Source organism: Medicago truncatula, chromosome 3 (assembly GCF_003473485.1).
Source record: "Medicago truncatula cultivar Jemalong A17 chromosome 3, MtrunA17r5.0-ANR, whole genome shotgun sequence".
Lineage (NCBI taxonomy): Eukaryota > Viridiplantae > Streptophyta > Magnoliopsida > Fabales > Fabaceae > Medicago > Medicago truncatula.
Window position 1 is genome coordinate 16,204,632 of NC_053044.1, and position 72,089 is coordinate 16,276,720.

The 72,089-nt window shown below is 34.5% G+C and overlaps 3 protein-coding genes and 1 non-coding gene across 8 annotated transcripts in view; 2 read left to right on the forward strand and 2 right to left on the reverse strand.

Annotated features, from left to right (window-relative positions):
* Positions 1-5,640: 5,640 nt before the first annotated feature.
* Positions 5,641-14,127, forward strand: LOC25488900 (protein N-lysine methyltransferase METTL21A). 2 transcript variants are annotated; one of them, XM_039832331.1, is made up of 8 exons: positions 5,641-5,838; positions 5,935-6,002; positions 7,426-7,527; positions 10,987-11,060; positions 11,153-11,213; positions 11,288-11,389; positions 12,144-12,255; positions 13,628-14,127. In XM_039832331.1, the coding sequence occupies exons 1-8, from the start codon at positions 5,729-5,731 to the stop codon at positions 13,746-13,748; spliced, it is 750 nt and encodes a 249-aa protein (XP_039688265.1). In that variant the 5' UTR covers positions 5,641-5,728; the 3' UTR covers positions 13,749-14,127. The 2 variants fall into 2 exon arrangements, with proteins under 2 accessions (XP_039688265.1, XP_024633807.1); XM_024778039.2 differs by having other exon boundaries at positions 5,644-5,838; positions 7,408-7,527.
* An 11,925-nt stretch (positions 14,128-26,052) lies between these two features.
* Positions 26,053-34,003, reverse strand: LOC25488904 (serine carboxypeptidase-like 18). Of its 4 annotated transcripts, none has more exons than XM_039832328.1 (14): positions 33,706-34,001; positions 33,456-33,598; positions 29,628-29,773; positions 28,721-28,917; positions 28,533-28,635; positions 28,385-28,422; positions 28,193-28,294; positions 27,957-28,043; positions 27,733-27,846; positions 27,568-27,639; positions 27,346-27,464; positions 26,982-27,095; positions 26,458-26,515; positions 26,053-26,346 (listed from the first exon to the last, which is right to left on the reverse strand). In XM_039832328.1, the coding sequence occupies exons 1-14, from the start codon at positions 33,712-33,714 to the stop codon at positions 26,263-26,265; spliced, it is 1,386 nt and encodes a 461-aa protein (XP_039688262.1). In that variant the 5' UTR covers positions 33,715-34,001; the 3' UTR covers positions 26,053-26,262. The 4 variants fall into 4 exon arrangements, with proteins under 4 accessions (XP_039688262.1, XP_013459516.1, XP_039688264.1 ...); XM_013604062.3 differs by having other exon boundaries at positions 33,818-34,000; XM_039832330.1 differs by lacking the exon at positions 29,628-29,773 and having other exon boundaries at positions 33,706-34,003.
* Positions 34,004-41,738: 7,735 nt separating this feature from the next.
* LOC112421486 (small nucleolar RNA R71) lies at positions 41,739-41,844 on the reverse strand. The gene has a single exon (XR_003011812.2). It is a non-coding gene; the product is annotated as a small nucleolar RNA R71 (small nucleolar RNA).
* Positions 41,845-70,144: 28,300 nt separating this feature from the next.
* The window catches only part of LOC120579518 (uncharacterized), a 3,312-nt gene continuing 1,367 nt past the window's right edge, over positions 70,145-72,089 (forward strand). The window contains exon 1 of the mRNA XM_039831933.1: positions 70,145-71,729. Coding sequence (XP_039687867.1) covers positions 70,145-71,729 — 1,585 coding nt within the window. The remainder of the gene's footprint in view (positions 71,730-72,089) is intronic.

Sequence of the window (72,089 nt, forward strand, 5' to 3'; positions counted from 1 at the left end):
TAATTAACATCATCATTAAGTCTCAATACTACCCCAAGGTTCAACTCTTAGCAACTTGTGCGACACAAATCGCAAAATCCTAACAAGGCACTCTGTTTCTGGGTCACTTGCGAGGCGAGAGCCTCTGCTCGCCGTGGCGAGTTCAGGTCAGAATTCCAAAAGTTCGTTCTAAAATCTTTCCGGGTCCAATCTCACTCTACATTCTTTCCTAATCATTATTAGACATGTTCAGGCACTCAAAAGCATCTAAGGATCAACTCAAAAGTCAAAATCACGAAATCTTGCAAGCTCTCTGGTCAAGCTCGCTAGGTGAGTTCATCTGCTCGCTATGGCGAGCTGCAGGGTGCAACTCGCGAGGCGGGTAAGGTTTGCTCGCGAGGCGAGCAATGAAGTTCATCCCTCGCCGTGGTGAGGATCATGGCTCGGGAGGCGAGCGATGAATGTCGCTACGGGCAAAAGTGCAGTTTTTCATTGAAATCACTAATTATCATGGTTTTAAGCTTATCATTGATTCCATAATTCATCCAACATCTTATCTAAGGTCTAGGGACATTTTCTACATCAATCTAACAAGTTTCTACATCAATCTAACAAGTTTCCACCGTTTAATCATTAATTCTACAATTTTGACCTAGTTTCCGATTCCTCTAAAACTCATCCTACATCATGTTAAACCTAACCATTCAATCACATACTTAATAGAGTTGCAAAGTTAGTTGCACCCTTACCTTAGAATGTGAAAATCGCAGCTTTCTAGGTCTTTCTCCCTTCTCTTGGCTTTTTCTCCCTTTTCTCCAAAATTGATCATACATACGTTATGTTTTATTCTAAACTAGGTTTCCCTATTTATATCTCCTCCATCTATCTTATCTTATTTCTCTTTCTCCCCCAAAACTCTCTAAAATCTCAAAACCACGCCTAAACTCAATATTTATTTTATTTTCAAATCTTATTTTATTAAACAATAAAATAAGTCACAACTCTTCATAAATCACATAAAAATCATCTCAATCATATAACCTCTTAAATCACACATATATCATATAAATATAATATAAACTCATCTTAATAACTTCTAGACTCAATTAAATAATTAAATAATTAAATAATTCAAATAGGGCGTAACAACTCTCCTCAACTTATAAGATTTTCGTCCTCGAAAATTTACCTCATGCAAACAACTCTGGATAAGATTCCAGCATCTTACTCTCTAGCTCCCACGTGAAGCTTTCACCAGTGGATCCGTACCAAACGACTCTCACAAGAGGTATCTCCTTGCCTCTCTACGTCTTCACTTTTCGATCATCAATTCTTACCGGTAAAGTCTCAACCGTAAGGTTATCTCTAACCTACAAAATAACCTAAAACAACAAAAAACAAACAAAACAAAGCAGTTAAATGTGTGGGTTGCCTCCCACAAAGCGCTCCTTTATAGTCATTAGCTTGACGGTAAGAAAGGTTTCCCTATCTTATACCCAATCTTTCACAAAGGGAAAATGGCATCAAACTGACATTCTCCCCCAAATCACACATGGCTCTTTCTATAATCTCGGATCCTATGACACATGGTATGGAAAAACTCTTTGGATCCTTAAGTTTAGATGGCAAATTGGCTTGAATGATTTCAATAAATGTCCTAACCTGCTCATCTAGCTTGAACTCATCAAACCCTTGTGGGAAAGGAATTTTTGGTTCATATTGTGGTGATATGTTAGGCTTTTCACTCTCTATCACAACTTTCTCACTTTGTGGCTTTTCACTCTCTACCTCAACTTCATTAGTCTTGGTTTCCACAACGGGGTCCTCTAATTGTTTACCATCCCTAAGTGAAACATCATTCGGTTGACCCTTTGGGTTAGCCTTAGGTTGGCTCGGAAAGATTCCGGAGGTTTGGGAGGGAGAGGCTACTTGATGGCCTACTTGAGGGATTTGAATCTCTAGCATTTTGTTGTGAGTAGAAAGAGAATATGCTTTTGAGGAAAGCCTATCGAGAGAGTCCTTCAAAATTCTAGCTTGGATTTCAAATTATTTGTTATGCCTAGTGTTATCTAATACAAGATTTTCTAGCAAAAGTTCCAAGTTGGATCTTTGAGGGACTCCTTGGTTATTTTCAAAATCAGGTGGTGTTGTTTGTTGTCCAAAAAGATTTTGAGGGGTTTGAAAAAAAAATTGATTGTTCCTAAACCCTTGATTATATTGAGCATAGTTTACTTGCTCAGGACTTCTAACAACACTACCTAGTTGACATTCAACACCGGTATGACCAAATATTCCATAACAAGGAGGCAAAACAGGGGAAGGAGTCTAAGGATAGTAGTTTTGAGCCATGCCTGAGATCAGAACGGCTAAAGATAAAAAAATAAAAAATAAAAAAATAAATAGAAATAAAAATAAAAATGGATAAGAAAAAGAAATAAAATATATATATATATATATATATATATTTTAGACTAACCACTATTAAAAGGTTAATCAAATTACCATAACTCCCCAGCAGCGGCTCCAAAAACTTGATGGGATAAAACCGCAAGTGCACGATTTTACCGAAGTAGTAATAAAAGTATCGTTCCGACAGGGATGAATTCAATTATCTTTTAACAATGATTAGAATTAAAGTTTAAAGGATTGAAAGTTGTATTTTTGTATAATTAAAAAAAAATAACAATAATAAAATAAAAGTGGTGCCTTGGGATTATTGGTTCATCTAATTGACAAGTCCTTCACAAACCAAACTATTAAACTTATAACCTTATGTTAGACCTAACTTCTAAAGACAATTTCTCTTTTGTTCCTCTAGCAACCAAGCCTATTTCGCTGACTTGATTACTTTTAGATTTTGGTCCTAAGTTGTAACCAAGCCTATTTCGCTGACTTGATCACAATTTAGAATCCTTGAAGTTCGAAACTATATGTCTCAAAGATTGTAAAGACTATTTCGCTGCCTTTACAATCTTTGTCTAAATTCACTTGTTCGAATATCAAAGCTCCACTTTCGTTTTATGAATTAATATTTGAGATGATGGATTAACAATTATTAAACCCTCCACTTTCGTTTCCATAGTTTGATAATGGTTAATTCATGTTAAAGCGATGAATTTAGATTAGAGATTAGGGTTACATAATATTAAGGTTTAAAGCTTGGTTTGATTAGGATTATGTCATTTAGACTTATCCAACAATCCCAAGACAAGAAGAAGTCTACTCACTAACGTTCATTGTAGACATAGAAGAGAAGAAGAAGAAGAACATAAAATAAAGGTGAACTTTTATTCAAAGAAACAATTGTCACTTATTATTTCAGAGAACAAAAGATGAATATTTGTGATGGCTAGCTACTATATTTATAGTTTACATTCGACTTTAAATCTAAGCAATCACTAGAATGATCCAAAAGTAAACTAAAACAGAGTAGCTTAAAATCTAAGCAAAAGCAACAAAACTAGTTCTGGAGGGTGGCACGGCCGTGCCAAGCCTAGCACCGGCCGTGCCAAGTTTCTGACTTGAGGGAGATATATTTTTGTCTTCGAATCTTCGTATTTTCGTACTGAAAACCTCTTTCTTTTGCTCCAAGACTCAATCCATCAAATATTCGTTCCTGAAATATAACAATATGCAATTCTAGTAAAATAGCTCAAAAAGAAAATAATATTAAAATAAAATAAACTAAAATCTAAATAAAACGAAACTAAATAACATATTAAAATAGATAATAAATGACTCATCAACCACCCGATCCAACGGTTTCTAGCCACTGGGTACCTACGCCTAGGGTCAACAATTATTCTAGTATCTTTGGCGAATTAATAATCACTCACTTCCTAGACAAATAGTTAATAGTAAAGGGATATAAATATTAAGATATAAGCATCCAGTTAGTGATAGTAATATTAGGCCCTATCACGACCTAAGTACCCAATCTAGGGTTGCGCATCTCACATAAATAAACTACTTCCTAATAAAACTTAATAACGAACAAAAGAATAAATAAAATAAAATAAACGACATATTAAATTAAATAAATATCCAACAAAAATATACAGAGGTTCATCTTATAACTCTAAGCTAAAAAGATTTAGTTACACATGGTAACTAAAAATAAATTACTAAAGATGAAAACATACCCTAGAAAATCAAGGAGAAGATAGACACTCTCCCGAAGCTCCAAAGTTGCCTTCCCCTTGAACTGCCACAGTTCTGAATGAGAAATTTTGAATGAGGAAGACTGGTATTTGTAGTGAGAGTTTCTACCTGAATTTTGGCTAAAGGTGCATGCTTTACCCAAAACAAAAGCAGGAAAAGACAGTCGAGCTTTAAGTTTTTGCATGCACGGGGCGCATGACAGATGAGATTGCACCCCATTGCATGCCCTAGGCACATGGGAAATGCCGTAGGCGCATGGTTTGGAAAATCCGTGCCCTAGACATTTTTCCATGCCCTAGGCGCATGGCATCTGTTTCCTGGGCCCAATCTCCGATTTTTCGTTGTTTTTAGGTCTTCGTATTCAAATAACTTGCCTCGGTACTTTGGGAACATAATTCCTCCCAATTGTAAGTCTCCCGAGGACTCTTGAATCTTTAATCTTGTTTCCTGAATCTTCACAATTCTTCAGTTGTTCCTGAATCGTCGTTTCCGATTTGCATGATTTCTTCGTGAATTACTTCAAAACCCCCCTAAAAATGCTATGTTTCGGGAAAACTAGAATTACATACTCAAATATAGAAAACATTACAAAAGTCCCGAAATCATAGGCAATTGTTATAATACTCCTCCTTTTTGCTACTAAATCATACTAAAATAAACTGAAAAATATGCTAAGAATAACGTAAGATGGTCTGTCATTACCGACCTTACTTGAACAGTTGAACCATTATTGAATGAAGACGAGCTGAGTTGGCTTGACTTGAACAGTCAAACCAATGTTGAATGAAGACAGGCTGAGCTAGCCTGACTTAAATTGTCAAACCAGTGTTGAATGAAGACGAGCTGAGTTGGCCTGACTTGAACAGTCAAATTAGTGAAGATGAGATCTTACTAGTTGCCCAGTAAAGTATTACAAGTCACACAAAATGGTCCATCCATGTCAATCCAGTATAAAATGACATTTTAACCCATAAATTTAGTGATTTAGTGAGGTTAATTGTGAAAATTTGGTGGTAATAAAATATTTTTATTATAGTAGTAGATACCTTACATTATTGTGGAACGTTTTGTTATTTTGTTGTTGTTTTTTGTTGGTATTCATAAGACTTTTTGTTTTTTTTACTATGCAAATTTTTTTTTCCATATTATTTTTTTAAGAAGTTAAACTAACCCCTAGTAATTTTCCATATTGTTAAGTGACTATAATCCTTTCAAATCTTTCAATTTTGTAAAGTCCTTTGAAATCGTTAAGAATTTGTGTTATAAATTCATTAAAATCATGTGTTCAAAATCCTGATTGTAAAAAGTTTTTTTAAAATAAAGATTTTTAAAATCCAACAAAGTCAATATAATCTTACAAAGTCTTTTAAAATCTTCAGAATTTGATTTGCTAAAATGTTCTTTTAAAATCTCATTCCAATACACCTTCCATAGTTTTGTCAAATAAAAAAACATTTAATAAAACTAGTTTGGAATGAAACGACGTCGCATGAAGGAAGGTGAATCAAACATAAACACATTTTCCCTCTTTCTTTCATAGCCTCTTCTCTCTTCTGCAAAACCCTGCTTATAGAAGTTAGAAATCAGAATGAACGAAAACGGCGTCGTAGCGCTCAACAAGAAAGAAAGAGAAAAAGAATTGCAAAAGGAAGAAGACGAAATCGTTTGCTTAGATGCATCGTTCTTCATGAATGACGAGTAACTCCTCTCTCTCTCTCTCTATCTCTCTCTCTACCTTTTTCTTTTCACTGTCACTGTTGTAATGATTGATCTTTTCTGGAATTTAATTTGAAGTTACCAGCTTACGGAATTCACATTTGGCTCTCAAAATATTCAGCTCTTCTGTTTGCAATCTGCTTCCAGTAAGTTTTTTACATTTCTTTTGATTTCATTTTTTGTATGTCATGTGCCCAATCTGGAATTTAAACCCTAAACCTATGAAGCACGGATACGGACACGACAAGGACAATGGCACGCCGACACAGCTAATAATTTGAAAAAATCACATAATTCAGTGTAATTGACACCGGGACACGCCTAACCCGAGGAGTGTCCGTGCTTCATAGGTTAAAACCTTAATTAAATACTATCCTAGCTCTTGACCAAAAAAAAAAAATACTATCCTAGCTAAGCAAGTGATTGGACTAGAGGGTTTACTTACCTCGTTTAATTCCTAGGTAAAGAACAATTATTGATCAGACTTTACTTACCTCTCAGCTTAATTCTGGGTTTCTAGGCCCCTCCCATAGGAACTAGAGGGTTAACACCAATTGCGGCCCCTAGGTGCTACCTTAAACACCCCATTGCGTTGCGGTTGAGATAATGTCTGTCATAGTGACACTTTATTACAATGTTGATTTGTGTGAACTTTCATGTTATTTCAATTTTCACCCTAAAATAGTCATTTTTGCCCTCAACTTATTGCTACTGGCTTGGTTTATTTAATTTTGTGAACATTTATCCTAAATTTCGAAATGACAACGAAATATGCCCCTCCTATCTTGTCAATTCTTCTTAATGGCTTTATCTCTCGTCCTCATCTTTGAGGCTTTCAGTCGACCCTCTCTGCATATATCTAGCAGTATTCACCACCTTGGAGGAATCACTTATATTTATTTTAATTTCTTAGATAAGCTATTTTGAAACCTTGGAGTTGGAGGCCAGCATTATTTGCTTTATATTGGGTTTAAATAATGGTAGCAGTGAACTTTGATTATTAGTTATGAATATGTCTTTAATATGATGTATTCTTCTGTGTTTTGGCTTTTTTATGTGTATGGGCATGGTCTAATTTTCGTGTACCGTTTCCCTAAACTTTGACGTGGTGGTCATACTGCACCCGCTATGCCGCAATAGTAATGTCTAAGAAAATGAGGGTATATTCCAAATTAAAACTGTTTCACTATGTTTTACCAAGGAAATAAAATTAACTTGGTTCATCTCTTTGAAAGGTTTTCCTGATATGACGACATAAAAGACAGGGCAGCCAATACCAATTGATTCACAGTTATGAATTTTTACTAGATTAAATTAAATTTTGTAACATTTGAAGATATATCTAGCCAAGTAACCCTTTACACTGTCATTTTTTTTTTGAAATGGGGTAAATTGGAGTAGAACATTAATAGAAATGCACAATTGAGAATCTGGAAGCTTTTATATAAACATGCATACAATTTTCTGTGTTTTTATAAATGGTACCTTGATTTTTTGCTTTCTGTATCTTGTTTTTTATTGGATCATAATACTAATTATCTTTTGAATCAGCTGACTTCGATTTGACAGGGCAGCTGGTATGGCCTGGAGCCATGTTGCTGAATGATTATCTATCAAAACATATTGAGATGTTTCAGGGTTGCACTGCCATTGAATTAGGTTCTGGTGTTGGTATGTATTCACTTTTAAAAATAATTATCATTACTTACGTTTATACTTTTTATATTTGTGGTAGAAACAATTCATCCTTAAAATGCCCCTAGTTTTACAGATAAGAAGGGGGATATTCTACTGCAATCACACATTGCACAATATTACCGTGTTTTAGGAAATGAGTTACTTATCTTTATTGATAGTTTATTGTCTTCCAAAGTATTGCTAGAAACCTATCAATGTAATCATAATCTGTTAGGAACCCAATAATTTAATTCAAAAGAATAAAAGAAATAACACTTTTATTAAGAAAATAAGAAAGAAAAGGGAGAGCAAACTCTCCTCCTAGGGTTCCCCCTTTTTCAATAGAGTCATTACTCTATACACTAAACTTTACAAAACCATCAATGACACTCCTCTATCAATGCACTCCTCTTTATACAAGATACTCTAAATAGCTTCCCCAATTAACTCCTTATCCTATATTGTTACCATCTCTTCTTATCCAATATCCTAACAAACTCCCCTCTTATACCAAATCCTAACAAACTCCTCATTGTGTTAAATCCTAAAAATTCAAATCCTAACAAACTCCTTATTCTATATCCTAACATAATCACACAGAATCGTAGCATCACACAATATTACAGTTTTTACATGCTACTTTGATCCCCATCAGGGGTGTGCAGGACTTGGATGACTGAACCAAAATGAAACAAATCTGTTTATGGTTCAGTTTCTACACAAAAAAAGGAAAGCCAAACCTATTTTTTGCCAAACCGCTTTTGGTTTAAAATGAGTCTGGAAATGGATTTTGTTTAGAAATGGTTCAAAACTGATTTTTTTATGTAATCTGGTTTTAAAAAATGGTTTATGCTTCAATCCGGTTTTCAATATCAGTTTTTTGCTGATATTAACCAGTTTAAATAACGGCTTTTACTGTAAACCAGTTTAAATAACCAGTTTCAATATCAGTTTTATGTAATCTAGTTTTCATTCAAAAAATAGGTATTTTATCTAAACCAGTTTTAAACTGGCTCAGCTATTCAGAGAAAGACAGAAGTCAGAAATTTTTTTTACTTAAAATTTTAATGGCAACCACTTAATCATAAACTATTTAGAACTAAAAACTAATATTACATGTGGCATGTTGGTTCTATTGATTTTTTATTTTTTTTTAAATAGTGTTGGTTCTATTGATAGCAATGCCAAATTACGTAGCACATATTGCTTTTATAAGGTCCACATTTTCAGAAATAACAACTGATCCATCAGCTTCAATACCCGAGAGGACCTTAATCTTTCCACTAGGGGCCTGATAAATAACAAAAAAAGTGCATAAACAATCCCGAAATGTATACAGATCAGTAAGGGATTAATATATAAAATAACAATTGTTCCATCCTTGTTGCCATAGATCACAAATCGAAAACTGCCTTAATTTCTCCGAGGAGCTAATCAGCTGGGCATGGCCCCCTGCCACAAAGTATCCGGTAAGCTTCTATGTTAAACAGAGTCTAATTGGTTCCCTTTGATAGCTCATGTCATGAACAATATATATTAGGGTTTACTCTAGTTAGAACAATTTAGCTTCTATGTTAAACAGAGTCTAATTGGTTCCCTTTGATAGCTCATGTCATGAACAATATATATTAGGGTTTACTCTAGTTAGAACAATTTAGCTTCTATGTTAAACGGAGTCTAATTGGTTCCCTTTGATAGCTCATGTCATGAACAATATATATTAGGGTTTACTCTAGTTAGAACAATTTATTATTATGATAATCAAGAACTATTGATCACAGCTGTCAGATACAATTTAACAGCAAAAATTAAAACAATTCATTAAATGTTCACGTACAGCCCCTTGGCCCTCGTACACTCTCTTCCTGCATGAAGTGTTCTTATTAGATTCGCTCTCTATATATATATAGGGAACATATCTAGTGAGAAAGGGTATCCTTATGTGAGAGTGAGAGGATGACATATCAACCATCGGATAAAAATACACGGATCAGATTAAAAGACACTCATGTGCTCCACTTTTCAACTACCACACATTATTCCAAAAGAAAAAAAAATTCACACAAACTGGAATGTGTAGTTGTTCCTTCCGATCCATTTTGATATCACCATCCACCTCCTCAATCTAGGCTTCCACCGTTTGAAACCAAAAAGTCAATTCATAGGTTGAAAATTGGGTAAATCGTGGGTCAAAAAATTGGAGAGTTTTAGTTTATGATGCAAACGGTTCAATCTGTACCCATGACTTGTCGGAGACCATGGTCGCCTCACCCTCTTCACCGTGGCCTTCGTGACCGCAAAATCTCTCCCTCCCTCGGCCGTTCACTCATCAAACATTGTTACAGACTTACAGTTAATATTTTTTTGTAAAAATGGTCAAAGAAAATGGGAAAGAGAAACCAATACATGTTGAAAGAGGAATAAACGAGGAGGGGGTCATAGTAGGTGATCTAGATGTGAAGAACAAGGTCTGAGAGGTTTGATGAAGCAGGATGGGAAAGGGAAGGTGAGGGGTTTGTGTTTTTTTGTTTGTTTGGGATAATGTGTGTGGTAGTTGAAAAGTGGAGCACGTGAGTGTCTTTAAATCCGATCCGTGTATTTTTATCCAATGGTTGATATGTCATCCTCTCACTCTCACATAAGGATACCCTTTCTCACTAGATATGCCCATATATATAGGTTTTCCTTACCACTATACAACCTGTCACGGTGACGCATTATTTTTATTAGCAACACAAAATACAGAATTCTCAAATCCATTTCTCAAATAATAGATTTAAAAAATAATAATTGATCAGTAGAAGTAAATAACAAAATTATTAGTTTATAAGTCATTTCCAGCATACTTCTGATGATTGGAGGGCTTGTTTGGAATGGAAAATGCTGGACATTAGAAAACATGAAATCTTGAAGGATTGAAAGACTTGGCTCCAGGGTTAGTGTCTGAATTCAAAGAAATTGGACAGTTTGGTTAGCTCCTTTGGTGCATTAACCAACATCTCCTTGAAAATCTCCAATTTATCTGTCTATTAGCTCCCAATGTTTTTTGTGTCAAAAGAAAAAAAAGCTCCAGATGAATTTTCCCTTCCTTATCAAATGTATAGACCAATATCATATGCAACCAATATAACTAAGAGACCAAAAGAACTAATTGTGTTGATCGGGAAGGGAAAACATTAGAAGCTAAGAGGCAAAGACATTAGGGTTTATAGTTTGCTGATGATGCCAGCTTTTAGATCTGTGTGGTATAATATTGTATTTCTGGTACGCGTTTATAATTCATATCACATTCTCATGTTTTATATGTTCCCTCCTCCTTTCATATCTTAGGTAAGATCTCAATCTTTTTTTTTTAATAAGATAAGATCTCAATCTTAATCATTTGATGCTTATCCTTATTCTGTATGACATTAGACCTTGATGGCCTGATTATTTCTTGCTTTTGAATCACAGGTATTACTGGAATACTTTGCCGCAGATTCTGCAATAAAGTTGTGTTGACAGACCATAATGAAGAAGTGCTTAAGGTAGGGTTATAAAAAATCGATTTGTATAACATATGGTGGCATATCTCCTTCCTGATTATTCTATGTGGTCTAATTAAACTACCTCATCTCAGATCATAAAGAAAAATATAGAGCTGCATTCATGTCCCGAGAATATTAGTCCTACTTCTAATGGTGAGTAAATACCTAGATGATCAATGGAAGATACTTATTAGTCCCTCTGAATTTTGATTTAAATATATATGCAGGATTAGTGGCAGAGAAACTAGAATGGGGAAACACTGATCAGATCCATGAAATTTTACAAAAACATCCTGGAGGTTTCGACTTCGTTCTTGGAGCTGATATCTATATCCTTATTATGTATTTAATAATGACATTGATATCTAACATTACAACTAAGCTTAAATGCCTAAAAGTATGATGGCTTGCAATATAGGTAAATACATAGATACTGATAAAGCTGGTTCTTCATATAGATCTTTGGGATAATAGTCATTTTGGTCCTGAATGTGTAACGAGTAGTCACAATAGTCCCTCAATATATCGAAATTTCAAAATACTCCCTGATTGTGCACTTCGTTAGTCAAAATAGTTCCTGACATTAAAATATTTCGTTAATATTGTCATATTAATCCTTCAATATACTTGCTTATTGTCATATGAGTCCTTTTAAGTACTTATTTATTGTCATTCCAGTCCCTATATGAAAAGAGTTATTGTGAGTATTGAGGGATTATGTTAGGGTCAGGGACTATTTTGATTAACAAAGTGCACAATCAGGGACTATTTTGCAATTATTGTGACTACTTCTTACACATTCAGGGACCAAAATGACTATTAACCCGTAGATCTTTAGAAGCTTATCTCTACATCTTTTCCAAGCAGTGTCACACATTTACCTATTTTAAAGCCTTTGCTAGTTGTCATGGCTTTATGAGAACTAATTCCAATTATTTGCTAAAATGAACTAGAGGATCAAATACATTGAGAATTTTTGTGAAACTTGAAATTCAAATATGCGATTTTCATCTATAGATTTGTGTAATCATATTTCATTTTCACCAAATAAAATTAATATCAACAACCTTAACACAATCACAAGCTTTCAGCAGTCAAACATCCCTTTGCTGTTTGATACCGTTAGACAGCTCCTGCAAGTTAACAAAGGCAGAAAATGCAAGTTCATACTAGCCTATGTATCACGAGCTAAGATGTATGTAATCTATCTCATTATTCTTTAAATTTTTGTTTATCTCTTGGTTTAGTGAAAATTCTTTTCTTTGTTTTGATTTGACAACATTATCATCTCATAGTTGATGATCTAAGATCTATATTATCAGATAGCAATAGATAGTAGAGGGTGTATAAAACTTGATACATATTTTTACATCTTATTTTACCTTGAAACAAGTTTTATAAATTTATAATTATTTACATTGTTTCCAAATCATTTTAGTGTGGTCCAAAATTAAGTTTTCATTGCAATTGTATTTCGTTATATTTTTGGGACTTGGTACTGATTAAATAATACTCCTCTGGTCTCAAATATAAACGAAAAATGATTCATATATGGTCTCAAATATAAGAAACTTTAATCACTATGCATTGTCCCTATCAACTGAGTTATGCTCACGGGGACATTCAATGACTCTTTTATTCACATGAAATAAGATTCCATGAAGTGCACTTTAAAAAATGCACTTATTTTTTCATGAGATTGGAAGATTAAAAAGTGTGAGCTTATTCACTTATGCTTAAAAAATGCACTTATTTTTTCATGAGATTGGAAGATTAAAAAGTGTGAGCTTATTCACTTATGCTTAAAATCAAGACCCGAGGGAGTAAAGTCCAATTTTCATATAATGTTTTGAAAACAATTTCGCTGCATTTTTTGTTCTTTAAAACCTTTCATGTTGAACTCATCCTTGTAAGGAACACTAGAGTGCCTTTCCCTCCTAAAAAACTGTAAACTTGGACATTTACAATTAATAGCTCTCTGTTAGAGATTTCAAAATCCAAGGTCAATGAATTTTCTCTAAATGTGGCTACTTTTTTATTTTAATATATATATATATATATATTTAGGTGGGTGTAGGTTGCTAACTTGCACCTTAATAATTTTAGGTGGGTGTAACTTGCTAACTTGCACCTTAGTGTTTTTAGGTGGGTGTAAGTTAGCAGCCCTATATATATATATATATATATATTTGAGCTTTGCTGATACTTGTGTATATCTTTTGTGGATAGCAAGTCATCTCCTTTATCTTTTGTGCCTCTCAAAGATAGAGTAAATAATCTTTTTAATATTTGAAGTTGTAGTATATGACAATTTAGTCTAAAATCAACAAAATTGAAAAGTGATTCTTAAAATTTAAAATCCTCAATTACATTAGTACCTCAAGGACAATTTTAAAGATTAAAAAAGATAGATTTATGGATTGAAGATTTAAAACTTAGGATTATTTCTGAACTTCCTCCAAATTACTCAATCCTACAACTTTAGGAACTATGTGATTCACTCAAGTGTTGTATAATCTGAATTTTATAAGCATTTTCGTATTCAACTAAGATTTCTCTTATTGCAGGATGGATTCGATGATTATTTCTGAAGCTTCTAAGTTTCAGATGCAGATGAAGGAAGTGCCTAAAACAAAGTGTATTGTTGGGAATCATGAAGGTGTCATCTATGAGATTACACTCAAGTAGAGCATTAAGTTAAATATAGTTTGAGGTTTCCAGAAGCAGACATGGCATATGAAAACCAGAACTGATTTGACTTGAGCATTGGCTAGTGTTTTGGTTCGAACTGAAAGGTACTCTCAACCCTACCCTTGTCAATCATTGCAGATAACAGAGTAAAGATGACTCAAGAAATCCATGGGTTTGATATGGAAAGGAAGATGTAAAATATGCACGAAAGAGAGCCTATTTGTAGTGTCTATCTTGCAAAATGTCTTTTTCATTGTGTAAGGAAAACATAAACAACTACTGAAAATTTTCAACACAAATTGATGTGAATGATTGGTGGCTATATTCCAACTGTTTTTGGATTGATTGAATTTTGTGTTGGTTCAAGTCCTGGAAACAGCCTCTTGTGTAAAAAACAGGGTAAGGCTGCGTACAATACACCAATAATGGTGGGACCCATTCCCGGACCTTGCATATGCGGGAGCTTTAGTGCACCGGGTTTCCCTTTGCCCTTGCCCTTTAAATATATTGAAATTTAAACATTGACTATGATGATCATACCTGCATATTTATTATTATATCATGTCAGCATTTTTCGTGATTCTTGACTTTCCCTGAGGTGGTTTTTATCCTTGATTTTAAACGTTTGTTTCTCAAAGTTATAGTGCTTGTTTTGTTAACTGAAAAGTGGTAATGGAAAAAGAGTGTGAAGGCCATTTTAATCCTTGAGAGAAACTGTAAGATCTGATCCTTTAAAATTTATCCCCGAACTTTGTTCTTATGGTCTGTTTGGGAATTTAGGAGGGGAGGACATTGAAAAAAAATGGAAGGATGAAGTGAAAAAAAATGGAGGGTTTTGGGAAGGGAGAGCATTTGGGGGCTTACTTTTTTTCATAACACAAAATCTCCGTGTAATTCGAGAGAATTCAAAAATTGTATGGGAGGTAGTTTTTGAAGGATTTTGATAAATTTTCCAAATCTACAAAATGTTGTTATAATACTCATTATAAAAAAATATACTAATCATAAATATTTATTTATCATTATCTACAACAATAATCTTCCAAAAAAGATGAAGAATTTCTCTATTTGTTTCTCTAATCCTCTCCCCCCAAAGGGATACTCTCAGAGGGAATAAAAATTGTTTCTATATTTTTTCAAAAACCAAATTGAGCCTCATGTTGTTTTTTTTGTTGCGAGATTAAAATGACTCTTCATTTAAATGAAATAATCAAATTTTTTATCCTATGAATAAAGAGAAGGAAAAATGAGGTAAGTTCTTCTAAGTGTTCTTCATTTGATCTTGAGTGTTATGTAATGATAATAGAATTGTAAAGGAAAATTAGAATGATTTTGATATTAGTGACCGAAGAAAAAGCCAAATATAAAATCTTTCTTTTTGGCCCCTACAAATTTAGACTCTAGACGGTTGCATCCGAAGCCTAACCCCAGAGCCGACCCTGCTTATGACCGAATAATCGTTATCAAAGCACTATTTTCTTGTCATACAAACCAACTATATGCTATAAGCTGTCCCCTACAAGTTAGTAGCTAGACAATGCAAAATAAAGCAGAACTCTAACTAACTATGGTGACTTACAATGACCTTAACTTGCTGTGCATTTCTTTGTACATAGTGTGTTTGGAATGGCTTAATTTTTTCAAAACGCCGGTAGGAAACCACGTTGCAGCAAAAGCTAGGAAAGTAAGCTTTTAGATTTTCACGAAAGTAGCTCCTTGAAACGTGGGTTTGGCTTTCCCACCGCCAAAACCAAACAGATACCTAGTATACCAAGGGCTTAATTTCTTTTGAATTCTTATATTGTTTTAGTATATACAAGACAACAAGAAAGAAATAAAATATCCTTAAATAAAAAGAAAGAAATAAAGTAAGCTTGATTTTTGAATCCTAAAATACAATGATTTACAAGATGATCATGATCAAAGAAACATAGATATTAGAAGGTCTGGGATTCCATCTCTGTTACTAGCAAACTTCTCCCCTTAACAAATTAACCATTAACATTTACTTAAAAAAAAAATTATTCACAAAGTAAGCACCAAAATTTTAGAATGCTAAAAACTACAAATCAATTGATTTGCTCACTTAAAGATTAGGTACTTGGTTCCACACAGAAGACATCATCAACCGATCATTTAGCAATTCGTGTGATCCTACAATACAAATTAAGGTCATCAAATAGATTACTATATAATTCAAATGTTAGTTGCTTCAAAAAAAAATCAAATGTAAGTTTTTTTCTTCCTATTTTCCCTCTTCCACGTGAGCCAATTTTTTAATAAAAAATGATTTGTTGTGGATTCCTATTCTTAGGAAAAAAAAGCTTGCTGAGTTGGTCCACTATTTTTCCCACTTATCCCATAATCTGATGTACGTTTCTATATCAACTGAATAGTGCTAAAGATCTGCCCTCAAAGTGTTACACGGATCCAGACTCTGTGATGGACAAGACTCTATGAAAGGGAAACGTATTCACTCTGTTTCAAGGTCACTGAACCTACTCTTCTCTCTATAGAAAACTACACCATCGAGTTTGAGTGAGTTAAGGTTTAGAATAGTGAAACAAATCGGTTGTAGCAGCAATAGTTTAAATGTGTTTTTTATGCTGTTTAACATGTTTAAATAGATTAGAAATCATTTACATTTTGGTTAACCATGGTTGGAGTTAGTGTTCTTAATTTTGCTTCTGCAAACTTCTCAAATTTTAAGTGTGACATTCCCGAGTTAAACGGTGACAATTATAAGATCTGGAAGGAAAGAATTCTCCTTCCTAATGTAACGGAGAATTCTTTCCTTCCAGATCTTATAATTGTTCGTTTAACTCGGGAATGTCACACTTGCGGAAGCAAATTAAGAACACTAACCTCTAGGCATTGTTAACCAAAATGTAAACGATTTCTAATCGATTTAAACATATTAAACAACATAAACAACACATTTAAACTATCACTGTTACAACTGATTTGTTTCACTATTCTAAACCTTAACTAACTCAAACTCGATTGTGTAATTTTCTATAGAGAGAAGAGTAGGTTCAGTGACCATGAAACAGAGTGAATACGTTTCCTTTTTATAGAGTCTTACCCATCACAAAGTATGGAAACGTGTAACACTTTGAGGGCCGATCTTTAGCATTATTTAGTTACTACAAGGACGTGTATTAGATTATGGGATAAGTGCGAAAAGGAGTGGACCAACTCAACAAATTTTTCCCCTATGAATAGCAATCCACATCAATTCATTTTTGACTCAAATATTGGCTCAATTTTACATTACCTATGCTAAACTTTTATAAAGAAAGATTAAATACCAAACACAAAAAGTTCAATACATTAGCCCATTCCGTAGATAATTTTTGTAGCACTGAATATGAATTTTTATCATTCCATGGAGATAGAAGACAAGGACACAGGAAAGAATGATTCAATTTGAAATTATGATGTTAAACATCAATACAATGATGATGACATACAAACACCATTTGACGTTGTTGTATGGGTAGAGATAGAACTCCCAACTTTCTTATCACACACACAAAGTCAACTTTATATCCCTAATTCTAGAAATAGTTTTGTAGATAGACACCAATAATCTCACAGTAACAATTTTATATCAAGTGAAATTTACTCGTAAAACAAAAAAACAAAACATATTTGATGCTTATAAAGTAGCATATATATATTATTATTGATTGATTACAAGATATGCAGTGAGAAATATGGTACTTTATAAACATCAAATATGTTTTGTTTTACTCATAAAATCTTTGAAAGTGTGGTTGAGCCTAACAAAATTTTATAAAATTGACTTATGCGATGATGATTGTCCCCACTTATAAATATATTGGTCAGATCATCTCTTGTCTGATGTGCTACTTTTTAACACACCTCCTAAGACCTAGGAATGGACCTCTTAAACGTGGATATAAATGGTGGATGGCTTAAAAGCAAAAACATGATAGCATGTGGCCCAATGAATCTTGGAGGAGGCATTGATGCAATCTTAGGTAATTGAAGATTATCGTATAAGAAGGTCATCAGTCCCATCTCCACAACAACTAAAATCTCTAACTAAACTTTATTGCCCTTTTGAAGAGTGTCCTTACAAAGATCAGGCCTTCTCTCAAGCCTGTTTTTTAAAGGTTGAGCAATTCCTCTTTCTTGTTCTCAATCATATTGTTCGAGTATTTCTTAGTCGATGCTACGACTTACTCAACAAACTCCCCAATTGACAACGAATCAATAAGAACAAACTCCCAAACAATTTCCCTAATAATCTTCTCTGGTCTTGTAACATCCCTCATATTTCCACAATCTAAACCTTTAAAAACAATCATATTCCAGAATTCCATCCCCTTGAATCACCCGAAAGAACTTCAAATCTAGGTCTAGTAAGCAATTGTGAAGGAAAAAAAAGAGAATGATTTTCTAAACTAGTAGTTTTATACCGACTATTGTTATCTTGTTTCATGAATGAACCAAGACTAGTTCCAGTTCCCACAATGATTTGACAAAGCAACAACACCATCAACTATTGGTTTAAACCTTATATGAACAGAATCATTAGTATCCTCCCCACAATTCCAAATTTGATCATCTTTATCAAATAATGGCGGTAGAACGAACTAGTCTTAGTTCATTCATGCAACAAGGTAATTAGTCACTATAAAACTACTAGTTCAGAAAATCACTCTTTTTTTCCTTCTGAATTGCCTGATGAACCTAGATTTGAAGCTCATTCAGCTAATTTAGAGGGTAGGAATTATGAGAATATGAGAGTTTTAGAAGGTTTAGATGGTGGAAATACAGGAATGTTTCAAAACCAGAGAAGATTAGCGAAATTAGTTTGGAGTTTGTTTCTATTGTTTCATTGATAATTCAGGAGATTGTTAAGGAAGTTGTAGCATCAATTAAGAAATACTTGAAGAATATGATTGAGAACAAGAAAGAAGAATTGGTCAACCTTCAAAACAGGCTTAAGAGAAGGTCTGATCTTTCTAAGGAGACTCTTTACAAGGGTAATAAAGTTCAGTTAGAGAATTTAGTTGCAGTGAATATGAAACTGTCGAGCTTCTTATACGGTAATCTTCAATTATCTAAGAATGTATCAGAGCCTCCTCCAAGATGCATTGAGCCACATGTTATCAGGTTTCCGTTATCGAGCCACCATATTCACACTTCAGATGTCCAGACCAAGTTGTAAGGGGTGTGTTAAAGTGTTCCACATCAGATAATCAGATAAGAGTTGATGTGTTTATAAGTGGGGGCAATCCTCACTCCACAAGTCAGTTTTGTAAGGTTATGTTAAACTTAATTACAATTTCAAAGATTTTATGAGTAATCTCTTATATAACATTTCTTAAAATAAATAAATAAATCTTATATAGATATAGACATGCCCTTCCTTACATATTTTGTAATCAATAATATTATAGGTTGTTTTAGAGAAATATATTTGTACAACCATTTTGCTACAATTTTTTGATAACTTTCTCTCTCATACTCAGATGATGTTATTATCCTCTCTTTTCCTTGTTCTCTCTCTTTATTGTGTTTGACCAATCAAAAAAGAATAAAACAAAGTTGTCACCAAAGTTGTCATTAAATGGATGTACAAATATCATTTCTCTATTTGATAAGCATGCATCAATAAGTTTTGTGTTTGTTCTTCTAGTAAATTTCATATGATGTCAAAGTGATGTTCTGAGACTATTCATCTATGTGTAAAACTACTTTTAGAATCAAAATTATTGACTAGAGATATAAAATTGACTTTGTCAGAACGGAAGTTGGGAGTTATATCCCTATCCATACCACAACTCAAATGGTGTTTGTGTCATCATCATTGTATCAATGTTAGCATCTTAATTTCAAATTGAATCTTTCTTTTCTCTGTGTCCTTGTCTTCTATCTCATGGAAATCTCACATTCATCACAACAAAAATGATCTAGTGAATGGACTTATGTATTGAACTTTATTATATCTAAAATAACAACCAAGTAGACCGTGTAATCAACATATCTTTCCGTTCAAAGAAACTATTAGTACATTTTCTTTTGTCAAAACCGCACCTTAAGTTTTGCAACTGTAGCAGTTTTGGCCCCTTAAGGCCAATTTTTGGTAAAAAAAAACAAAAAAAAAAAAATGTGGCACCTCACTTAAGGTGCCATGTCAGCGTAGACTGAGTCAAAATTGACCTTGGGGGACAAAACTATCAACTTAGAAGCGGTTTTGTAGTTTTTTTTTTATGAGGCCAAAATCACAACTTTAGGAAAGTTAGGCGGCTAAAACTGTTATTAAACCTAAAAAAAATGCTAAACTAGTATATTTTATTTCATATATTTTTTTAATCAAATGTACATCCTACATATATTATGCTCAATGTTTATTTATTGAGCTACGCTATTCGTAGAGAATAAACAAATCATCAACCTTTAATGAAAGGGTCTCCTACAATTTCAATCTCTAACTAAAAGTTGTTTATAACAGGCCTCACTTTTATGATTTGTAACAGATATTTTTTCTTTTAATTTTTATAGTCAGAACAAAATATAAAACAATTTAATAGAACAAATAGATACCTGAATTCGGGCGCCTCCTTCTATAGAAGTGGTTGCAAAGAAACATCATCATATTTCCAAATTGCTATTTTATCACAATCTGACTATCTTTCCTTTTCCCTAAAATCAATCTTTCACTAATTTTTGCATTAACACAACCATTAAGGTTCTACTCTTGATGATTGTATTGCCCCTGCTAGGCTAAGATTCGTATGGGGAGCATCCAATTTTAAACCCATACACCCGTGCATCAAAACAAAATCTAAAAACCTACGGGAAACGCCACCTAACAATCAAAAGCAAACTTAACACCAAAATCAAAGACAAACCTCCTCACAACAACATAAACAAAAGTTGTACCAAATCCCTCAAACATCATCACAAGCCGTCACAAAAACAACTTCCACCATTACATTCCGCTGCTCGCACACAACCCCCAAACCCCAAACAGTAACATCAAAAACTAGCACAAAAAACCAACAACCTACACCTGAATCCAACCAAACAACTACGAAACCAATAAAAAAAAACAGCCCGAACAGTTGAGATGTCTTACATGTAAGACCAAACATTCTACAAACTAAAACAAACATCAACCACCACAAAACAATCAATAGAAGCCATTGAACGGCAACCAAAGAGCGACGAAACCACTAAAACCTAGAATCACAAATCAAAGACAACCCGAACAAAACCATTACCCATCACCACTCACAGTGTTGCCATTGGAAAGCTGCAACACCGTCGTTTAAGAGAATCAACGACAAACGAACCTAGATTGAAAAAACAACAACAACAATAGTAACATCATGATGGATGTCATAATAAGGAACATCACCAATATTATTAGATATTGAAATATTCGAAATTTGAGTAATAGTAGAAGGCACAGAATAACGAGCAATTGAAAAGTAATGTAGAAGATTTTGTTGTTTTAAAGGGTAATTTAGCTTATAGTTAGTAACATTTTTAAATACTTTAATTTTTCCATAGATTCATTTATCATACCTTGATACTCAACGAAAAAATAGAAATTCGATATCGAGAATATTTAAGTATCATAACATAACCAATCATTCATCATTGACCAGATCGTTGCTGAAAAGAATATCCAAATATCAAATAGGTTTTTGGTTCGCACGTCCTATTGCGGCAAATGCTTGTCAAAAACACCAACACATTCATGAACCTGGAATCAAGCATGCATATCCGACTCCGAAATAATTGATTTCATTGCATCATCAATATACTCTTCCATAACTTGCTTGAATATTTTCGATATGTAGGAAACACAAGCCTTGTTTGTGCTTCCTTTAACATCTTCTTCTTTAGAATTTGCAGGCTGCACAAGCCTTGTTTGTGCTTCCTCCGTTGACATGGATTAGGTAGGAGTAAATGACGGTTTGTTTTGCAGAGGCAGTGGGAGAAGAGTATTAGGGTTTTATATTTTGACCGGAGGAGAAATATTAGGGTTGATTAGTCATACAAGGGATATTAGGAGTGACCGAAAGAAATCGAGTTAGGTCTATAAATTAGGTAGGATTCGGGAAGAAAAAAATCATTAGAAATAATAATAATAAAATAAAAGAGAATAAATACAAGTCGGTCATAATCTCCATAAAAAAATTATAAAAAAAAATCGGTCTTAAGTCCATGCTATTTTTTGGTTTTTTGCTGTGACTAATTGCTGTTTTATTTATTTTTTGCTTAGAAATTTGAACTTATACTTTATAAAAAATACAATAACCTTTTCTCAACAAAAAATAAAATAAAAATACTATAATCTTACGATCTTAGTTTTTCTCTCTCTCATTTATCCATCAAAGAGGGTGATTTCGGATAATTTTTTGATCCAAAATCACCTCTCTCTAAATTATTTTTAGATTTTTGCTCTTCGCCCTGCACTTTTCATTCGCACCCAGCTGAAAAGACATTAATACCCCTACGCTAGTTAAGTCACGCAGCGTGACTTAACTAACACACCTTATAATCTTTGTGTGAGTTAAGTCACACACCACTGACATTTTGCGCGAGTTAACTCACGCACATTGGCCAGTAGCCAGAACTGAAGAACACATGTTTTTTGGACGGTGTTCAATGCATTTTAATTGGTTTTGCACGTTTTTGTTATGTTTTTTCACGTTTTTTTGACTATATTTATGGTAGATACAACCTATGTTACAATCTCCTCCTATAAATACACCTATAAAATTTCCCATTTTCTCACACCATCTCACATTTTCACCCTCCTCATCACTGCCCCCCGCCCCCCCTATGAATCTTCTTCCTTTCCTTTTTTTTTTTTTTTCCTTCTTTATTTATTTTGGTGTAAAAAGAGAAAGAATGATATGTAGTGGGAATGTTGGGGAAAAGATAAGTAGTGAGCAGCTTTCTTAGGGAAAAGAACTAGATTGGGTAAAACTAAATGTGCAGATTTAGTTTTACCCCATGAAAGATGGTTTTCTTGTGGATTTCTTTTAGTTTTACCACCGTAAGCTAGTTTTCTGGTGGTTTTTTTTTTAGTTTTACTCCAGGGAGGTCGGCTTTCTGGTGGTTTTTATTTTTTCGCAGATTTAGTTTTACCCCATTGTAAATGTAATAAGAATTATATTAATAAAATGATATTTTATATCTATTATTTTTGTTTCTATATTTTTGTTAATTTTTGCATTTATTTTATGATTGCGTATTGAATTAATAAATTCGAATAAAGTAAATAAATAAATTAGAATAAATTCAGCGTGAATTCGAATAAAAATTGCGTAAGAGATTATGCTGAGTCATAGTGGGCAATACTGAAGAATCTTTATTTTACAAGGACGAAATCTAAAAAAGATATTTTACATGGGATAAAACACTATTAACCATTTTTTTTAATATGCAAATATATTAACATGGCCGACGCAAGACCTACCAAAAGCTAATAAATAACACACATAAACCGGGCGCCGTATATAGGCCCTATATATACATATTGACTCAAACACCAATCTTTATTTGTCCTTAATAGAATTTTGAAGGTAACATATTACCTTAAAAAAGAAATGGAAAAAAGGGAAGGAGGACCAAATCTACCTACTCTTCCATCATTGGCTTGGCTTCATGGTGCTAACTCAGGCACAGGCTCCGGCACTGCCACGTTCACAAGCTCTATTGTCGGTAAAGGCGCCACTACTGACCGAGGTAGTTTGGGAGGTGAAAGCCACCGGTCTATGATCGCAAAGATCATCCAAATAAAGGATAGTGCTATAGTTAACCCCGCGATGAAAATGAACGGACTTACAAGAACGCCCCATGGAAAACTGCGATTGACAGGCTCTCCAGAAATGAAGGTTGATTGATTCACATCATGTCGAAACTCCGCCCCGTTGTCAATGTGCGACATTTTTAGAGTTCAGATACTGTTTAACCTTGAAGTACAAAGGAACGGTTTGTGTAGTGATATTTGCTAATTGTGGTGGGGTATTGTAAAGATGAAGAGAAAGGAAGATATTTTTATGATTTTTCTATTGATTGGTTTCAAGGAAGAGGAGGGAGATAAAGTATTTCATTAGTATGTAGCAGAAGAAACTGCAATCACTTTCTTTGTAAAATGACACTTTCTAAAATGGAGTAATGTGATCCAAATAGGGAGAGCCTCTTTTGAGTTCATGTACAGTCCAATTCCTTGGTTTGAAGTCCAAAATACGAGATGGAGTATTTATCCAGATTTTATCTCCAATAATTAGTTGTAGGTAGTAGGTCAGAGTATATAGTAGAAGTCAATTTTGTCATTATTAATAAAAGCTTGACTCTACTCATGGATTGTAGTAAACAGTAACATAATAAAAAATAAGGTTAATAGGCTTTTACCCCTGCCATTTGGAAGTCTTTTGGTTTATCCCCTATGAAAAAAAACTTGGAGATTCCCCCTATAAAAGAAAGATTCTTTGGTTTGCCCCCCAACATCCAACAGTCAGCATCTAACTGGATAAATTTGATGATTTGGCATGTTACGGTGTAACGATGGGTGACATGGCACTGACACGTCATATTTTTTAATTTTTAATTTTTTAAAAAATGTTAAAAATAAAATAAAATACCCTGAATGATTTTTCTTTCTAAAAAAAAAAAAAGGTTAATAGGCATTTTCGTTTTTCTTTCTTTTAAGTTTCTTTTGGATGCTGACTGTTGGATGTTGGGGGCAAACCAAAGAATCTTTATTTTATAGGAGGGAATATCCAAGTTTTTTTTTGTTAGGGGGGTAAACCAAAAGACGCTATGACAAGGGGGTAAAAGCCTATTAACTCTAAAAAATAGCACATTCTTTTAATCGAATAAAAAATAATAGCAAAACTGTGTTACAGATTAATCTGTCCTTTGTATTCTATATAACCAAAGTAAATGGTGTCATTCAAAAAATTAAACAACGGTTTGTGATGGTGTGTAGCTGAGTTTGAGAAGCGATGACAGTGTTGACTTGAAGTGTACTGGTTGGCTTCTGATCTTGAAGTGTGCTCCTCTTAAGGTCTTAGGTTCGATTATCTCAAAGCTGACTTAGAACGGGGTCTCCCACAAGTAGAAGGTGGGATTGGTCCCCTCGAATTAATCGATTCTTGTATCAGATACCGAGTTTTTTAAAGAAAAAACTATCCCCAACTTTTATTTTATATTTTTTAAGGAAACAAATAGTTGATACCTTTGCATGAATATGTGTCGATCTAAATATTTCTACCTAATACTACATTGATTGATGAGGGGAAAAAATTGGACATAATAGGTTTTTATTTTCTGAATGTTGCCCAAATGATGCAATTTGGTATGCTGTCAACATTGCTGTTTCAATTGTTAATTTTGCTATATTTAGAGACTTTCACTTTTGTCTTAAATCTCTTGGTTTCAGATGATTAGACAAAGAAGTAAATAAAGTCCGACCAAAATGTGGTTAAATTCAATGGAGATAGATAATGTTAAATGGGAACTTCTACGGTACACCTCACAAATTGTGGTGTATCGGTACTCTCGCTCTATAAATTTATAAATTAAGGATCATTTTATGAAATAAAAAGCTATTAGTCAATACTTATATTTTTGAAAACATCATTTCATATATAAAAAACATCATTTTATTGTTTATAAGAATCATATTGAATTTTTAATATTTTTTCATAAAAAATTATCAATATTCTTTATTATAAGTAATAAAAATTAAAAAAAAAAAGTAATTTTTATTTCGTCGAAACTTTTGGTAAATAAGATTTAATTATTATAATTGTTAATGATAAAAAATAATTCATTTTCTTAAAAACAACAACTCATTTAATCATTAATTATCGATTTGGTGTACCGGTACACTCAAATTTTTGGGTGTACCATAAAATTTGCCATGTTAAATACGTGGACATTTGTTGATTCAGTTGATTAGTAATTCGAAGTTTCTTAATTAATTCAGACTTATTTCATTATGTCAATCAGAACCTTTTCATCCAATTTTATTCTTAAAATCTGAAGTTATCTGGAGATATTTTCAAGGGTCTTATTAACTTGTATCCTAAGGGTACAAAACAAGAACCTAAACGTGGAAATTTAATCTTAAAAATTGTACATTCATAATCTTAAAAATTTAAAAACTTTCTTTTCAATATAATATATATTTTTTAATTCTATTTTATGATTCTTATCTTGTGTCATAAGGATACAAGTTAGCATTTCGTTATTTTAAATGCTCAAATATAAGTCTATCTATTAACTTTACAAACTCCTGCAATCAATCATGACGATGAAACATTTATTTGTGTTTTAGATTCAATCAACAATATTATTAAAAAAAAAATGCATTTTCCACAAGACATTGTTGCTAATAATGGGTGTAAGGAATCCATCATTGGTAGGTAAACGAATAAAGAATCCACAAAACATAGACTAAATGAATATATAATATAGTAAAATTCTCCATCAAATCGAAGAACAATTAAATAAGAGAAAATGAAAACCACCTCTTGATCATATTATAAACTTCCTTAGGCTTAAATGTTTGGGCCACATGTCCAGCACCCTGTAGAATGACAATAGTTTTATTGCTAATAAATTTCACCAAAAACAATAATTATTGATTGAACTGAAAAAAATAACTTAAAATAGCTTTCTCAAATTTAAGACTACTTGCCTTCAAGGCCACATATGTTAAGTAGTGGTCTTCTTTCATCTTGTAGATTTCTGTGAATCTGGGTGAAATGAAAAGAAATTAATTCATATATATTTACGTTTCTTTATTGAAATTAATATATGTTTTAGAAAACTATGTTATGAGAAATCAATTGACGAGTTTGCTCAATCTTACAAGTTGGTTTTGTAAGATTGAGTTAGATTCAATTCAAATATAAATATACTATAGTCAAGGCTAAGGGCTAAAGGGTCTCGCTCTGGATTGTGGCGTGGGTTGACCCCTACTTGGTGCGTCAATGTTTTGACCTCAAATCCACAATATTGTGTCTGAGATATTGTCCGCTTTAGATCTTGTGTGAGCCCTCACGATTCTATCCTTTGCAAAAGCATTTCGTTGTGTTGATGAGCGTTTGTGTGTGCTGTATATAAACTAATGTTGGTCTCGATTCCCACATATTTTTTGGTGCATATACTCAAACTACAATTGGGATTCTAATTGCTTGCAAAAATTAAAAACAAAATTACCCGGCTACTTGACCTTCAACAAACCATGCACGCCATTTATCATGTGTGCTCATGTTGAATGACTTGATCCAAACTTGTGTCCCCAGTTGTGGTATAGACATGTCAAGATCAGAACTGCAAGTTATCACCCAAATAATGAGTGTGATATAAGGAAAAAAATTATCCAAATTAAAATGTGTTTGTGTCTTTGTAGTTACGACACAAACACATATATCAGACATAACACTGACATTAACAAGTAGAAGTAAATGAACATATATCTACTTGTGTTAGTGTCGTGTTGGTGTCAAGTTCAACACTGACATGTGTTGAACACCAAACACGACTTCAATTTGAAGTGGTAGTGTGCTGAAATTGAAGTTACCCATAAATGAGAGCTAGGATGTTGGCGTTGGTGAGATTGCGATAATATTCTACAACGTCGGTTAGTGTTTGTGTGTATGCCAAAGTCTTGTTGCATCTCAAAAACTCCCCTTTTGTTCCCTATTTAGATTGGATTATTGAAATTAAATCCTTAGCTCCAAGAAAATTTCAATTGATTTCAATAAGTAATAATCATTAAATTATAAATGACATATGGAATTACCTCTCTGACACGAAGAGCCTTGCGCACATTTTCATCGTTTGCCCATATGTCGACCAGAAGATGATAATAACTCTAAGAGACGGTATAAAAATTTAATCAAGTTAGCACAATTTGGGAGACACACATACACATAAACACACACAGAGAAAGGGAAATTTTCTTAACTCTACACGAAAATTCTTGATCGTCTTGAACAGGTTGTCGAATTATCTGGTTTAAAGCAGGTGTAGTGATGCAGAGAGGTTCTAAAATTTGTTGTTCGTTTATATATCGAACTAGCTGCGAAAAAAGGTTTACATGTTTAATTACTTTCCATATTATTATTTACAACATGAAAACTATGAGTAAACCAAATGCATAACTATGAATGCAAGCAGTATCATACTAACCTCGGAATAAGCTTCATAATCTGACACACACTTTGTGTTATTTGGATCAATGTTTACATAATCACCCTTACAATTTTCCTCCAATGACTGCAACATTATATTTGAATTTGTTAGGAGAAAAGTTAATAAACACATAAATATGAAACCTTCGTAGATAGATTCAAATTAAGACAGAAAATCGTAATTTTAGATTTGTTGAATGAAAATGATTATACGATTCATAACGGCAAAGTAACCTCGTAGAGTTCTTTTGGTATAAGATTCATATGGTATGCATATAAAACTTGATCGTTTACATGCTGATACAGGTCAACGGCAGGGCTTGCAAGCACATAACCCTGATGAAATGAGATAATTAGTTATATATAGATTAGAAAATATTTAGCGAAATTGATTGAAAAAATATTAAGTTTTGTGTTGTTTCTTACTTTGATGTTTATGTGTGGCTTATGTCTTGCTATGTTTCCTGAAATTCAATGAAGTTTTCAAGATTATATCATAAACTTACGGAACTAAAATCTTGTTTCGGTTAAATTAGAAGATCCGATATTGCATTTTCGTCTAGTTAGTGTTTACCATCGTATACTTTTTGAACAAGAGGACCGGTGGTAAATCCTGAATACGAGCCACCACCTATGTAAAATGGATTTGAGCTAAACTTTGGATGATCAAGAATCCACTGCATCGAAAGTAGAATATTATGCTTCGCACATATACCTTTATATTGATAAATCATAAACAATCGAAGCAGAAAAATGATCGACCTTTTGTAGAAAAGAATATGTATGATCCACCCACAGTGTGTCACTGCTATAGTAACCTTCTTGTGTTTCTGAGTAAGAAAATCCAGTCCCTACTGGTATATCTATGTACATCATATTCAACATATGTGTCCAACCATATGGATTCAGTTTAAGCTTTGGAAGGATTCCGCTGTAATCGTCTTCCATTGTTAAAGGCCCTGTATAAACAATGCAATTCATGTTCAATGTTCTTGGTTTTAACTTTTGCACTTCACTTATATATTCTTCTAATATTTTTCATCTAAACCAGTCCAGAGTATATTCTTGTGGAGTGAGTTTTCTAAGACTTGGTTCCCAAGAAAAAGGGACATTGGTAATTTGGAGTTTGGCCGGGAAAATAAGTAAAGTCTGAACAAAAATTGTTATAGTCAAGGTAAGGGTATATGTCAAATGGAAACAACTCTACTCATGGTGATGATTCTCAGTGAAGCCAACTAACATGAGTATATGTGAATTTTGTATAGTAAATTTCTCATGCGAGAGTCACTATTGTGACACCTTGTTATGAGTTCTATATCGAGTAGATAAAAGTGTTCGACGTGGTGCTTAAGTCATGAGCCTCTTTCACCTAAATGACTAGTCTTTTGGGTTAGGCTCTACTCATGGACTTAAGTCATAACAATTGGTGTTTTCATTGAGTCGGACAACAGAAAAGGTCTACTTATCGCCTAGATTAAGTATTAGTGAGTGAAGCCGCAAAAAAGGAAAGGGCTACCATCAGGCGAGTGCCAATAGAGTGAAAAACGTAATGTTAGGAGTTCTATATCGAGTAGTTAAAAGTGCTCGACGTAGTACTTAAGCCATGAGGCTCTATCACCTAATGACTTATCAATTATCATAGTATAAAAAGGAACTTGTATCTCTCTACCATTTTCGAAAAAGAATGCTGAAAGAGCAGAGCATCCTGGACCTCCAACGAACCAAAGTAAAATTGGATCAACAAAGGGATTTCTTTGAGACTCCACAAAATAGTAAAACATTTGCACCTTTGCTCCTTCTCCCACTCCTATGTATCTACAAAATACACAGCCATAATTGGCTAATTAGTTAAAAGTTTTCTCATTCTAGCTACTTCACTAATAATTTATGTTTTAGGATATATATTAAAATTAATTTATCTCAAAAGAATATAGTGATAAGTTTCAAAAACACCCTACCCCCTTAACCGTGGAACATTTTTGAAAGAACTTTATCCAATTTCACATACTACTATTGTACATACAGAAATCATGCCCTTGTTAGGTCCATTTGGTCGGAGGTTTTTAGAGAGGAGGGGAAGGAATATTTTTAATTTGACATATTTGATTCAATTTTTTGAAGGAAAAGGGAAGGAAAAGGGAGCAAAATTCCTCATAGACTCGTTTATTACTTGGCCAAATTATATTTTTTTAGAGGGAGAGAAGGTGTGTAATTAATGTCATTATTACATTGATAGAACTATCTTTAATTTCATGTTAAAACTTAAAATTATTCTTAAATTTTAAGGACAAAAATGTAAATTAATTTTTAAATCCCTCTCTTCCTCTTCTGAACCAAAGATATTTTTAATTAAAACCACTCACTTTCCCTTTCCTTCTCTTTTTTAAACCACACATATGTTTAACTAAAATATATCTCTTTCCCTCCTCTCTCGTCCCCTTCCATCAAGGACGGATCCAGAAATCGTAACTTGTGGAGTCAATGTAATTTATTATATAAATATAGATTTGTTTTTAAAAAAATTATTATAAATTATATTTTAGACAAAAACATATATATGAGTACATATATATGGAGGTTGAAGACAACATGATAAAGAATGTAAAAAATATAGTACAGTTGGATCATGATAAAATTGGTACTCCTCATTGATCTAATGGTGTAGAAAAAAATAGTGCATTGAAAAAGTTACTTTGTACATGTGCACAAATTTGTGTTTTGTGCATAATAAATACCACCCAAATTTGCATATGTTAGAAAAACCCAAATAGTTATAATAAAGTTTCAATATCCAGAAGTCCTAGTTCAACTGGCAAAATGCCAAAATTGTTAGGTCGGATGTCATGACCGGGGTTCGAACCCCGGTACCTCCACCTATGTGTGTGAGTTTATAATGGCTTTGCCATTTCGTCTATCTACCAAAAAAAAAAAAAAGTTTCAATTAATGGTCTATGTGAGCAAGGCAAGATTTAAAGTGGGGGCAACACATTAAAATGGCTAGTTAGTGGTTATAAAATATTTGAAAGAGTGGGGTCAAGTGCCCTCATTTAAGATAACGTGGATTTGTGCATGTGAACCACACAACTTAAACATATTGAAAAACTGCAATTAATCACATGTTAGAGAAAACCCAAATTGATATTAAAAAGAAAAAAACAAAGTTTCAATTAATGGTCTATATGGGTAAGGCAAAATTTGAAGGAGTTAATATCCTCTTTATTTATCAAAATAAATGGAGGATACAATTTGAAGAGAAATAGACACAAAAAAGAGATAGTGGATATTTTATTTAAATGAATTCTACCATAATTAATTACTTTATATTTTTTTTCGAGATTTTTTATGTCTTTATCTCTCCATACGGAGAAAATGAAGACAATTACAAATGGAAATGATCTTGACTCGATTTGAAGTGGGGGCAACACATTAAAATGGCTAGTTAGTAGTTACAAAATATTTGAAGGAGTGGGGTCAAAGTGCCCACATTTAACATAATGTCGATCTGTGTGCATGTGACCACACAACTTAAATATATTGAAAAATTGCAATTCATTTGGTTGACATACAAATTTTTTTTAAGGGTTTTTCTATCGCGTGTAAAATTACACATGTTAAGGAAAATAAAATGGTAAATTTATCTTAAAACTTGAATCTTTTATATTAAATGTATAACTTTTTAATAAATAATTAACTTTTTTCAATAAAAAGTTATCATTTTTATTACTTTAACATGTAAAATACTGTACATGTTAGACAAACCCTTTTTTTTACGTAGCTTTCATCCATCAAAAGTAATCTTATTCAAAGTTTGTTGAGCACTAACACTATGTTTGGTTTGAGTGAAAACGAGAGAAGTTGGAAGAGATAGATCTAATTTCTCATGTTTGGTAAGCTAAGAAATAAGAAAGAGAAATGTGATTATGATGGGACCCACCTATTTTCCCTTAATTTGCTGATACGTGGAGACTCCACGCGAGATGCTCACTTTTTTTCACCTTCCCCTAAGTACCCTTATCCTTATTAACCAAAATAAAATTGATGTTTTCTACTAGTATGTTTAGGTTACGTACAATAATAAGGTTCCTTTTTCTTTTCATATATCCTCCCATTGTAAGTTACTTAAACTCTTCGTTAAAATTAAAATTAGGGAGATTAGTCAGTCCTTGAATAGGAAATGAATCGTCTGTAAAATAGTCCTTGAATGTAGACTCTGTTAGTCAATTTAATCCCTGAATGCAGACTCAGTTAGTTAATTTAGTCCTTGAATGTATACTTTGTTAGTCACTTAAATCCCTGAAATTGACCGACAGAGTCTACATTCAGAAACTGTTTTGCAATTTCTCTGCATTCAGAGACTAAAGTGACCAGTCATTACCCATTCAAGGATTAAAGTGACTAATTCCCATTAAAATTATTTATCTATACTATATATATATAAAACACTTTCAACATTTGTAGATTAAATTTTTCTTTCCAAAGTAAATTACCTAAAGCAGTTTTAAGAATTTAATTTAATTTTGTCAAAAAAAAGAATTTTATTTTATTACATTTTAGATTACCAAATCAAATAAATTAAAGTTGATGCCTTAATTATTCGAAATAAAATACAAATGTGATTTTGATGTGTTTGATAATGAAATGGTATTTAAGTACTTTAAAAAATAATTAATACTTCTCTCTCCTATTTATCTTATCATGTTCACTTACTATACTATTTGTCATTTATTTCTCTCTTTTTAAATTCTTCTCACAACAAAACACACCATAAATTTCTTAAAAAAAAAAAAAAAAACCATAAATGTGGGGGACCAAGATTTGCTGCCGTAAATAAACAGTACAGTTTCACACAGTTTGTTATTGTAGTCATTGGATGCAAATATTTTAACTTTATCAAATCATCCGGTGATTAATATTAATGGTCTTGCTAACCAGTGCTCTGGAGGTAATGGTTAAGGAAACTAAAAGTAGTAGTTTTGCATTGAAAATTACAATTTTTTAACTTTTACAAAGTTGAATTCAACACTTTTTACCATTTTTCCATAAATTATTTCTGTTTATGTTCTCTTAACCAATGTCCCAAAGACACTATTTAACATTTCCGTTCCCGTGAGTTTAGCTCAGTTGGCAGAAACATTGCATAATTTATGCAGGAGCCGGGGTTCGAACTCCGGACATCCACACTTCTCCACATTTAATTGAGTGAGCTCTAACCACTAAACTACTAGATAAAAAAAAAAAAAAAAACATTTCCTTGATATTAAAATTATATTGCATTTAACCGCACCAAATACATATCCAAATGTGAGTGGCTCTCTAATATAACAATGATTATATCTTCAACCAACAACAACAAAACAGCAATGATTGAATTGAACCATGAATATAATACGTAATATTTTTCATTTTGAATGGTGATATAATAAAATATGATTATTATATTAATCAATGAGAAAAATGATGCAAGATTTCAATTTCAATAAAAGAAGAAAGAACTCACCCGGTTTCAAGCTTGAATGGAAGTTCCCCATCAAAACCAGGAAGGTTCTTGACAATAGAACCCGAATAAACCATTAATGGCAGAAGCATTAAAGTAACTAACACAATACAGCTACATCTCCAACCCATCATCACACTACACAACTGAAAGAAGAAGAAAAAAACAAGCAATTAGGTTCAAGCAGTTAATGAACTCCACCAAATAGGAGAATTTGAATTCGATTCTAGGGTAGAACAATTCTTATTTAAACTTTATTCATCTTCAGACAGAAATCCCGATAACCGAGCCCTTTCTGCTGAGAACCGGATGATTAACACCAAAATGAAAATCGAAGAAAATATACGTAAAGTGAATAAACTCACCAGATAATAGTTCTGAATTATTGTGAGAAATGGTCAAGGTTAAGGTTAGTGGAAGTTCAACTGAGCTTAAATAAGAGGAAAAATGAAAATGCCAATATAAGGAAGCATATTCCTGTGCATTTAAATTTTGGACAAAGGTACTGGTTAAAGTCAGAAGACAAATTGCATTGCATTATTGGTTCCTTTTTAATTTTTTACAAACCTGTCCCTGTTATATTATTTGTCTATATTAATAATTTTTTAAGATGCCAAAACATTACCACACAAAAATAACGAAATAGTTTGGTGATTTTACTCGAATGAGTGGTTTAGAGATATATGTCAGGCCATGTCGTTAACAAGATGATATTTTTCAATTGTGACATATATTATTTTAAGGGTTAAATATGTTTTTGTTCCTTATAAATATACAAATTTTTCGTTTTAGTCACTATAAAGTTTTCCTTCAACTTTTAGTCCTTATAAAATTCTCAATCACTACTTTTGGTCCCTATTTTAAAGTAAATTATTGAATTTTTTACTGAAATTGTGCAGAAATTTATGAAATATTGTAAAAATTACTCCAAAAAAATTAAATTTTTTAACAAAACATGAATTAAATATGAATATTTTACAGCCAAAAATATAAAAATTCATATTTAATTCATGTTTTGGTAAAAAATTCTAATTTTTTTTTTGGGAGAGATCCTTATAATATTATACATTTTTCTGAAAATTTTTATTTAAAAATATGAATTCTACATATGAGTTTACTTTAAACGGGGTGTTGAATTGATTGCTAGTGGGATCCATTTCACTAAATAAAGACTAAAACTTCAAAAGAAAAACTAATAGAAAGTTAATAATAAGATTAAGAGAATGAAAAACTTGGTTTTTTTTTTCTATGTCCAAATCAAAAGATCCAAGTCTTTATTTATAGAGAAAAAGAAATCACGAATTTTGGTGAAAAAATAAAAATTATTTGCAATGAAATAATTGAGTCCAAAATATTTAGATGATAAAAATTGAAGCAGCCAATCGAAACCAGCCACATGGGCTCCCACGTCAGAATTCAACATGTTGAATTCATTCATCTACTCTCACCTCCACATAATTTTTTTTCCATTTTCAACACCCACATGCAATGGTTTCAACATGTTGAAGGTTGGTTTCGACAACCTATTGCACTTGGTTAGAAAGCTAACATCCATACCTAGAACTTTCGTGTTTACACCTAAAACCAATTTTGTACCAATCAATACCAGTACTTTTCATTTCAAATTCGGACAAAGTTGTGCTGAAATTCATAAAAATTCATTGTGACCTACGTGCAGTAATTTGACCATAACTCAAGTTCTATAAATCGTTTTGACGTCAGACCAATGGCATTAGAGCATTTACAATGGTTAAACATATTCAACAACCCTCTACACCCACTTTTTCAATTCCCAACACTCCACATCATTTTCTCTCTCTTAATTCAACATTCATTCAATTTTTACCTCTCCAATAGTTTTTTCATTCAACACTCTACCCCACCACCTTTTATTTCTTATTCTTATTTAATTTTATATTTTTGTTTTTATAATTACATAAAATTACAATTATCGATTATAATTAAATTAAAATGAATAAGAATTTGGGGATTTTGGTAGCTAAATGAGTAATCAGAAGAATTTTGGGTGTTGAATTGATTGCTAGTGGGATCCATTTCACTAAATAAAGACTAAAACTTCAAAAGAAAAACTAATAGAAAGCTAATAATAAGATTAAGAGAATGAAAAACTTGGTTTTTTTTTTCTATGTCCAAATCAAAAGATCCAAGTCTTTATTTATAGAGAAAAAGAAATCACGAATTTTGGTGAAAAAATAAAAATTATTTGCAATGAAATAATTGAGTCCAAAATATTTAGATGATAAAAATTGAAGCAGCCAATCGAAACCAGCCACGTGGGCTCCGACGTCAGAATTCAACATGTTGAATTCATTCATCTACTCTCACCTCCACATCATTTTTTTCCCATTTTCAACACCCACATGCAATGGTTTCAACATGTTGAAGGTTGGTTTCGACAACCTATTGCACTTGGTTAGAAAGCTAACATCCATACCTACAACTTTCGTGTTTACACCTAAAACCAATTTTGTACCAATCAATACCAGTACTTTTCATTTCAAATTCGGACAAAGTTGTGCTGAAATTCATAAAAATTCATTGTGACCTACGTGCAGTAATTTGACCATAACTCAAGTTCTATAAATCGTTTTGACGTCAGACCAACGGCATTAGAGCATTTACAATGGTTAAACATATTCAACAACCCTCTACACCCACTTTTTCAATTCCCAACACTCCACATCATTTTCTCTCTCTTAATTCAACATTCATTCAATTTTTACCTCTCCAATAGTTTTTTCATTCAACACTCTACCCCACCACCTTTTATTTCTTATTCTTATTTAATTTTATATTTTTGTTTTTATAATTACATAAAATTACAATTATCGATTATAATTAAATTAAAATGAATAAGAATTTGGGGATTTTGGTAGCTAAATGAGTAATCAGAAGAATTTTGGGTGTTGAATTGATTGCTAGTGGGATCCATTTCACTAAATAAAGACTAAAACTTCAAAAGAAAAACTAATAGAAAGCTAATAATAAGATTAAGAGAATGAAAAACTTGGTTTTTTTTTTCTATGTCCAAATCAAAAGATCCAAGTCTTTATTTATAGAGAAAAAGAAATCACGAATTTTGGTGAAAAAATAAAAATTATTTGCAATGAAATAATTGAGTCCAAAATATTTAGATGATAAAAATTGAAGCAGCCAATCGAAACCAGCCACGTGGGCTCCGACGTCAGAATTCAACATGTTGAATTCATTCATCTACTCTCACCTCCACATCATTTTTTTCCCATTTTCAACACCCACATGCAATGGTTTCAACATGTTGAAGGTTGGTTTCGACAACCTATTGCACTTGGTTAGAAAGCTAACATCCATACCTACAACTTTCGTGTTTACACCTAAAACCAATTTTGTACCAATCAATACCAGAACTTTTCATTTCAAATTCGGACAAAGTTGTGCTGAAATTCATAAAAATTCATTGTGACCTACGTTCAGTAATTTGACCATAACTCAATTTCTATAAACATCCATACCTAGAACTTTCGTGTTTACACCTAAAACCAATTTTGTACCAATCAATACCAGAACTTTTCATTTCAAATTCGGACAAAGTTGTGCTGAAATTCATAAAAATTCATTGTGACCTACGTTCAGTAATTTGACCATAACTCAATTTCTATAAACATCCATACCTACAACTTTCGTGTTTACACCTAAGACCAATTCTGTACCAATCAATACCAGTTTTCATTTCAAATTCGGACAAAGTTGTGCTGAAATTCATAAAAATTCACTATGACCTACGTGCAGTAATTTGACGATAACTCAAGTTTTATAAATTGTTTTGACGTCTGACCAATGACATTAAAGCATTTACAATGGTTAAACATATTCAACAACCCTCAACACCCACTTTTTCAATTCCCAACACTCCACATCATTTTCTCTCTCTTAATTCAACATTCATTCAATTTTTACCTCTCCAATAGTTTTTTCATTCAACACTCTACCCCACCACCTTTTATTTCTTATTCTTATTTAATTTTATATATTTTTTTTTATAATTACATAAAATTACAACTATCGATTATAATTAAACGAAAATGTAAAAGAATTTTGGGATTTTGGTAGCTAAATGAGTAATCAGAAGAATTGTTGGTGTTGAATTGATTGTTAGTGGGATCCATTTCATTAAATAAAGACTAAAACTTCAAAAGAAAAACTAATAGAAAGCTAATAATAAGATTAAGAGAATGAAAAACTTGCTTTTTTTTCTATGTCCAAATCAAATGATATAGAGAAAAAGAAATCACAAATTTTGGTGAAAAAATAAAAAAAAATAAAAATTATTTGCAATGAAATAATTGAGTACAAAATATTAAGATGATAAAAATTCAAGCAGCCAATGGAAACGAGCCACGTGGCCCCCCGCGTCAGAATTCAACATGTTGAATTCATTCATCTACTCTCACCTCCACATCATTTTTTTCCATTTTCAACACCCACATGCAATGGTTTCAACATGTTGAAGGTTAGTTTCAACAACATATTCAGGATGGCCACCTCCGGTAATGGACCCATTGCTTTCGGTGGCCTCATCACCTCGATCGCATATGTGTTAGGTTTCAGTGAGCGTATCGTATCGTTAGCCCCTGTGCAGGGCAACATGTTGATTGACTTGAGCTCGTGCCTAGCACAAAAGCTCTTCAAGAGAGAGGGTGAGGTGTTATGTTTAATGATCCGTAATAAGGTCGAGAGCCGTATTAAGCTTCCAAATCCCACCATTACTGATGTTAGGGATGAGGAAAATTGGATTTATGTTTTCCCGGATGAGGAAGGAGAGGATACAGATGCGGAGATCGAGCGTCAAACTAGGCTTTCTCTCCCGCGCACACATGCACCTCATCCTCACATGTCCGGTGCACCTCTCACACACACACACACACACACACTCTGACCCACCCCCTTCCCCCCATTTCAACTCTGATTATTTTGCAGGTCCTTCTACTTCCCAGAGCGGGATTGAATATGAGCTTAACGCTCTACGTGATGAGGTAGCAGACCTACGGGCAGCCCAACAGGAGAGAAATGACCGTGATGCAGAACGGGATCGCCTTATGCGCGTCAACAGCCACATGATACGCCAGATGTTCACCTGGATGACACAGCAGGGTATGCCTCCGAACAGCCCCGAGGACGATTGAGCAGGTTTTGTTTTCTTTTTCACACTATTATCGGACCATTGGGGACAATGTCTGGTCTTAGTGTGGGGGAGGAAACTTACTTTCTTTTCTTTAGCTATTTCAGTTATTTTACTTGCTTTCTAGTTTTGTTTCAGTTAATTTAATTGCTTTCTAGTTTTAGGATTTTCCTTTGGTAATAAGAAGGGTTACTGTCAACTGCATGCACTGTCGAGTCACTATCTTTATGTATTTGCTATGATTATTCGATTCTCCCACTCTTGAACCAATGAAATTTTCTCCAAAGTTTTAAGAAGTGTTTAGTTCACATAGGGAGTAATGGGTTTGCGGAGTTAGAGAGATTGTGTGTTAAGGATTTTGGGAAAACTAACTTTGACTAAATTGGTATTGTCCCAGCACCCTTGGTCTCCCGATTAAGGATGCAAATTCAGATACCTATTGTGCCATAGTCTCTAACCGTTGTTTCATAATCCTCAAGTAGTTCATTTAGCCAGTCAGACACCATCTAATAAATCACACATTAAGTAGGTTGGTCGATGAATATAAGCGCGAACTTAATATTGGGACCAATAATGGTTAACCTTGAATAAAGGGGCAAACTAGTTAACCTTGAATATCTATTCATAAATGCATCTATGCGCAAAATGTGCAAATTCAAAGAAAGATGTGTTAAAAAGACGCTAACCGGTTTTCCTACCATGTGTGTGATAAGATAAAGGGTCTTAATGTGATTGTCTAGAATGAAAGAGGATGAATGAAGCATAGATTAGAGACTAAGGTATAATGGCATGATCTGAATTTGTATGTTAGGAGGGAGACTTTTGCCCGCTTAAATGCGGTATGTGTTGTTACAATGTCTTTAGAGTTGATTTTAGTACCAAGAGATTTAACACTCAATCATTCCGATTTCTAAAACCACTTGCAATCACTTGTGATGCTATTTCTTCTTAAATTCTGTCTGTATGAATTGCTGCAATTTATTTGATAATGCAAGCTAAAAATTGCTTGAGGACAAGCAATGGTTCAAGTGTAGGGGAGTTTGATAACATGCAAAATACAACATCATTTCAACTCGTTTTGCGTGTAGTTTAGGCCTAAATTCTCTTGTTTTGTCTATGTTATGCTGGGTTGTATGGCTGTGTTTCAGGTACTCAGCAATAAAGGCCTTCATGCGCAAAAATGACGAAATTCGGAAAGAAAAGAAAGAAAGGAAGAAGTCCTAAAGAATTCAGTTCGGGGGGACGACCGTCACATCCTGTGACGGGTTGTCCGTCTCCTTTCAACTCGACCTGGCCGTTACCAGCACCCCAGACCGTCACCACCCCGTAACGAGCAGACCGTCACACCCTGTGACGCCCGTCACGGGTTCGGGAGAATCAGTCTCCCCCACTCCCAGGAACGGTTTCCAGTTTTCTCTCCCACTTCCTCCACCTGCAGAAGCACGACCAGAACACGTTTTTAAGAAAGCTTGGCCTATAAATAGGTCCAGAAAGGAAAGGAAAAAGGGCAGAGAAGTTTTAGGCAAGCATTAGAAATTCATAGCTTATTGTAATCCTAAGTTTCAAGTTTCCTTTTCATTCTCTGTTGCAAATCGTACAATCTTATTTCAACTATTATTTATATATATTATTACTATTATTACTATTCAGTCATGGCTGTTCGTATTCCGAATTAAACTGCTGCTGTATTGTTTATTTCTCTGTTGCTGCGGTTTGGAATGGGTATTTGTTAAATTAGTTTATCTTCCCTGTTGTTGCTGCTGTGTTGGTTCTCTGAGACATTTCATTCTTGCTGTCGTAAAGGATTGCTGTTGCTCTCTACTGCAGCGGCCTTTTTTTTACTTCTCCTTTTCTCTAGAGTAACCATCATCTACAGGTTTTACTTAATTAGCTTGTTTTTATTCATTTTGTTCTTTTTATTCACTGTTTCAATAATGATGAATAGCATGAACATTTTTTTATTTATTATATATGCCATGTCTGAGTAGATTTTCATAGAGTCCGGAATGTGATGAATGTCGTACCAATGGTGATCTGTTAATTTGTATGATTAGAAATTGTAACTGGAATTATTTTTAAAGTCTAAAAATTCTGATTTTAAACAATTAACATTTACAATGAAAGTTGAAATACAGTGATACCGGTTTCATATTGAAAGAGTGAAACTTGTATCTGACCGTAGAATTTTTAGGAATTGATTTTGAAATACAGCGAAAGCGTTTTCTTTAATTAATTTAGAGATTTCAAATTTTCAAAAAGGCTATTTTAAACTTGCGGTCGTACATGCGAAAGCTGACGCTTGTGAGTTTAAAATACGGTATCGCACGTACGAAAGTCGACGGTGCCTTTAAATTTGTTCTTTTTACACGTGAAAATATTGTCATGTTACAATAATAAAATACAATTTAGCAAGCACCTTAGATAAACAACATAACAATTTATTACGGTACTTGACATTGGTCTCTGTGGGTTCGACAATCTTTTATACTAAAACCGATATTTCCGTGCACTTGCGGAACCATATCAAGTTTTTGGCGCCACTGCCGGGGACCAAATTGGCAATATCGTAACACCGTTGTTACAAGACTAAGGCATTTATTTTCTTTTTATTTTATTCGTCGATTACATGCCAAGTATTCGTACCTCTGAGGACAATCTAGAGCAACCAATCGAACGTTTTTTACATATTAGACGCCAAGTTGAACGAATACACGCTCAAATGGAACTAGCTCATAACGTGAACCGTCCTCTTAAGGACTTTGCCGTCCCATCCCAGGACGAGCCTCACTCGAGTATTGTTAACCCGACGATTCAGGCTAACAACTTTGAGTTGAAACCTTCTCTGTTGCAAATCGTGCAACAAAACCAGTTTTCCGGTAATTCTACGGAAGACCCGAATTTGCACCTATCCGTGTCCGTGCAATTCGCTGATACGCTTAAGTGCAATGGCGTTGCTCCCGAAGCCATTCGCCTGCGTTTATTCCCTTTCTCCCTCAGAGACAGAGCCAGAGCTTGGCTGCAGTCTCTGCCGTCAAATTCCATTACGACATGGAATGAATTGAAAAAGGCGTTCCTAGCAAGATATTTCCCTCCTAGTAAAACTGCCCAGCTTAGGAACCAAATTACCTGCTTTAGGCAGACAGACGGCGAGTCGCTTTTTGATGCGTGGGAGAGGTACAAAGAATTAATGAGAGCTTGTCCCCACCATGGATTAGAACAATGGCTGATTTTATTCACACATTTTATAATGGCGTTCTCTATAATACGAGAATGACCATTGATGCCGCAGCTGGCGGAGCCCTAATGGACAAGCCTTTCAAGGAGGCATACGAGCTTATTGAGAATATGGCGCAGAACCATTATCAATGGGGGAGCGAACGCACTCCTGTAGAGAAATCTCAATCCAAGGGAGGTATGCATGAAGTCAGCAACCTTGACCATATGAACGCCAAAGTGGATGCGTTGTTCCATAAGTTGGATAACTTGAAAATCGCTCCACCAGCTACTGTTGCTGCCGTAACTCCCAATTGTGAAATATGCGGAACCCCAGGACATGTTGCTATCGAGTGTCTGTTGTTAGCAGAAACTGATCAAGTGAATTACGCGCAAGGAAACCCATACACTAACACGTACAATCCAGGATTGAGAAACCACCCAAATTTCTCTTACAAAAATAACAATCCTACCTTTGCGCCAAGTCCTGCACCTGCAGCACCCACCGGTTTCCAAGGACAAAGAGGAGCCCCTGTTGCTCCAAAAAAGTCTAACCTGGAGCTCATGATGGAAAACTTTGTTTTAACTCAAACTCAGCAAAACAAGGAGTTTATGAATCAAAATGTTCATACGAATGAATTGATTAAGCAGTTGGCGCACAAAGTTGACTCCATGGCCACTCATAATAAAATGCTTGAGACGCAGATATCCCAAGTGGCCCAACAACAAGCAGCAACAGCTGCCCCAGCCGGAACATTTCCGGGCCAACCGCAACCAAATCCTAAGGGACATGTTAATGCAGTAACACTACGAAGCGGAACAGAGTTAGACAACAGTCCTGCTGCTGTGAAAGTTAGGAGCCGAGACGAAGGAAAGGCTAAAGACCCTGTGAGTGAGCCAGTTGACATTGGAGAGACATCTAAGTCTCAGGAGGTAACAGAAAAAGAAAAACCTTATGTACCTCCTCCACCTTATAAACCTTCAATCCCTTACCCTCAAAGACTCACGAAGTCTAAAACTGAGGGCCAATTTAAGAAGTTTGTAGAACTTCTAAAATCTCTTCATCTCAGTATTCCATTTTCGAAGGCGATTACTCAAATGCCTTCGTATGCCAAATTCTTAAAGGAAATTCTGACTAACAAAAGGAAGATTGATGATAATGCGACCGTAGCACTTACTGAGGAGTGCAGCGCTATTATTCAAAATAAGATGCCACCCAAGTTAAAAGATCGAGGGAGTTTTTCAATTCCTTGCGTTATAGGCATCCACATCATTGATAAAGCCTTGTGTGATTTAGGAGCTAGTGTGAGCCTGATACCATTATCCATCTGTAAAAAGCTAAACCTAGGAGAGTTGAAACCAACTAGAATGTCTCTGCAATTAGCTGACCGTTCGATTAAACATCCAGTCGGGATAATTGAAGATGTCCCTCTTAGAATCAGTCAACTATACATCCCCACTGACTTTGTAGTCATGGACATTAGTGAAGACTCTCTTACTCCTATCCTCTTAGGAAGACCTTTTCTGGCCACCGCAGGTGCCATCATTGATGTAAAGAAAGGAAAACTCACATTTGAGGTTGGCGATGAGAAGATTGAGTTCATTTTATCTCAATTCATGAAAAGCCCCTCCATAAACGATACATATTGTTTTGTTGATATAATAGATGCATGTATCAAGGAGTTTTCAACTGAAGTTGAACCATCTGAGGAAATAATTGAAGATTCGATATAGGAAGTAAAAGAGATGGAAGAAGTCAGTGATGAGGAGGCCGAAATTTCTCGCATTCTTGAATACCTCGACAAAACCACTGACCCATCTCCCGAGCCAGATCGCCCCAAGATCGAGCTAAAGGAACTTCCTAAGAACCTCAGGTATGAGTTCTTAGATATAGAGCGTAATCGCCCCGTGATAGTTAGCGCAGAGTTAGGGAAGGAAGAGACGGGTAAACTCCTCGATGTTTTAAAGAGATATCCTGATGCTATAGGGTATAAGATTAATGCTCTCACCGGGATCAGCCCATCTGTGTGCACACACAGAATTTTGCTCGAAGAAGACTCTAAAACCTCTAGAGAGCATCAGAGGAGGCTAAACCCCATTATGAGTGAAGTGGTCAAAAAGGAAGTTATGAAACTCCTTGATGCTAGGATCATATATCCAATATCCGATAGCAAGTGGGTAAGTCCAGTGCACATAGTGCTAAAGAAAGGTGGGATGACTGTAGTTCAAAATGAGAAAGGTGATTCAGTCGCCAAGCGGACAGTTACGGGATGGAGGATGTGCATCGACTACAGAAAGTTGAACACAACTACTAGAAAGGATCATTTTCCCCTCCCGTTTATTGATCAAATGCTCGAGCGTCTTGTAAGGCACTCGTATTTCCGTTACCTTGATGGCTATTCGGAATTCTTTCAAATCCCCATCCACCCGGATGACCAAGAAAAGACCACATTCACATGTCCCTACGGAACATTTGCTTATCGGCGAATGCCATTCGGACTATGCAATGCACCCGCCATATTCCAAAGATGCGTGATGGCAATATTCGCCGACTTCCTAGAAGATATTCTAGAAGTTTTCATGGACGATTTTTCTGTGTGTGGGTCTAGTTTTGAAGATTGTCTTGGTAATCTTGAGAAAGTTCTGGAGAGGTGTGTGAAGGTCAATCTAGTACTTAATTGGGAAAAGTGCCACTTTATGGTCAGGGAAGGCATAGTACTTGGACATGTGGTGTCCAATAGAGGAATTGAGGTTGACAAAGCAAAAATAGAAGTTATTGAGAATTTACACCCTCCCAAGACTGTAAGAGAAGTTAGGAGTTTTCTTGGACACGCCGGTTTTTATCGACGATTCATCAAAGACTTCTCGAAAATTACCAAACCATTGACTGGCCTTTTGATGAAGGATGCTGAGTTCATTTTTAATGAACAATGCCTTGAGTCCTTTCAACAGTTAAAACACGCATTGATCTCAGCCCCAATAATGCAACCTCCAGACTGGAGTCAACCTTTTGAGATCATGTGTGATGCTAGTGACAACGCAGTAGGCGCTGTTTTAGGTCAGCGAAAAGATAAGAAACTCCATGTTATCTACTATGCGAGTAGGACCCTCGATGAAGCTCAAATAAACTATGCCACAACTGAAAAGGAGCTTCTAGCCATCGTCTTTGCAATTGATAAATTTCGCTCCTATCTAGCGGGATCGAAGATAATCATATACACAGACCATGCGACTGTAACACCCCGTTTTCCCAATATACAAATTTCATAAACAATTATCAGAGTAAAAACCATAAACGGGATATCACATAGAAACGTAATCCAAAAACAGTTAAATAATAATTTAACCTTCACAAATATCTTTAACATAGCAGCGGAATATTAATTCCAAAAATCATAAATCAGTTTGGCACGTAGGCCCCATCAAAATAGTTCATATTCCATAACATAATAAAAATAACATATTATCCACGTAAAAGAATGAAGCATGTATAACATTAAACCCCATCCCGTTACGTATCAGAGCGACCTAGACGACACAGTGAAGGCAAGGCCACTCACGACGGCAACTGCACACTAAGCACGATCACCTGCAAGTTACCCATACGAAGGGCAACATTTTCAAGCAGAAGGGGTGAGATTTCATAACAAAATAACATTAATCAATGTAATTACGAATCATAAATTAACATCATAATCATTCCTTTATTAACTTTGCATAAATGCTAAACAGTTATCACGTAATCATATATCCAATCATTATGAACGACATAACATAATCAATAAACACTTATCACGTAATCACATATTCAATCATTATCAACAAGGCATCTTAATCATGACAATGTGACAATGCTCTTAGACTCCTTATATGCATGTGGTACCAATCGTCATCATAAGTATTAATATACTTTAATCGTGCGGAGGACAAAGCTCCTATAAAACGTGCGGAGGACAAAGCTCCTAATATTCGTGGTGAGGACTAAGCTCAATGATATGCTATGCATGGACACGTATGAACAAAACAACGTAATCGACTTATCAACATGCATCCAATAATTTGGAGCTAAACTTCATCATATACTTATGCACTTAGTTAAATAACGGAAGCAGCATAAACAGGTCACATAACAAGATGATATCATTATATCAATAGTACATAAATTGTATCATAAACAAATCTTCATAACCTTGCATAATTATACATTACATTAGCTCATGTTCAATTAATATTATCATGACTTAAACAACTCTACAGACTGCATTTAACAACAACACTAGGTCTCATTACCAGTTAGGGGATCACTCTTGATCAACAAGTGCGACACAGATCGCACAAACATATAAGCAATTTCGTTCTGGTTGTACTCGCGAGGCGAGAGTCCTTACTCGCCGTGGCGAGTACCACTCAACTCCCAAACTAAGCTTGTTCTGGGTTCCCTCTGATCCTACATTCATTCCTAATCAATACTAGGTATGTTCAGGCACTCAAGGGTATACAAGGTTCAACTAAAAATGTCGAAACATGAAATCTAACATACACTCTGCCTTAGCTCGCTATGGCGAGTAAGGTGGCTCGCAGTGGCGAGCTGCGCCACGCAACTCGCGAGGCGAAGGGGATTGCTCGCCATGGCGAGTTGAACCAAACAACTCGCGAGGCGAAGGGAAGGGACTCGCGTGGCGAGCGATGAAGTTCATCACTCGCGAGGCGAAGATCATAGCTCGCCGTGGCGAGCGATGAATGTCGCTACGGCCAGGCTTCCTAAATTCACGAAAATCCGTCGATCCACATGGTTCTAAGCTTGTTTTTGATTCCAAAGTTCGTCCTAAACATTATCTAAGGTCTAGGAACACTTTCTACATCAATTAAACCAATTCTCACCGTTTGATCATCAATTCTAAGGTTTTGACCTAGTTTTCGTTTTCTCCAATTAATCCTAATTCTTGCTAATTATTCATCAGAATTACAACAACTAATATTACTGAGTTATTAGTCTCACCCTTACCTTAAATTTGCAGAAAATCGCAGCCCTCTTGGTTTCTTGCTCCTCTCTAAGCTTTTCTCCCTTTTTCCAAAAGTTTTCACGTACAATAGTTTTTCTAAAAATTAGGTCTTCCCTATTTATATCTTTTCTTAATTACTTATCTTATCTCACTTTCTCACCCAAAACTATCTAAAATATCAAAACAGCCCTCAACTAAATATTTTATATAATTTTCAAATCTTTATTCTATTTATCAATAAAATAAATCTCATATCATAATCAAATCCTCCAAAACTCATAACTTATCACGTCATCAATCAAATCACTAAATTCACCACAAATCATCAAAACATATCAAAATCATGCATATACTATATAATTATAATATAATGGCCTAAACTCGATTAAATAACGATTAAACGAAAGTGGGCGTTACAGCGACTATCAGGTACCTGCTTAGCAAAAAGGATGCAAAGCCGAGGTTGATTCGGTGGATATTGTTACTGCAAGAATTTGACATGGAGATCCGCGATAAAAAAGGGACGGAGAATGTCGTCGCGGACCACTTGTCAAGAATTCAGGATGGTCAGTTGGAGGAGGTACCCATAAATGACTGTTTTCCCTACGAAAGATTGGTGTCTTTTGTGAAAGCGGAGTCACCTAGATACGGTCACCTCGTAGATTTTTTAAAAGAGGGGAGTTCAGGCATTAAAAAGATACCAGAAGAGGCAAGTGCTCTAAGCAATACAGCTACCCCATGGTACGCTGATATCATAAACTATTTGGTTGCTGAAATTCTACCTCCCAACATGATCTATCAGCAAAAGAAGAAATTCTTCCACGATCTTAAGCAATATTACTGGGATGATCCCCTCTTATTCAAAAGAGGAGGGGACGGTATTTTCCGTCGATGTATCCCGGAAGAGGAAATTGAGAGTATCATCACACACTGTCACTCCTCTCCCGTTGGAGGACACATGAGTAAATCGAAAACTGCAGCAAAAATTCTTCAAGCTGGGCTATACTGGCCCACCATCTTTCGAGATGTTCATGTTTTCGTTTTAGAATGTGACCGGTGCCAGCGATCCGGAAACATCTCTAGCAGGAATGAAATGCCACAAAAGTTTATCCTAGAGGTGGAAGTTTTCGATGTCTGGGGAATTGACTTTATGGGTCCTTTTTCTTCATCTATGGGAAATAAATACATACTCATTGCTGTGGATTACGTGTCAAAATGGATCAAGGCCATTGCCTCTCCTACCTGTGATACAAAAGTAGTGGTAAAGATGTTTAAAAACATTATATTCCCAAGATTTGGTGTCCCCAGACTAGTCATTAGTGACGGAGGATCTCATTTTATTTCAAAGATATTTAAGAATCTCCTAACAAAGTACGGGGTACGTCACAGAGCAGTTACTCCCTATCATCCTCAAACAAATGGGCAGGCAGAAATCTCTAATCGAGAAATTAAGCAAATCCTAGAGAAAACTGTCTCTGTCTCAAGAAAGGACTGGTCCTTGAAGCTGAACGATGCATTATGGGCTTATCGGACCGCCTTTAAAACACCCATTGGCACCACTCCTTTCAAGCTCGTATATGGAAAATCATGCCATCTCCCGGTTGAGCTCGAGCATAAGGCTTATTGGGCCATCAAAGCCCTAAACATGAATCATAGCGAAGCTGGGGGAAAAAGGATGCTGGATCTTCATGAGTTAGAGGAGTTTCGGCTCGATGCGTATGAAAATGCCTTGATCTATAAAGAACGAACAAAGAAATGGCATGACAGACACATTATAAGACGTGAATTTAATGAAGGTGAGGTAGTGTTGCTGTTTAATTATAGGCTAAGGCTATTTCCTGGAAAGCTTCTCTCTCGATGGAGTGGACCATTCGAAGTCACTAAAGTAAATCAATCTGGTGCCATTGAGGTTTGGAGCGAATCCACTGGTAAATTCCTAGTGAATGGCCAAAGATTAAAGCACTACCACCCAGCAGCGAAAGTATGACATGTCGCTACTCTTGTTATGTGTCCTCCTTGAATGTTGCCGCTCTGATTTGTCGAGCTACCGACATAAAACGAAGCGCTGCATGGGAGGCAACCCATTGTTTTTCTCTTTTTCTTCTAGCATGTTTTTAGTTCAATAAGTTTCAATCGTTCGAAAGAGGATTAGAGTTTCTTCCAGAAGTCAACGACGGGTTGACCGTCATCGTTTGTGACGACCGTCATACTTTCCGACGGTCTGCTGGTCATTTTTGGTGACACCTGTCACTCTGTTTGACGATTCAACTGTCGTCCTTCGTGACGCCCGTTACCTTGCTAGAGAACCTGAACAGACCGTGGGTCCCACACCTTTCCCCCACTTAACACCCTTTCATTTTCTCTTCTTCCCTCTTTCTCCCACAATCGTACCCTTTTCTTTCTTTTCCTCCTTTCATTTTCTCTTCTTCCCATTACAACACCCATTATCAAATTCATTCACCTCTCATCAAATTCATACCACAAAAACCCCAAATCCGGAACATAAACACCACTTGACCCATTTTCTTGTTGATTTTCGCAAATTTTCTCTCTGGATGGTGCGGTGAGCGTGAATTGCAAATCATTCCGTTCCGTTTTCAAAAGCTTCTCTGTATGTTGGGTTCGGATTCGCGTTGCTCAGGACATGGCTGCTCGGAATCCTCGCATTGATTACATGGGAATTGAGTTTAAGGATGACGCGTAACAAAAATTGTTTGAAAAACTGTCCAAATGCACAATCACGGCGACAAGGTATGCTGATGAAACTTGTCTCAAAACTTTAGGATTATTTGATAGCATAAATTGGATGTTTAACCAAATCGGGTGGGGTCACTTTTTGACTCTGCGGCACCCGACGTATGAGCGCATCACTCTAGATTTTCTTAGTTCCCTCACGTACACTTATGCTCAGAGAGTTCGTAACGGTTTCGGAGGTACTAGTTTTAGACTGTTTGGCCAAGATTTCTTGCTTAGCCATAATGAAATAGGAAATTTGCTTCAATTCCAGACCTCCCTTCAATCCGTTGATGGGGTTCCGTCTCAGGGACCTTGGACTACCGAGTACGGTCAGTTTTGGAAGAAACTTACGGGTGCATTGGTCACTTCTGCGGACGGCAATAAAACATCCCGCATCCATAACCCCGCCATTCGCTATTTTCATAGAGTCCTCGCGCATACTATTTTTGGGAGAGGGGATAGCACGGGGGTAGTTAATTTAAGAGAACTTTACATTATTCATTGTGTTTTTGCTCGCAAGTAGGTTAATTCAGCGGCTTTTATGCTCGCTCACATGTTCAGGATGGCCACCTCCGGTAATGGACCCATTGCTTTCGGTGGCCTCATCACCTCGATCGCATATGCGTTAGGTTTCAGTGAGCGTATCGTATCGTTAGCCCCTGCGCAGGGCAACATGTTGATTGACTTGAGCTCGTGCCTAGCACAAAAGCTCGTCAAGAGAGAGGGTGAGGTGTTATGTTTAATGATCCGTAATAAGGTCGAGAGCCGTATTAAGCTTCCAAATCCCACCATTACTGATGTTAGGGATGAGGAAAATTGGATTTATGTTTTCCCGGATGAGGAAGGAGAGGATACCGATGCGGAGATCGAGTGTCAAACTAGGCTTTCTCTCCCGCACACACATGCACCTCATCCTCACGTGTCCGGTGCACCTCACACACACACACTTTGACCCACCCCCTTCCCCCCATTTCAACTCTGATTATTTTGCAGGTCCTTCTACTTCCTAGAGCGGGATTGAATATGAGCTTAACGCTCTACGTGATGAGGTAGCAGACCTACGGGCAGCCCTGTAACGCCCTCTCTAAATTATTTGATTATTTTAAATGAGTTTAGAATATACTTATATGATTTGTGTGATTTATATGATTTATTTTGATGAGTGATATTTTGTTATGATATATGTTATATATTTATTAATATAATATATATGTTATTTGATTTAGAAATATATATGTTATTTGATTTAGAAATATATATATATATATATGCTATTTGATTTAAAAATATAATATATGTTATTTGATTTAGGAATGTATATATGTCATTTGTTATAGAAATATATACACGATTTGTTGCAGAAATAAATGTGATTTGTTATAGAAATAAATGTTATTTATTGTAGAAATATGTATGATTTGTTGTAGAAATATATATAATCTGTTATAGAAATATGTATGATTTGTTATGGAAATATATATATATATATATATGTTATATAATTGTTATTTATTATTGTTATAGAAACATTATATATATATATATATATATATATATATATATATATTGGGATAGAATATTAATATTTGGATTTAAGAGAAAAATAAGTAGGTTAAAGATTTATATAAATAGGAGAGACCTAGTTTAGAAAAACATAACGTACGTACGACTGCTTTTGGAGAAAAGGGAGAAAAGCCAAGAGAAGAGGGAGAGACCTAGAGGGGCTGCGATTTCCTGATTATAAGGTAAGGGTGAGACTAACTTTGCAATTCTATTAAGTATGTGAATCAATGGTTAAGTTTAACATGAATTAGGATGAGTTTAAGAAGAATCGGAAATTAGGTCAAATTGATAGAATTGATGATTAAACGGTGGAAACTTGTTAAAAAGATGTAGAAACTATCCTTAGACCTTAGATAATGATTTAGATGAATTCTGGAATTGAAATTAGGCTTAGAACCTTGTTAGATGATGATTTTCGTGTAGAAAGTGCATCATGTCCGAGCCTAGATTCATCGCTCGCCACGGCGAGCTATGATACTCACCTCGCGAGTGATGATCTTCATCGCTCGCCACGCGAGCCTTCCCCTTCGCCTCGCGAGTGTTTTGGTATTGCTCGCCATTGCGAGCAACCTTACTCGCCATAGCGAGCTAAGGCAGAGAGCATGTTAGATTTTGTGTTTCGACCTTTTGAGTTGAACCTTAGATGCCTTTGAGTACCTTTAGGTGCCTACTATTGATTAGAGAATGATTTAGAACGAGATTGAACCTAGAACAACCTTAGTTGGAAAGTTGGCTTGTACTCGCCACGGCGAGCAGATGCTCTCGCCTCGCGAGCACTTCCAGAATTGAGTGTTTTTAGTGCATTGTGAGACTTGAGTTGCTTGGATTGGTTAGAAATGAACTTTAGGTACATAGTGTGACCTATTAAAGATAATGATTGTGAATTGTGAAGCTATATTGAAATGCTAAGTGTTTATAATGTGATTTATTGATTGATTGCATTACTTGAATTATTATTGAATGATCAGGAAGTTGTTGAAAATGAATTGGTATTAAGCTGTTGATATAATCTGATTATGCTGCTATTGTTATTTAACTAAGTTACATGAGTTGTTGTTGATTATCATTTGATATTGTTATATCCTGAGATGTTTATGTGTCGCCTATGTTGCTGTTGTTGGTTATGTGAAATATTTATATGCCTTATGTGGAAGATGTTTGATGTTTAAGTTGTTGATGCTTCACATTAATATTGTTATGTTGTGAATTGCAATTGATATATTGATATCTCTCTATTGTTGTGTGATTTGACTGTGCTACTGCTGTTATTTAACTAAGTGCATGATGTCTATATATATATTATGAAATGATGACGTTTAGCTCCAAATTATTGGATGCATGATGATATGTTGATTACGATGATTACGATGTTTTGTTGTTAAGAGTCCATGCATAGCATTTCATTGAGCTTTGTCCTCACCACAATTAGGAGCTTTGTCCTCCGCACGTTTTAGGAGCTTTGTCCTCCGCACGATAAAAGTATATTAATACTTATGATGACGATTGGTACCACATGCATATAAGTGTCTAAGTTGCATTGTCGCATATGTCGAGTCAAGGTCGTTGTTGATGAATTATCATCCATGAGTTGTTAAGTTGTCGATGAATTATCATCCATGAGTTTGTCGAGTTGTGTTCTACCCATGTGTTGTTAAAGAAGTACCTACGAAGATTATACGATGTTGACTAAAATATTGCTATGTTGTTTAACATGTTGATTATGATATTGTTATGTTGCTATGTTGTTTAACATGTTGATTATGATACTGTTATGTTGCTACGTTGTTTAAGATATTGATTTTGATATTGTTACGTTGCTATGTTGTTTAAGATAATGATTATGATATTGTTAAGTTGTTATGATGTTGTGTATAATTGTTACTATTAAGTGATGAATATGTTGTTCTATATATGATTAATATTATTAAGTGAATATTATGTTATGTTATTGATGATGATCGAATGTTGTGATTACTTGGTAATTGTTTATCAAAGATGCCATGATGTTTAAGATGATATTGTTTAAGATGTTTTTGTTGAAGATTTATGATGTTGATTTTGGTGTTAGTATGTGTTGATTATATTTTCATAAGATGATGAATACGTTGTTGTTATATTAATACAAGAAGATGAATATGTTGTTGTTATATTATTATATTATGACGAGATGATGTATATATAATTATTATTATTATTAAGTGAATATCATGTTACGTTGTTGTTATATTATTATAAGAAGATGTTTATGTTATGATGTAGATAATTATTACTATTAATAAGAGATGATTATATTGTGTTGTTTTAAAGTTATTAGTGATGATGATTACATGATGATATCTATGAGTTGTTAAGTGTACTTGATGATGTTTATGTTAAATTGATAAGTTGTCTTTTATTAATGAATTGATAATGAGATGTTTGATGAATAATTATTATTATGAATTAATGATGTTGTTATGTTGTATATGAATTAGGATTAAGATGTTGTTATGCTATATATGAACTATGACTATGATGTGATGATCTATGTTTGTTACGATTTGGTTAAAATGTGTTAAATGATAATTAGAAGTTGGTTGAGTTATTAAGAATTATTACATGAAGAATTATTATTACTAATAGATGAAGTTATTTGTGTTGTTAAATATAATTATTGAATTATATGCTTGATATTATTGCTTTGTGAAATCTCACCCCTTCTGCTTGAAAATGTTGCTCTTCGTATGAGTAACTTGCAGGTATTAATGATTAGTTGGAGTGGTGGCTCAAGTGTCTTTAGGTGCTCTGATACGTAACGGGATGGGAATTTGTTATTGCTTTCTATTCCTTACGTATTGCTTCTGAAGAGTTATGACTATGTTTTTAGAATGGATTTTTATGACATAATTGTAAAGAGGCTTTAGTGCCAAAGACTGTTTTGATTATTGAATAATTTCCGCTGCGAAGTATTAAAGACTTTTTAGTTATTGAATTTTAAAGGATAAATAGTTATTTATACAGTTTATGATTTTAAGAAAAGAATGTGACATTCCGTTTAGGTGAATTACTCTGATTAAATAAATGAAATTTTCACGTTGGGAAAACGGGGTGTTACAAGCCCAATAGGAGAGAAATGACCGTGATGCAGAACGGGATCGCCTTATGCGCGTCAACAGCCACATGATACGCCAGATGTTCACCTGGATGACACAGCAGGGCATGCCTCCGAACAGCCCCGAGGACGATTGAGCAGGTTTTGTTTTCTTTTTCACACTATTATCGGACCATTGGGGACAATGTCTGGTCTTAGTGTGGGGGAGGAAACTTACTTTCTTTTCTTTAGCTATTTCAGTTATTTTACTTGCTTTCTAGTTTTGTTTCAGTTAATTTAATTGCTTTCTAGTTTTAGGATTTTCCTTTGGTAATAAGAAGGGTTACTGTCAACTGCATGCACTGTCGAGTCACTATCTTTATGTATTTGCTATGATTATTCGATTCTCCCACTCTTGAACCAATGAAATTTTCTCCAAAGTTTTAAGAAGTGTTTAGTTCACATAGGGAGTAATGGGTTTGCGGAGTTAGAGAGATTGTGTGTTAAGGATTTTGGGAAAACTAACTTTGACTAAATTGGTATTGTCCCAGCACCCTTGGTCTCCCGATTAAGGATGCAAATTCAGATACCTATTGTGCCATAGTCTCTAACCGTTGTTTCATAATCCTCAAGTAGTTCATTTAGCCAGTCAGACACCATCTAATAAATCACACATTAAGTAGGTTGGTCGATGAATATAAGCGCGAACTTAATAAAGGGACCAATAATGGTTAACCTTGAATAAAGGGGCAAACTAGTTAACCTTGAATATCTATTCATAAATGCATCTATGCGCAAAATGTGCAAATTCAAAGAAAGATGTGTTAAAAAGACGCTAACCGGTTTTCCTACCATGTGTGTGATAAGATAAAGGGTCTTAATGTGATTGTCTAGAATGAAAGAGGATGAATGAAGCATAGATTAGAGACTAAGGTATAATGGCATGATCTGAATTTGTATGTTAGGAGGGAGACTTTTGCCCGCTTAAATGCGGTATGTGTTGTTACAATGTCTTTAGAGTTGATTTTAGTACCAAGAGATTTAACACTCAATCATTCCGATTTCTAAAACCACTTGCAATCACTTGTGATGCTATTTCTTCTTAAATTCTGTCTGTATGAATTGCTGCAATTTATTTGATAATGCAAGCTAAAAATTGCTTGAGGACAAGCAATGGTTCAAGTGTAGGGGAGTTTGATAACATGCAAAATACAACATCATTTCAGCTCGTTTTGCGTGTAGTTTAGGCCTAAATTCTCTTGTTTTGTCTATGTTATGCTGGGTTGTATGGCTGTGTTTCAGGTACTCAGCAATAAAGGCCTTCATGCGCAAAAATGACGAAATTCGGCAAGAAAACAAAGAAAGGAAGAAGTCCTAAAGAATTCAGTTCAGGGGGACGACCGTCACATCCTGTGACGGGTTGTCCGTCTCCTTTCAACTCGGCCTGGCCGTTACCAGCACCCCAGACCGTCAACACCCCGTAACGAGCAGACCGTCACACCCTGTGACGCCCGTCACGGGTTCGGGAGAATCAGTCTCCCCCACTCCCAGGAACGGTTTCCAGTTTTCTCTCCCACTTCCTCCACCTGCAGAAGCACGACCAGAACACGTTTTTAAGAATGCTTGGCCTATAAATAGGTCCAGAAAGGAAAGGAAAAAGGGCAGAGAAGTTTTAGGCAAGCATTAGAAATTCATAGCTTATTGTAATCCTAAGTTTCAAGTTTCCTTTTCATTCTCTGTTGCAAATCGTACAATCTTATTTCAACTATTATTTATATATATTATTACTATTATTACTATTCAGTCATGGCTGTTCGTATTCCGAATTAAGCTGCTGCTGTATTGTTTATTTCTCTGTTGCTGCGGTTTGGAATGGGTATTTGTTAAATTAGTTTATCTTCCCTGTTGCTACTGCTGTGTTGGTTCTCTGAGACATTTCGTTCTTGCTGTCGTAAAGGGATTGTTGTTGCTCTCTACAGTAGCGGCCTATTTTTTACTTCTCCTTTTCTCTAGAGTAACCATCATCTACAGGTTTTACTTAATTAGCTTGTTTTTATTCATTTTGTTCTTTTTATTCACTGTTTCAATAATGACGAATAGCATGAACATTTGTTTATTTATTATATATACCATGTCTGAGTAGATTTTCATAGAGTCCGGAATGTGATGACTGTCGTACCAATAGTGCTCTGTTAATTTGTATGATTAGAAATTGTAACAGGAATTATTTTTAAAGTCTAACAATTCTGATTTTAAACAATTAACATTTACAATGAAAGTTGAAATACAGTGATACTGGTTTCATATCGAAAGAGTGAAACCTGTATCTGACCGTAGAATTTTTAGGAATTGATTTTGAAATACAGTGAAAGCGTTTTCTTTAATTAATTTAGAGATTTCAAATTTTCAAAAAGGCTATTTTAAACTTGCGGTCGTACATGCGAAAGCTGACGCATGTGAGTTTAAAATACGGTATCGCACCTACGAAAGTCGACGGTGCCTTTAAATTTGTTCTTTTTACACGTGAAAATATTGTCATGTTACAATAATAAAATACAATTAAGCAAGCATCAACGGACGACACGAATTATATTCCGGGCTCTCGTCATTTAAAAGTAATTAAAAACAAGTTATTTTGCAACTAAATTAATCTGCATCGCCTTAGATAAACAACATAACAATTAATTACGGTACTTGACATTGGTCTATGTGGGTTCGAAAATCTTTTATACCAAAACCAATATTTCCGTGCACTTGCGGAACCATATCAACCAACGACATTAAAGCATTTACAATGGTTAAACATATTCAACAACCCTCAACACCCACTTTTTCAATTCCCAACACTCCACATCATTTTCTCTCTCTTAATTCAACATTCATTCAATTTTTACCTCTCCAATAGTTTTTTCATTCAACACTCTACCCCACCACCTTTTATTTCTTATTCTTATTTAATTTTATATTTTTGTTTTTATAATTACATAAAATTACAATTATCGATTATAATTAAATTAAAATGAAGAAGAATTTTGGGATTTTGGTAGCTAAATGAGTAATCAGAAGAATTTTGGATGTTGAATTGATTGTTAGTGGGATCCATTTCATTAAATAAAGACTAAAACTTCAAAAGAAAAACTAATAGAAAGCTAATAAAAAGATTAAGAGAATGAAAAACTTGGTTTTTTTTTTTCTTTGTCCAAATCAAAAGATCCAAGTCTTTATTTATAGAGAAAAAGAAATCACGAATTTTGATGAAAAAATAAAAATTATTTGCAATGAAATAATTGAGTCCAAAATATTAAAATGATAAAAATTCAAGCAGCCAATCGAAAACAGCCACGTGGCCCCCCACGTCAGAATTCAACATGTTGAATTCATTCAACTACTCTCACCTCCACATCATTTTTTTTCCCATTTTCAACACCCAGATGCAATGGTTTCAACATGTTGAAGGTTGGTTTCGACAACCTATTGCACTTGGTTAGAAAGCTAACATCCATTCCTACAACTTTCGTGTTTACACCTAAGACCAATTTTGTACCAATCAATACTAGTACTTTTCATTTCAAATTCGGACAAAGTTGTGCTGAAATTCATAAAAATTCACTGTGACCTACGTGCAGTAATTTGACCATAACTCAAGTTCTATAAACATCCATACCTACAACTTTCGTGTTTACACCTAAGACCAATTCGGAACCAATCAATACCAGTTTTCATTTTAAAGTTGGACAAAGTTGTGCTGAAATTCATAAAAATTCACTGTGACCTACGTGCAGTAATTTGATGATAACTCAAGTTTTATAAATCGTTTTGATGTCAGACCAACGACATCAAAGCATTTACAATGGTTAAACATATTCAACAACCCTCAACACCCACTTTTTCAATTCCCAACACTCCACATCATTTTCTCTCTCTTAATTCAACATTCATTCAATTTTTACCTCTCCAATAGTTTTTTCATTCAACACTCTACCCCACCACCTTTTATTTATTATTCTTATTTAATTTTATATTTTTGTTTTTATAATTACATAAAATTACAATTATCGATTATAATTAAATTAAAATGAAGAAGAATTTTGGGATTTTGGTAGCTAAATGCGTAATCAGAAGAATTTTGGGTGTTGAATTGATTGTTAGTGGGATCCATTTCATTAAATAAAGATTAAAACTTCAAAAGAAAAACTAATAGAAAGCTAATAATAAGATTAAGAGAATGAAAAACTTTGTTTTTTTCTTGTGTCCAAATCAAATGATCCAAGTCTCTATTTATAGAGAAAAAGAAATCACGAATTTTGATAAAAAAAAATAAAATTATTTGCAATGAAATAATTGAGTCCAATATATTAAGATGAGAAAAGTTCAAGCAGCCAATGGAAACGAGCCACGTAGCCCCCCGCGTCAGAATTCAACATGTTGAATTCATTCATCTACTCTCTCCTCCACATCATTTTTTTTTTTCCATTTTCAACACCCACATGCAATGGTTTCACATGTTTAAGGATGGTTTCAACAACCTATTGCACTTGGTTAGAAAGCTAACATCCATTCCTACAACTTTCGTGTTTACACCTAAGACTAGTTATGTACTAATCAATACCAGTTTTCATTTCAAATTCGGACAAAGTTGTGCTGAAATTCATAAAAATTCACTGTGACCTACGTGCAGTAATTTGACCATAACTCAAGTTCTATAAATCGTTTTGACGTCAGACCAACGGCATTAGAGCATTTATAATGGTTAAACATATTCAACAACCCTCAACACCCACTTTTTCAATTCCCAACACTCCACATCATTTTCTCTCTCTTAATTCAACATTCATTCAATATTTACCTCTCCAATAGTTTTTTCATTCAACACTCTACCCCACCACCTTTTTTATTTCTTATTCTTATTTAATTTTATATTTTTGTTTTTATAATTACATAAAATTACAATTATCGATTATAATTAAATTAAAATGAAGAAGAATTTTGGTAGCTAAATGAGTAATCAGAAGAATTTTGGATGTTGAATTGATTGTTATTGGGATCCATTTCATTAAATAAAGACTAAAACTTCAAAAGAAAAACTAATAGAAAGCTAATAAAAAGATTAAGAGAATGAAAAACTTGGTTTTTTTTTTCTTTGTCCAAATCAAAAGATCCAAGTCTTTATTTATAGAGAAAAAGAAATCACGAATTTTGGTGAAAAAATAAAAATTATTTGCAATGAAATAATTGAGTCCAAAATATTAAGATGATAAAAATTCAAGCAGCCAACCGAGACCAACCACGTGGTCTCCCACGTCAGAATTCAACATGTTGAATTCATTCATCTATTCTCACCTCCACATCATTTTTTTCCCATTTTCAACACCCACATGCAATGGTTTCAACATGTTCAAGGTTGGTTTCGACAACCTATTGCACTTGGTTAGAAAGCTAACATCCATACCTATAAATTTCGTGTTTACACCTAAGACCAATTATGTACCAATCAATACCAGTTTTCACTTCAAATTCGGAAAAAGTTGTGCTGTAATTCATAAAAATTCACTGTGTCCTAAGTGCAGTAATTTGACCATAACTCAAGTTCTATAAATCGTATTGACGTCAGACCAACGGCATTACAACATTTACAATGGTTAAACATATTCAATAACCCTCAACACCCACTTTTTTAATTCCCAACACTCCACATCATTTTCTCTCTCATAATTCAACATTCATTCTATTTTTACCTCTATAATAGTTTTTTCATTCAACACTCTACCCCACCACCTTTTATTTCTTATTCTTATTTAATTTTATATTTTTGTTTTTATAATTACATAAAATTACAATTATCGATTATAATTAAATTAAAATGAAGAAAATTTTTGGGATTTTGGTAGCTAAATGAGTAATCAGAAGAATTTTGGATGTTGAATTGATTCTTAGTGGGATCCATTTCATTAAATAAAGACTAAAACTTTAAAAGAAAAACTAATAGAACGCTAATAAAAAGATTAAGAGAATGAAAAACTTGGTTTTTATTTTCTTTGTCCAAATCAAAATATCCAAGTCTTTATTTATAGAGAAAAAGAAATCACGAATTTTGGTGAAAAAATAAAAATTATTTGCAATGAAATAATTGAGTCCAAAATATTTAGATGATAAAAATTGAAGCAGCCAATCGAAACCAGCCACGTGGGCTCCGACGTCAGAATTCAACATGTTGAATTCATTCATCTACTCTCACCTCCACATCATTTTTTTCCCATTTTCAACACCCACATGCAATGGTTTCAACATGTTGAAGGTTGGTTTCGACAACCTATTGCACTTGGTTAGAAAGCTAACATCCATACCTACAACTTTCGTGTTTACACCTAAAACCAATTTTGTACCAATCAATACCAGAACTTTTCATTTCAAATTCGGACAAAGTTGTGCTGAAATTCATAAAAATTCATTGTGACCTACGTTCACTAATTTGACCATAACTCAATTTCTATAAACATCCATACCTACAACTTTCGTGTTTACACCTAAAACCAATTTTGTACCAATCAATACCAGAACTTTTCATTTCAAATTCGGACAAAGTTGTGCTGAAATTCATAAAAATTCATTGTGACCTACGTTCAGTAATTTGACCATAACTCAATTTCTATAAACATCCATACCTACAACTTTCGTGTTTACACCTAAGACCAATTCTGTACCAATCAATACCAGTTTTCATTTCAAATTCGGACAAAGTTGTGCTGAAATTCATAAAAATTCACTATGACCTACGTGCAGTAATTTGACGATAACTTAAGTTTTATAAATTGTTTTGACGTCTGACCAATGACATTAAAGCATTTACAATGGTTAAACATATTCAACAACCCTCAACACCCACTTTTTCAATTCCCAACACTCCACATCATTTTCTCTCTCTTAATTCAACATTCATTCAATTTTTACCTCTCCAATAGTTTTTTCATTCAACACTCTACCCCACCACCTTTTATTTCTTATTCTTATTTAATTTTATATATATTTTTTTTATAATTACATAAAATTACAACTATCGATTATAATTAAACGAAAATGTAAAAGAATTTTGGGATTTTGGTAGCTAAATGAGTAATCAGAAGAATTGTTGGTGTTGAATTGATTGTTAGTGGGATCCATTTCATTAAATAAAGACTAAAACTTCAAAAGAAAAACTAATAGAAAGCTAATAATAAGATTAAGAGAATGAAAAACTTGCTTTTTTTTCTATGTCCAAATCAAATGATATAGAGAAAAAGAAATCACAAATTTTGGTGAAAAAATAAAAAAAAAATAAAAATTATTTGCAATGAAATAATTGAGTACAAAATATTAAGATGATAAAAATTCAAGCAGCCAATGGAAACGAGCCACGTGGCCCCCCGCGTCAGAATTCAACATGTTGAATTCATTCATCTACTCTCACCTCCACATCATTTTTTTCCATTTTCAACACCCACATGCAATGGTTTCAACATGTTGAAGGTTAGTTTCAACAACCTATTCAGGATGGCCACCTCCGGTAATGGACCCATTGCTTTCGGTGGCCTCATCACCTCGATCGCATATGCGTTAGGTTTCAGTGAGCGTATCGTATCGTTAGCCCCTGTGCAGGGCAACATGTTGATTGACTTGAGCTCGTGCCTAGCACAAAAGCTCTTCAAGAGAGAGGGTGAGGTGTTATGTTTAATGATCCGTAATAAGGTCGAGAGCTGTATTAAGCTTCCAAATCCCACCATTACTGATGTTAGGGATGAGGAAAATTGGATTTATGTTTTCCCGGATGAGGAAGGAGAGGATACAGATGCGGAGATCGAGCGTCAAACTAGGCTTTCTCTCCCGCGCACACATGCACCTCATCCTCACATGTCCGGTGCACCTCTCACACACACACACACACACACACTCTGACCCACCCCCTTCCCCCCATTTCAACTCTGATTATTTTGCAGGTCCTTCTACTTCCCAGAGCGGGATTGAATATGAGCTTAACGCTTTACGTGATGAGGTAGCAGACCTACGGGCAGCCCAACAGGAGAGAAATGACCGTGATGCAGAACGGGATCGCCTTATGCGCGTCAACAGCCACATGATACGCCAGATGTTCACCTGGATGACACAGCAGGGTATGCCTCCGAACAGCCCCGAGGACGATTGAGCAGGTTTTGTTTTCTTTTTCACACTATTATCGGACCATTGGGGACAATGTCTGGTCTTAGTGTGGGGGAGGAAACTTACTTTCTTTTCTTTAGCTATTTCAGTTATTTTACTTGCTTTCTAGTTTTGTTTCAGTTAATTTAATTGCTTTCTAGTTTTAGGATTTTCCTTTGGTAATAAGAAGGGTTACTGTCAACTGCATGCACTGTCGAGTCACTATCTTTATGTATTTGCTATGATTATTCGATTCTCCCACTCTTGAACCAATGAAATTTTCTCCAAAGTTTTAAGAAGTGTTTAGTTCACATAGGGAGTAATGGGTTTGCGGAGTTAGAGAGATTGTGTGTTAAGGATTTTGGGAAAACTAACTTTGACTAAATTGGTATTGTCCCAGCACCCTTGGTCTCCCGATTAAGGATGCAAATTCAGATACCTATTGTGCCATAGTCTCTAACCGTTGTTTCATAATCCTCAAGTAGTTCATTTAGCCAGTCAGACACCATCTAATAAATCACACATTAAGTAGGTTGGTCGATGAATATAAGCGCGAACTTAATAAAGGGACCAATAATGGTTAACCTTGAGTAAAGGGGCAAACTAGTTAACCTTGAATATCTATTCATAAATGCATCTATGCGCAAAATGTGCAAATTCAAAGAAAGATGTGTTAAAAAGACGCTAACCGGTTTTCCTACCATGTGTGTGATAAGATAAAGGGTCTTAATGTGATTGTCTAGAATGAAAGAGGATGAATGAAGCATAGATTAGAGACTAAGGTATAATGGCAGGATCTGAATTTGTATGTTAGGAGGGAGACTTTTGCCCGCTTAAATGCGGTATGTGTTGTTACAATGTCTTTAGAGTTGATTTTAGTACCAAGAGATTTAACACTCAATCATTCCGATTTCTAAAACCACTTGCAATCACTTGTGATGCTATTTCTTCTTAAATTCTGTCTGTATGAATTGCTGCAATTTATTTGATAATGCAAGCTAAAAATTGCTTGAGGACAAGCAGTGGTTCAAGTGTAGGGGAGTTTGATAACATGCAAAATACAACATCATTTCAGCTCGTTTTGCGTGTAGTTTAGGCCTAAATTCTCTTGTTTTGTCTATGTTATGCTGGGTTGTATGGCTGTGTTTCAGGTACTCAGCAATAAAGGCCTTCATGCGCAAAAATGACGAAATTCGGAAAGAAAAGAAAGAAAGGAAGAAGTCCTAAAGAATTCAGTTCGGGGGGACGACCGTCACATCCTGTGACGGGTTGTCCGTCTCCTTTCAACTCGACCTGGCCGTTACCAGCACCCCAGACCGTCACCACCCCGTAACGAGCAGACCGTCACACCCTGTGACGCCCGTCACGGGTTCGGGAGAATCAGTCTCCCCCACTCCCAGGAACGGTTTCCAGTTTTCTCTCCCACTTCCTCCACCTGCAGAAGCACGACCAGAACACGTTTTTAAGAATGCTTGGCCTATAAATAGGTCCAGAAAGGAAAGGAAAAAGGGCAGAGAAGTTTTAGGCAAGCATTAGAAATTCATAGCTTATTGTAATCCTAAGTTTCAAGTTTCCTTTTCATTCTCTGTTGCAAATCGTACAATCTTATTTCAACTATTATTTATATATATTATTACTATTATTACTATTCAGTCATGGCTGTTCGTATTCCGAATTAAGCTGCTGCTGTATTGTTTATTTCTCTGTTGCTGCGGTTTGGAATGGGTATTTGTTAAATTAGTTTATCTTCCCTGTTGCTGCTGCTGTGTTGGTTCTCTGAGACATTTCATTCTTGCTGTCGTAAAGGGATTGTTGTTGCTCTCTACAGCAGCGGCCTATTTTTTACTTCTCCTTTTCTCTAGAGTAACCATCATCTACAGGTTTTACTTAATTAGCTTGTTTTTATTCATTTTGTTCTTTTTATTCACTGTTTCAATAATGACGAATAGCATGAACATTTGTTTATTTATTATATATACCATGTCTGAGTAGATTTTCATAGAGTCCGGAATGTGATGAATGTCGTACCAATAGTGCTCTGTTAATTTGTATGATTAGAAATTGTAACAGGAATTATTTTTAAAGTCTAACAATTCTGATTTTAAACAATTAACATTTACAATGAAAGTTGAAATACAGTGATACTGGTTTCATATCGAAAGAGTGAAACCTGTATCTGACCGTAGAATTTTTAGGAATTGATTTTGAAATACAGTGAAAGCGTTTTCTTTAATTAATTTAGAGATTTCAAATTTTCAAAAAGGCTATTTTAAACTTGCGGTCGTACATGCGAAAGCTGACGCATGTGAGTTTAAAATACGGTATCGCACCTACGAAAGTCGACGGTGCCTTTAAATTTGTTCTTTTTACACGTGAAAATATTGTCATGTTACAATAATAAAATACAATTAAGCAAGCATCAACGGACGACACGAATTATATTCCGGGCTCTCGTCATTTAAAAGTAATTAAAAACAAGTTATTTTGCAACTAAATTAATCTGCATCGCCTTAGATAAACAACATAACAATTAATTACGGTACTTGACATTGGTCTATGTGGGTTCGAAAATCTTTTATACCAAAACCAATATTTCCGTGCACTTGCGGAACCATATCAACCAACGACATTAAAGCATTTACAATGGTTAAACATATTCAACAACCCTCAACACCCACTTTTTCAATTCCCAACACTCCACATCATTTTCTCTCTCTTAATTCAACATTCATTCAATTTTTACCTCTCCAATAGTTTTTTCATTCAACACTCTACCCCACCACCTTTTATTTCTTATTCTTATTTAATTTTATATTTTTGTTTTTATAATTACATAAAATTACAATTATCGATTATAATTAAATTAAAATGAAGAAGAATTTTGGGATTTTGGTAGCTAAATGAGTAATCAGAAGAATTTTGGATGTTGAATTGATTGTTAGTGGGATCCATTTCATTAAATAAAGACTAAAACTTCAAAAGAAAAACTAATAGAAAGCTAATAAAAAGATTAAGAGAATGAAAAACTTGGTTTTTTTTTTTCTTTGTCCAAATCAAAAGATCCAAGTCTTTATTTATAGAGAAAAAGAAATCACGAATTTTGATGAAAAAATAAAAATTATTTGCAATGAAATAATTGAGTCCAAAATATTAAAATGATAAAAATTCAAGCAGCCAATCGAAAACAGCCACGTGGCACCCCACGTCAGAATTCAACATGTTGAATTCATTCATCTACTCTCACCTCCACATCATTTTTTTCCCATTTTCAACACCCACATGCAATGGTTTCAACATTTTGAAGGTTGGTTTCGACAACCTATTACACTTGGTTAGAAAGCTAACATCCATACCTACAACTTTCGTGTTTACACCTAAGACCAATTTTGTACCAATCAATACCAGTGCTTTTCATTTCAAATTTGGACAAAGTTGTGCTCAAATTCATATAAATTCACTGAGACCTACGTGCAGTAATTTGACCTTAACTCAAGTTCTACAAACATCCATACCTACAACTTTCGTGTTTACACCTAAGACCAATTCTGTAACAATCAATACCAGTTTTCATTTCAAATTCGGACAAAGTTGTGCTGAAATTCATAAAAATTCACTGTGACCTACGTGGACTAATTTGACGATAACTCAAGTTTTATAAATTGTTTTGACATCAAATCAACGGCATTAAAGCATTTACAATGGTTAAACATATTCAACAACCCTCAACACCCACTTTTTCAATTCCCAACACTCCACATCATTTTCTCTCTCTTAATTCAACATTCATTAAATTTTTACCTCTCCAATAGTTTTTTCATTCAACACTCTACCCCACCACCTTTTATTTCTTATTCTTATTTAATTTTATATTTTTGTTTTTATAATTACATAAAATTACAATTATCGATTATAATTAAATTAAAAGGAAGAAGAATTTCGGGATTTTGGTAGCTAAATGAGTAATCAGAAGAATTTTGGGTGTTGAATTGATTGTTAGTGGGATCCATTTCATTAAATAAAGATTAAAACTTCGAAAGAAAAACTAATAGAAAACTAATAATAAGATTAAGAGAGTGAAAAACTTTGTTTTTTTCTGTGTCCAAATCAAATGATCCAAGTCTCTCTTTATAGAGAAAAAGAAATCACGAATTTTGGTAAAAAAATAAAAAAAAATAAAAATTATTTGCAATGAAATAATTGAGTCCAAAATATTAAGATGATAAAAATTCAAGCAGCCAATGGAAACGAGCCACGTGGCCCCCCGGGTCAGAATTCAACATGTTGAATTCATTCATCTACTATCACCTCCACATCATTTTTTTTTCCATTTTCAACGCCCACATGCAATGGTTTCAACATGTTTAAGGTTGGTTTCAACAACCTATTGAACTTTGTTAGAAAGCTAACACCCATACCTAGAACTTTCGTGTTTACACCTAAGACCAATTATGTACCAATCAATATCAATTTTCATTTCAAATTCGGACAAAGTTGTGCTGAAATTCATAAAAATTCACTGTGACCTACATGCAGTAATTTGACCATAACTCAAGTTGTATAAATCGTTTTGACGTCAGACCAACGGCATTAGAAATCTAATATCCATACCTACAACTTTCGAGTTTACACCTAAGACCAATTATGCACCAATCAATACTAGTTTTCATTTCAAATTCGGACAAAGTTGTGCTGAAATTCATAAAAACTCACTGTGACCTACGTGGACTAATTTGACGATAACTCAAGTTTTATAAATCGTTTTGACGTCAAATCAACGGCATTAAAGCATTTACAATGGTTAAACATATTCAACAACCCTCAACACCCACTTTTTCAATTCCCAACACTCCACATCATTTTCTCTCTCTTAATTCAACATTCATTAAATTTTTACCTCTCCAATAGTTTTTTCATTCAACACTCTACCCCACCACCTTTTATTTCTTATTCTTATTTAATTTTATATTTTTGTTTTTATAATTACATAAAATTACAATTATCGATTATAATTAATTTAAAAGGAAGAAGAATTTCGGGATTTTGGTAGCTAAATGAGTAATCAAAAGAATTTTGGGTGTTGAATTGATTGTTAGTGGGATCCATTTCATTAAATAAAGATTAAAACTTCGAAAGAAAAACTAATAGAAAACTAATAATAAGATTAAGAGAGTGAAAAACTTTGTTTTTTTCTGTGTCCAAATCAAATGATCCAAGTCTCTCTTTATAGAGAAAAAGAAATCACGAATTTTGGTAAAAAAATAAAAAAAAATAAAAATTATTTGCAATGAAATAATTGAGTCCAAAATATTAAGATGATAAAAATTCAAGCAGCCAATGGAAACGAGCCACGTGGCCCCCCGCGTCAGAATTCAACATGTTGAATTCATTCATCTATTCTCACCTCCACATCATTTTTTTTTCCATTTTCAACACCCACATGCAATGGTTTCAACATGTTTAAGGTTGGTTTCAACAACCTATTGAACTTTGTTAGAAAGCTAACACCCATACCTAGAACTTTCGTGTTTACACCTAAGACCAATTATGTACCAATCAATATCAATTTTCATTTCAAATTCGGACAAAGTTGTGCTGAAATTCATAAAAATTCACTGTGACCTACATGCAGTAATTTGACCATAACTCAAGTTCTATAAATCGTTTTGACGTCAGACCAACGGCATTAGAAATCTAATATCCATACCTACAACTTTCGAGTTTACACCTAAGACCAATTATGCACCAATCAATACTAGTTTTCATTTCAAATTCGGACAAAGTTGTGCTGAAATTCATAAAAATTCACTGTGACCTACGTGGACTAATTTGACGATAACTCAAGTTTTATAAATCGTTTTGACGTCAAATCAACGGCATTAAAGCATTTACAATGGTTAAACATATTCAACAACCCTCAACACCCACTTTTTCAATTCCCAACACTCCACATCATTTTCTCTCTCTTAATTCAACATTCATTAAATTTTTACCTCTCCAATAGTTTTTTCATTCAACACTCTACCCCACCACCTTTTATTTCTTATTCTTATTTAATTTTATATTTTTGTTTTTATAATTACATAAAATTACAATTATCGATTATAATTAAATTAAAAGGAAGAAGAATTTCGGGATTTTGGTAGCTAAATGAGTAATCAGAAGAATTTTGGGTGTTGAATTGATTGTTAGTGGGATCCATTTCATTAAATAAAGATTAAAACTTCGAAAGAAAAACTAATAGAAAACTAATAATAAGATTAAGAGAGTGAAAAACTTTGTTTTTTTCTGTGTCCAAATCAAATGATCCAAGTCTCTCTTTATATAGAAAAAGAAATCACGAATTTTGGTAAAAAAATAAAAAAAAAATTAAAATTATTTGCAATGAAATAATTGAGTCCAAAATATTAAGATGATAAAAATTCAAGCAGCCAATGGAAACGAGCCACGTGGCCCCCCGCGTCAGAATTCAACATGTTGAATTCATTCATCTACTCTCACCTACACATCATTTTTTTTCCATTTTCAACACCCACATGCAATGGTTTCAACATGTTTAATGTTGGTTTCAACAACCTATTGAACTTGGTTAGAAAGCTAACACCCATACCTAGAACTTTCGTGTTTACACCTAAGACCAATTATGTACCAATCAATACCAGTACTTTTCATTTCAAATTCGGACAAAGTTGTGCTGAAATTCATAAAAATTCACTGTGACCTTGTTTACACTGATTTTTGGTAAACAATCGCTGGTTTCAATAATGTTTACTTGCAAGATCAACCAGTAAATCTTAGGAGCATATTGTGCTTTTATGATTTGAATGTAAACGTAATACTTGTTCGTAAAGTATTCTCTAATAAAGTAAAAGACAAGAGCAAAATGTAAAGAGTTGAATCCAACCCGTGTTGAATCCAATCGAAATTCTGTAAAGAATGACAATAGAAGAAAATACTTCGAAAAAGGTTTAAATTGCAAAGATGTTTTAAAAGACTGTATTGAATTTGTAAAGACTTAATGAAAATTGGTGCAAAGATTCATACTTTGCAACTTGTGACTCGTTTGTCGCTTCCATACGGACAATATTGAGTGTAAGTTTTTAGTATGATTGAATTGTGACCCGTTTTTTCTAAGAAAAACTACTATTTATACAAATAGTCCTATAACTACCTAATCATATCTGTTCGATTTGAAAATCGAACCTAGCCGTTGCCAACTGCTTGATCTTATCTACAAAGTCTGAAGGCGCTTCGATAACTTCCTTTATCCACCAAACTAAGCGGGCTTCTTCGATTCTTGCTGAAGACATACATATATATTTTCAATAGATTCCTTCACAAAGCTAAGTCCATCTTCTTCGATAGTATTTTCACAAATATCGGCTAACAAATTGCCCCCCAGAAACGTTATGTTTAAACTCTTTACCGATCAAGAGAAACTTGACGTTTCTGAATTTTTCGATAAAATGTGACTCCTCAGCATGACATCATTCTTTTTGAAAAAAGGATACTTCAAGAGCTTAACTTTTAAACCGTCCCCATCAAAGCTTAGTGGGCCAGGTTTTGTTATTGGGAACTGTCAAAAACAACTGTTCCACGCGATGGTTGACATCTGTCAGGCATCAAAGGCTATATATGACGTTAGGTCATACTTTTACTCTCATTTTGCCTCCTTTTAGTGTTTTTACTTTTTCACCATCTCCTCCTTCTTCCTTACGATTCAACACTGTTCATCATTCATATAACCAAAATTTGTAACCTCATGACGCGCGCGGATGGTTCTTCTTCTCAATCAACGAAACGACATGAACCAAATGTCAATCTTCCCGTAAATTATCAATTTATGGAAGAACCGGATGTCAAAGAAGCTGAAGACAAAATCTGGAAATCCCAGGTAATCATCTCATGTCCAAACTCATCGCATGGATACCTAGGGCCTTTGCCGGATGACTCCAATGATCCCGAAAAACTAAACACTGTTTTTCCTTGTAGCGAGGATCAATTGCCTCTCATTTTCTCCAAAGGTCCATATGACCTAAGCTTTTTGAAATCTAAATTTAGAACCGAACCCAAAATAGAAAATAATGAGAAATACCTTGAGTGGTTGGATAAAGTGGAAAAAACCAAAGGTTCCTTCTGGAAAGAAATGGGAATTTTTGATCTCATTCAGCTATCCCGTCAGGGACCTAAATATCATAATGAGATGATCATTGCTGCCCTCCATTTCTGGAATCCCTCGACTAATAGTCTTCATTTAAAATGCGGAATGCTGACACCTACTTTGCTAGACGTTGCTGGTCTAGTCGGTCTGAAACCTATAGGTCAGACTTTCGATCCTGACACCCATTCATCGGGGATATCTTTCGACTTCTCGAGACCTACTTATGGCAACTTCATCATCGATCATCATAAAACTTCTAGTGCCACAGTATCCGATCAGGAGCATATCGCTTTCCTGACTTATTGGTTGTCCATGTATATTTTCTGTTCAAGATCGATTCAGATCCCTAAGAAGTTTACAACCTTAGCAATCCAATTGCATGAAGGGAGAGATATTTGCTTGAGTAAGCTCATCTTAGGATCTTTATATGAGAATTTGAACCATGCAGTATCCAGCATAAAAGATTTCCAACCTGGTAGTAGCCTTATCATTCCTGGCCCTATCTGGTTGTTTCAATTGTGGCTTTTGGCCACTTTCAGAACAAAATTAGCAGTACACCTGCCCCCTGCTCTTTCGAAAGCCTATGATAATAGGTCAATCGAAGGTTTAGGTTTGGCCATGCTCCAGTACGGTAATAGGAGTTCTCCAGATTTGTTTGCAGTGGCCTGCAATGCCTTTCTAGGTTGCACATCCTTCACATCTTCGATGGCTCCTTTCACCACTAGATCTCGGGGGCCTTCATGGTTTACAGCAGGGTTCCCAACCGATTCTAGTGAAGAAGAGGTAGATGTTAATGCCATCTGGGAAGCTTACCTTACCCCCACCTTTTTGTCTAGTAGAGTGACTGTTGGAAGCCCGTACGGGGTGTACGGCTATCAACCTAACCATGTGGCTAGACAATTTGGCTTAATTCAAATTAAACCAAGTTCATTGTACAAGTATTTAGATGATTTGAGGCAACTCCTTATAGAGCATGTCTGGAGGTCTACCTTGCGTCGGGCTCAGCGGCAAAAGATTATTTTCGAACCAAAGCCATATACTTCATCTTTTGCATGCACAGAAACATTCTATCGATGGTGGCAGTGCTACTTCAAGCACCAAACCGATCGTATAGATCCTGATACTCTGCTTCCTGAATTGATCCTTGCTTTTCATACTGTGCAGAGGAAATCGAAGAAAAACAGAGGTACGCATATTCGAGAAATTCAAGCTTTTCAAAACTTCTTTCAAACTGTATATGATCCTCTCCATCTAAAGAGGACAATTTATTATGCGGCTAAATCTTTAAGGAAAAAGATCCATGACAAAATTCCCTCAATGTCTTTTCCACCTTTTACCCCTAGTAAATATCTTTTTGCTCTTCATTTTAAAACAAAGTTTCCCGTTTTGCCAACTAGTTCGTTGGCCTTGGCCTTTAGGCCACCCTATCCCAAATGGTTATTTTGTGATAGTCTAATGGGAATGAAACAAAAATTTATAAAGAGGGAAAAAGACAGAGTAACTGCGACCAAGCACAGCTTATACACATTTAGGTGGCATCTGCACT

Excerpts from the sequence above, each read along its gene's own strand:
- LOC25488900 (XM_024778039.2), top strand. The coding sequence starts at position 5,729 with ATGAACGAAAACGGCGTCGTAGCGCTCAACAAGAAAGAAAGAGAAAAA. Across the intron at positions 5,839-5,934 it reads TCGTTCTTCATGAATGACGA|TTACCAGCTTACGGAATTCA; the intron begins GTAACTCCTCTC and ends TTTAATTTGAAG. Across the intron at positions 11,390-12,143 it reads CGTTCTTGGAGCTGATATCT|GCTTTCAGCAGTCAAACATC; the intron begins ATATCCTTATTA and ends ACACAATCACAA.
- LOC25488904 (XM_039832328.1), bottom strand. Across the intron at positions 27,465-27,567 it reads AGGCTCTTCGTGTCAGAGAG|GGAACAAAAGGGGAGTTTTT; the intron begins GTAATTCCATAT and ends CAATCTAAATAG. Across the intron at positions 27,096-27,345 it reads ATCCTAGCTCTCATTTATGG|TTCTGATCTTGACATGTCTA; the intron begins GTAACTTCAATT and ends GATAACTTGCAG.